Here is a 72,089-nt window from a genome sequence, read left to right as displayed (position 1 = left end):
TCCCCTCACAAAGCCATGACGACTATCCATCAGAAGACTGCGCTTCTCTAAATGCTCATAAATTCCGTCCAATATTTTGTCCACCACTGATGTAAAACTCACTGATCTATATTTTCCAGGATTCTCCCTATTACCTTTTATAATCAAGGTGATCACATTTGTCATTCTCCAATCCTTCTGCACCTTCCCCATAGCCAGGGTGGATGCATATCATTTCCAATACCCCTGCAATCTCTTCCCTTGTTTCCTGTAGTAACCTGGGGTATATCTCATCTGGACCGTGGAACTTATCAATTTTAATGTTTTGAAGAAAATGCATAGAAACATAGCCTACACTGCCATTCAATATGATCATGGCTGATCAGTACCTGGTTCCTGTCTTCTCCCCATACCCCTTGATCCCCTTAGCCACAAGGGCCAAATCTAACCTACTCTTAAATATTGACATATTGCCTCAACTACTTCCTGTGGCAAAGAATTCCACAGATCCATCACCATCTGAGAGAAGAAATTTTTCCTCATCTCAGTCCTAAAAAACTTCCCCCTTATCCTTAAACTGTGACCCCTGGTTCTGTTTTTTTTCCAGCATTGGAAACAACCTACCTGCGTCTAGTCTGTCTAAACCCTTAAGAATTTTATGTTTCTATAAGATCCCCCCTCAATCTTCTAAATTCCAGAGAATACAAGCCTAGTCTATCTACCTTTGTTCCATCCCTGGTATCAGTCTAGTGAATCTTCTCTGCAGCCCCTCCATGGCGAGGATGTCCTTCCTCAGATAAGGAGATCAAAACTGCACTCAGTACTCCAGATGTGGTCTCACCAAAACCCTGTACAGCTGTACTCAAATCCTCTTGCTATGAATGCCAACATAGCATTCCCCTTCCTCACCACCTGCACGCCCACTTTCAATGACTGATGCACAGCAACACCCAAGTCCCTCTGCATCTCCCGTTTTCCTAAACAGGTGCCATTTAGATAATAGTCCTCTTTCCTGTTCTTACTTCCAAAGTGGATAACCTCACATTTATCCACATTATCTGTCACATCTTGGCCCACTCGCCTAACTTGTCCAAATCACTCTGCACCCTCCTAGCATCCTCAACACAGCCAACTCCGCTACCCAATTTCGTGTCGTTGCAATATTTTCTCTTTCTTAACCTTAACTTGGTCCAGCACATACACTTGTTCTGTTCTGAGATCACATTGACCAAGGTTCTTTTCTCTGGTGAACTCTCCAGCAAAGTATTCATTTCAGACCTTCCCTATGTCCAGGCACATTTTGTGTCCTTTATACTTAAGCAACCCTACCTTCCACTCTCGTTATCCTTCTGTTCTTCATGTGTGCATAGAACACCTTGGAATTTTTCTAATTCCTACTTGCCAAGATCTTCTCATGTCCCCTTCTAGCTCTTCTCGATCATTTCTTCAGATACCATATAATTTTCATGAGCCCTTCTTGTTTCTTGCTTCCAAAATCTAATGTATGTTTCTTTCTTCCTCTTAACCAGCTGACTCACCTGTTTTGTCAACCATGGTTCCCTTTCCTACCATCTTTTCCCTGTCTCAGTGGGACAAATGTATCCAGAACCACACAGATGTGGTCCCCTAAACATGCTCCACATTACATTTGTGCTCCCCCACCACTGGAACATCTCTTATAATCATAGAACATTACAGCACTGAAACAGACCCCTTCAGCCCTTCTAGTCTGTGCTGAACTATTTCTTTGCCTGTTTCACTGACTTGCACCAAATCCATAGCCCTCCATTCCTCTCCCATCAATGTACCTGTCCAAATTATTTTAAATGTTAATATTGAGCCCGCATTCACCAGTTCAGCTGGCAGTTTGTTCCACACCCCCACCACTCTCTGTGTGAAGAAGTTCCCCCTCATGTTCCCCCTAAACTTTTCCCTTTTCACCCTTAACCCATGTCCTCTGGTTTGCATCTCTTCAACCCGCAGTAGAAAAAGTCTATCTACATTTACTCTGTCTATCCTCCTCATAACTTTAAATGCCTCTATCAAATCTCCCCACATTCTTCTATTCTCCAAGGAATAAAGTCCTAACCTGTTTAACCTTTCCCTGTATCTCATTTCTCTAAGTTCGGGCAACATCCTAGTCTCAATCCTTCTCCAGTCTTTCAATCTCATTGTTATCTTTCCTGTAGTTAGGTGACCAAAACTCTACACAATACTCCAAATTTGGCCTCACCAATGTCTTATACAACTTCACCATAACATCCCAGCTCCTATTCTCAATACTTTATGAAGGCCAAGATGCCAAAAGCTCTCTTTTCATCCCTATCCACCTGTGATGCCACTTTCAGGGAATTATGTATTTGTATTCCCAGATCCCACTGTTCTACTGCACTCCTCAGTGCCCTACCATCAACCATGCATGTCCTTTCTTGGTTTGTCCTTCCAAAATGTAACACCTACACTTGTCTGCATTAAATTCCATCTACCATTTTTCAGCCCATTTTTCCAGATCCCTCTGCAAGGTTTGAAAACCTTCTTCGCCGTCTACAACACATCCAATCTTTGTGTTCCCGATTTACTCTCCCTAGTTCCTGCCTCATGCTATTGTAATTAGCTCTTTCTCATTTTGTTTGCTTTTATCCTTGTCCATAGCTATGCTAACGGTCAGGGAATTGTGGTCACTTTCATTGAAATGCTCCCTCACCGAGAGGTCTGTCAGCTGACCCAGTACTAGATCCAGTATGACCTCTCCTCTCTTCGGCTGGTCCACATACTATCTGTGTAATTCTTTATTTATCGCACTATGAACCATATCAACCAATATATTTACAGATGTATCTCTTTAAATATTCACAGTGACATTTTCTCTTTTTTTTCCCCCATCCCTCCCTTCCCACCCCCCTCCATAAACAGTAGATATTGGACATATAAAATACAATAAAACAATATCTTTATACAAAAGGAATTCAAACAAAAACGACGTATCATCTACTTATTCACATTAAATCTGATCGTGTTTATCTTCTTATCATTTTAGGTGGTGGTGGTCCTTGGCTTGCTCTTTCTGTTATGTTCCATATATGGTTCCCAGGTTTTTTCAAACATTATAACTTCGTCTTTTAAATTATATGTGATTTTTTTTCCAATGGGATACATTTAAACTTGGTTATATATTCCATTAATGTTTATAGTCATATGGTCCAACGTAGCCATCTTATATCTTTATTTTCACTTTTCCGCCTCTTCACCACCTCCATCCCATTTTTTTCCATTACTGTTTTTTTAAGTTTTCCTTTTTAATCTCAATATATGACAATGCATTTAAGACATGAAATACCCCAACAATCCCCACAAGCAATAACCCTTTAACCCCAAATGAACCTCCCCTCCTTGGATTTCCTCCTGTCCCTTGACAGCAACCACAACTCCCCTTTCCATTCGGTTTGCAAACTTACTCGCAAGCGTCAACCGATTTCGTAGTGACCCTTATTCTCCCACCCCAAGCCCCCCCAGAGAACACTTTTTTCCTATACTTATAACAAATCTCTCTCATTTTTTCCCTTCTTCCCTTTCTCTTATCCATCTTTAAATATACATTATCTTTACTTTATATTTTTACATATTTTTGTATATTTTCTTGCTGGTCTTCCTTCTTGTCACTCCTCCTCCTCCTCCTCTCTTCTCCTGTCCTGCAAATCTTCAGCAAATTCTTGGGCTTTCTTTGGGTCCGAGAACAGTCTATTCCGTTCCCCAGGAATGAATACTTTGAGTACTGCTGGATGTCTTAATATAAAGTTATAACCTTTCTTCCATAAGATTGTTTTCGCTGTGTTGAATTCCTTCCTCTTCTTTAAAAGTTCAAAGCTTATGTCCGTGTAAAAAAATATTTTTTGTCCCTTATATTCCCTTATTGTCTTCTCTAACTTTCTTTCTTGCCTGCTCCAGTATGTTTTCTCTTGTCGTATATCTTAGAAATTTTACCAATATGGATCTCGGCTTTTGATGTGGTGGCGGTTTCGGTACTAGCGGTCTATGCGCCCTTTCGATTTCTATTTCTTCATGTGAATCCGTCATTCCCAGCATCTTCAGGATCCATTCTTTTATAAATTCCTTCATATCTGACCCTTCTTTGCCTTCTTTCAGGCCAACTATTTTTATGTTGTTTCGCCTACTGTAGTTTTCCAATACGTCAATTTTTTGTGACAATAAATCTTGTGTCTCATTAATTTTTTTTCGCTCTCTTCCAAACTTCCCTCTTAAATCATTTATCTCCATTTCTACAGCAGCTTCTCATTCTTCCACATTTTCTACTTTTTTTCCTATTTCAGTCATGACCAACTTCTGTCTTCAGCTCTTTTCATTTTTCTTTTGATTGAACTAAATTCTAATGATAACCATTCTTTTAATGACCTAATTTGTTCTTCGAAAAAGGCTTTATCTAAACTTTTTCCTTCTATTTTACCTTCTTTCCTTTGCAATTCTTGGTCTTCTTCCTCCTCTTCTTCTGTGTCTGTATCTATGTCTGTGTCATCTTCTTCTCTTATCTGTATCTTTGTATCTTCATCCTTCTCTGATGAGCTGCTTCTGTATCCCTGCTGGGCCTCCTGCTGCAGGTTAACCCGTTGTTGGGCCTCCCGCTGCAGGTCGACCCATTGTTGGGCCTCCCGCTGCAGGTCAACCCATTACTGGGCCTCCCGCTGCAGGTCGACCCACTGCTGGATCTCCTGCCACAGGTTGTCCCCGTCGGTCGCGTCATTGCCACTCACCCTCTTCCAGCCTTTCATTCTCTTTCTCACCACTCTTCTTTTCTTTTCTTGTTTACTTCCCCCAGCCAAATGTCCTGATCCTGGGCGTTTCTCAGCTGGCCGCTCCGCAGCTGGCCGCTCCTCAGCTGAGACCCCTCCCGTCAGCTTTAACCTTTTCTTTTACTTGCGTACTATGCATGCGCAACTCTTCATGGATGTGCAGTTGCGCACCTCTTCTTGGCTCTGAGAGCCATTTTTGGAGTCCGCCGGTTGGGTGGACACTGCTCCTCTGGGGACTCACCAACACTGGAGATCGGCCGCTCCTTTCCACGGTAGCTCTCTGCTCTGATGTGCAGGTAAGGCCTTCTTCTTCTCCAATGATTTTCCTTCTTCCCTTTTCTCTGTTATTCTTACTTTTTCTCTTTTGGGTGCCATCTTCTGTCTCTTCTCTGTAACTTTATCTTTCTCTTCCTGTATTTTATGTTTATTGAGCTCTGCTTTTTCCACACATTTTTTTTCTTTTCTCTCTGGAGAGGGCTGTTTCCACCTGACCAGCCACTACTCCATCACGTGACTCCCTCTTGGTCCACATACTATCTCAGGAATCCTTCTTGGACACAAATTTTTCCCCATCTATCCCTCATGTAGTCAGAAGGTGCTAGTCAATAGTTGGGAAATTGAAGTCTCCCATAACAACAATCCTGTTATTTTTGCACCTTTCCAAATTCTGCTTGTTTATCTGCTCCTCAGTGTTTGGAGGGCTATTGGGGGGCCAATAATTTACTCCCAATACAGTGATCACTCCCTTCATATTTCTGGAATGGGGCAATCAGAACTGCACACAAAGACATGTGAGGTTGGTAGGTTCATTGGTCACATCGGTATGGTTGAGCAGCATGGGCTCATGGACTCGAAGACCCTGTTTCTGTGATGTATCTCTAAATTAAATAAAATGCTTTCAAGTAAATTTTTCAAAATATTTCACTTCATATTCATCAGATTAAACTCCATCTGCCATTTCTCCACCCAGCTCTGTATCCTGCCTATATCCTGTTGTAACCTACGATAACCTTCTATACCAGGGGTCCCCAAACATTTTAGATCACTGACCCCCTTCATGGAATACTTGATCCCTCATTGACCCCTCGGCATGGAATCTTGGCACTGGACAGGGGGACACTACCAAAGTTTAACTGATACATCCCCACCCCGGCATTTATCGATCCCTTGGATAGTCCCATCGACCCCACTTTGGAAACCCATGTTCTACACTACCCACAACACCTCCAATCTTTGAATCATCTGTTAACTTACTGACACTTCCCTTGTCTTTTTCATCCAGGTCATTTATAAAAATCACAAAGAGCAGGTGTCCCAGAACAGATCCCTGCAGAACTCCACTGGTCACTGACCTCCAGGCAGAATACATTCCCTTTGCTACCACCCTCTGTTTTCTACAGGCAAGCCAATTCTGTATCTACACAGCCAAGGTTCCATGGATCCCATACCTCATGACTTTCTGAAAGTGTCTACCCTGAGGGACCTTGTTAAATGCCTTACTAAAATCTATATACACCACATCTCAAGTTTTAAATCATCTGACTGCATAATGCAACCCCATGAAACAGCGTTCTCCAGACCTCAGTGCAAATCATGGACATAAAACCAGACATGACACACATACAGACAACAATACATATGCAGGACAAGTATTTCATCTATACTAAACAAATAAATAAATAGTTTCGTAAATATGAGAGTCTTAGATGGCTAGTGTGAGCAGTTCCTTTGCTCGTTCAGCATTCTCATTACCCATGGAAAGAAGCTCTTCCTCAACCTGGTGGTGCTGGCTCTGATACTCCTGTATCTCTTTCCTAACGGGAGCAGCTGAAAGTAGCTGTGTGCAGGGTGAAAGGGTCCTCAATGATTTTGTGGGCCCTCTTCAGACAACAATCTTGGTAGATCATATTGATGAGGAGGGGAGGGAGATCCAGTGATCCTCTCTGCTGCCCTTATGGTCTTGTGGATTGACTTCTGATCCATTTTTCTGCAGCCACCGTACCAGACATTGATGCAGTGGCCAGGACACTCTCGATAGACGTAATGGTGGCTGGTAGCCTTGCCTGCTTCACTCTTCTCAGGAAGTCAGATTTATTGTTAAGAGTACATACATAACATCACATACAACTCTAAGATTCTTTTTTCTGCAGGTGAGGCAGAATTATCTCTTATTGGTAGTGCAAAAAAACTGTACAGAGGGTAGACATATAAATAAAGAACTGTAAACAGATAATGAATGCAAACAATCTGATTGCAATACAGAAATAATTAAAAAAAAATCAATAAAGTGCACGTAAGAGTCTTTAAATGAGTCCCTGATTGAATTTGTCATTGAGAAGTCTGATGGTTGTTGGGTGGGAGGGGGGTTGCAGCTGAACCTGGTGGCATGAGTCTTGCAGTACCTATAGCTCTTTCCTGATGGCAGAATCAAGAACAGAGCATGTGCTGGGTGGTGTGGATCCTTTTTTTTTTTTTTTTTTTAAATTTTTTAAATTTTTTATTTTTCACACCATAAATCACAATAGCCATGATATACACTTTTTCTTTTCCACACATTTACAGTGACTTTTTCTCCCTCCCCCCTCCCTCCTCCCAAGCCACCCCCCCATCCCCCCCCCTCTCATCCATTTTAGTTATACAATCTAGGTTGCATTAATTCAGTTAGACAATGTTGTCATTCAACAAAAATACACCAGAAATTCTACTGAGTCCATTCTTTTCTTTTCTTCTCCTTCCATCAACTTAGGTAATGTTTGTTCCCGGTAGGTTTTCGCTATTGTATTTAATGTAAGGCTCCCATACTTGTTCGAATATTTCAATATTATTTCTTAAACTATATGTTATTTTTTCTAATGGAATACATTTATTCATTTCTATATACCATTGTTGTATTTTCAAATTATCTTCCAATTTCCAGGTTGAGGTGGTGTGGATCCTTGATGTCTGCTGCCGCTCTCTGATGTAGATGTTCTTGATAGTGAGGAGGGTTTTGCTTGTGATATCCTGGCTTGTGTCCACTACCTTTTGGAAGGCTTTATGCTCAGGGATATTGGTGTCCCCATACCAGACTGTGATGTAGCAATATGCCAATGTTTCTGATGTCATACCAAACCTCAGCAACCTCCTGAGGAAGTCAAGGTGCTGACGTGCTTTCTTTATGGTGCCTTGAGTATGTAGGGTCCAGGAAAGATCTTCTGAGATAGTAACTCCCAAGAACCTCTCCACCTTTGATCCCCCAATAATCACTGGATTCTGTACCTCTGGTTTTCCCTTCCTGAAGTCAACAATCAGCTCCTGAGTTTTGGTGCAGATGCTGTTGCACCTTCCTGACAAGTGAGGAGATGATGAGTGTCCATGATTGGTCACTGGTTAAATGAACTCCAAGGATATATATTTTTATATTGGAAAATTTTTCTCTGTATATTTATGGAAAAAAAATCATTAAAAAAAGTGAATTTGGGGCTCTCCACTCTCTACTACAGAGTTGTTGATGTGTAGTGGAGGGTGGTCATTTCTAGTCCTCCTGAAGTCCACGATCATCTCCTTTGTTTTGTCTATGTTGAGACTCAGGTTGCTACTTTTGCACCATTAGGTTTTTCCACCTCTTCTCTGTAGTGTGACTTGTTGTTGCTGATGAGGCCGACTGTCGAGTCATGTGAAAACTTGTTTCTGTTGGAGCTGGATCTGATGATGCAATTGTGGGTCAGTAGTGTGAACTGGAGAGGCTGAGCACACAGCCCTGAAGAGCGCCACTGCTCAGTGTGACGGTGCTCGATGTTCTGCAACCAACTTTTGGTCTTTCCGTTGGTAAGTCCAGGATCCAATTATCAGAAGGGGTGTTGAGTCCCAGCGAGGATAACTTCTCCATCAGCTTCTGGGGAAGGATCATATTAAATACTTAGATGAAGTCAATGCATAGCAGCCTGACATACAATATGAGGTATCATTCTCCAGTTGAGCCAAGGTAGAGTGAAGCGGTGAGGCTATAGCATTGTATGTGGAACAGTTTCTTCTGTAGCCAAATTGAAATAGGTCCAGCATCTCCATCACCAGACGCTTGAAGCATTTCATAATAATGGAGATCAGTGCCACAGGACGTTAGTCATTGAGGCCTGTTACTGTCACCCTCTTAGGTACTGGGATGATAGTGGCTGCCTTGAACCTTGCATTAACAATGGACTGCAGCAGTGAGGTGTTGAAGATGTCCATGAAGACTTCTGTCAATTGGTCAGCACAGTCATTCAGTACCTGATCACACATATTGTCTGGTCCCACCACCTTGTGTGGATTCACCTTGGATAGAGTTCTCTTCATCTCGACTATGCAGGGGGCCTGTTCATCAGGGGGACACGGAGCTTTCTTTGTCATCCTGTTCTTCTCATCAACCCACACATAGAAGGTGATCAGTCTGTCTGGAAGGGAGGCGTAATTGTCCTTAATTTATAAGTTGTCCTTAACTCTAACGTTTGACTTTCAACAATTTTCTTTGTCCCCTCTAAAAAGCTCAATTTGGCTTGAGGCAAATCGCTGACTCTCCCTGAGAAAACTATGCTTCTCTAAATGCTCGTAAATCCTGTCCATAAGAATCTTTTTGAATATTTTCTCCACTGTTGACATGACTCATTGCTCCATAATCGCTGCTTTCCTGGTTCTGACTTCCACCCACACTGACTCAGTAAACACTCCCTCCACAGTGTCCACCCTTTTTGCAGCTGTGATACTATCCCTAATCAGCAATGCTACTGACCCCCCCCCCCCCCACCCTTAAAGCATCTAAACACCAGAACTTGCATCATCTAATCCTGTCCATATGTCAGCCAAGTCTCTGTAATGGCCACATCATAATTCCACATAATGACTCATGCTGCAAGTTCATTACCCTTATTCTTTATACTTCTTGCGTTGAAACACACATATTTCAACCCATCCAATTTACTGCATTTATGTTCCATCTACTGCCGGTTCCTCAGTCTCACTACATAGAGCATCTACTATTTCACCAACTGCTCTATCATCTGACCAAATACTCTGGTTCCCATCCCCTCACCTAGCTAGTTTAAAACCTCCCCAACAGCTCTGTCAAACCTACCCGCAAGAATATTAGTCCCTCTCCAGTTCAGGTGCAGCCTCGCCTTTTTGTACAAGTCATACCTTCTCCAGAGGAGATCCTAATGATCCACAAATCTGAACCCCTGGCCCCTGCACCAACTCTTTAGCCTCACATTCACCAACTTCCTACTCCTGCCCTCACTAGCACGTGGCACAGACAGCAATCCACAGATCCTGTTTTTCGGCTTCCTTCCAAATATTCATCCTTCAAGATCTCGTCATTGCCTCTTAATGTTACAACACTCTTCCATAGATTCCCAATCACTATTGCTCTCTTTTCTGAGCCACAGAGCCAGACTCTGCTGTAGCTTTTCCCTGGTAGGTCATTTCCCCCCATCAGTAGTCAAAATTATGTACTTGTCATTGAGGAAAACAGCCACAGGGGTACCCTGTGTGACTAACATCAACTGTAAGAGACAGTGTGCAAGTTAAACACTAGATTTAATAGACTAATATATACAGCTAGGTCTTGCCTCTGTGCAAGCCTAGGTCAGAATGGAGCCTAGCTCCAATTGGTTTTATATACAAGGTCATCAGGTGGTGGACCCTGATAGCATATGGCCACACCCTGCACTTCCTGCCTGTTCCTTTACCCTGTCCTGAGTCACCTGGCTACCTACCTCCCAATAACTTTTGTCTGTTACTCTATCTGCCTCCCAAATTATCCAGAATTCATCCAGCTCCAGTTCACTGACCTGATCTGAGCAGAGCTGCAGATGGGTGCACTACTCACCCATCATCAGGGACACTTGTGCTGATCCAGATTTCCTGCATCCTGCAAGAGGGGCATATTACTGCCCTGTCTGCCAGTCTAGACAATACGAAAATGCCTTATCTGAATCCTATGATTTCCAACACTTCCCCTATGGTGTGTTCCACACTCTCTGTGAAAACATCAACAAATATGTAATACTGAGACTTTACAAGGTGTGGCATAAGCCAGATTTGGAGCATTGTGTGATCTCTGGGTCCCATACCTACAGAAGAATGTGCTGTTGTTGGAGAGGGTCCAGAGGAAATTTATAAGTATTATCCCAGGGATGAGAGGGTTAATGTACAAAAGGAGGGATGTCATGTTGTAGCTCTCCAAGCTTGACTTAACAAGACATTGCAAGCCACGAATCCAGTGCTGGAAGTGCAAGCATGAACAGATGGTACCCACTGGCAGGTGTTGATCTGTTGGTAATGACAGCTGGAATTCTGCTCACCAGCAAAAATGTGATTGTGCTAGAGTGTAGAGGAGACTCACCAGGATGCTGCCTGGAACAGAATATTTTAGTACCGGGGAGAATTTGGACAGGCTGTGACTGTCTTCCCTGGAGCAATAGAGGGGTGAGTAGATAAGAGGTCTATAAAATTATAGGGGGTGTAGATAGGTAAGTCGCCTGCTTATGAGAGATGGGGTGGTAATAAATGAGAGGAAGTCTCAGCTCTCCCCAGACTAGTGTAGCTCTGACAAGTAACACAGAAATACTGGAACTCAGCCGCTCTTGCAGTGTCCAAAAGAGGTAAAGATATATTACTGATATTTCGGGCCTGATCCCTTCTTCAAGGGTACAAGCAAAAAACAGAAAGGCACCTGAATAAAGACTGAAGAATGGGAGGTGGAGGAGTTCAGCCCAACAGTGTTAATTGGATAAGGGGAAAGATGAGAATTGATTGATTTTGGCTCTGTGAAAGGAGACAGTGGGAACAGAGAGAACTGGGGGAAAGGCAATAGGAGGAAGGGGGGAGGGTTTGACAGAAACAGAGAAGTCGATGCTAATGCCATCTGGTTGGTGAGTACCCAGATGGAAGACAAGGTGTTTTTCCTCCCATTTGCAGGTGGTCTCAGTCTGGCAGTGCATGAGACCTTAGACAGACATGTCAGCAAGGGAATGGGATGGGGAATTGAAATGGGTAGCCACTGGAAGATTCATGCAAACAGAGCCAAGGGGCTGAACAAAGCAATTTCCCCGTCTGCACCCAGGCTCTCTGATGTAGAGACCACCATAATGAGAGCACCGAATACAGTAGATAATCCCTACAGATTCACAAGTGAAGTATTGCTCAACTTTGAATAATTATTTGGGGCCCTGGAAAGGAGGTGTGGGCACAATTGGAGCATCTCCTGTGGTCACCGGGATAGCTGTCAAGAGGACGATTGGTGGGGAGGGATGAGTGGACAAGGGAGTCACAGAGGAAGCAATCCCTGTGGAAGATGGAGAGGGGAATATGCATCTGGTGGTAGGTAGCAGAAATGGTGGAGGACTAGTGGTGTATATGAGGACTGCAGAGCCAGCACCTCGCTCATCACTGGTTTCTCAGGACAATTAGGGGTAGGCCTGTGAGAGACAATAACCAGACCAGTTGAATCAATTTTCAAAACTTTATTGCATCGTAAGCTGGAGTCAGTTTGTTGTCTTCCAGGAGCAACCCACGGACATGTGAAAATGGGACAGGGCGAGGTTTGTGCAGGTTGAGACCACTCTAGTCTTCCTGGATGTTGGGCTCTGTCACATCCCAGGCCACGTACTGATAGAGACATTCACTGCAGACTTTCCCATCACTCGTGTCTGTCTCCTTTCCTTCTTCCAGTCAAGGTCGAGAAATTTTGGCATGTTCAGCGATATTCCAACACCATGTTCCATGGGTTCTGCAGAGGGACCACTGATGGGGCGTACTCTGTGACTAATGGCAGCAGGACACGTCCAGGGAAGATAAGAATAGATGGACACCTGCCAGGACACTAGTTTAAGGAGCTGGGTGAGGGGTGCAAGCCCACCCAAATACCTGTCATGATCTCTGATATGTACAAGAGCCTGTGGCAGTGACCATCTCCATCGTCTGGTCAACACTTACTGATCTCAAACCTTCTCTGCATTTCCCAGCTCCCATTCTCTGAGCATCTACTCTTGTTGACCAGATGTCCTTGCTTACAGCTTGTTCTCATGGTACCCTGGTTTACCCACCCCCCAGCAGCTTAAGGCCAGTTCTAATGCAGGGGTTTAGAAGAGCTGATCTCACTAAGAGGGCCTCTGACCTAATAACTGCCTCCAGCACTGTCTCCTTTCCTCACTTTACACCAGCGTTTGCATTTCAACCTATGTGCTTTGGGAAGTTCCAAGGTTTTAAATTTAACTTTTAAAATTTAGACATACACCACAGTAAGAGGTCCTTTTGGCCCATGAGCCCCTGCTGCCCAATGGCACCAAATTGACTTACAATCCCGGTACATTTTGAACGATGGGAGGAAACCGGAGCACTGGAAGAAACCCACGCAGACACAGGGAACACATACAAACTCCTGACAGATAGGGCAGGATTTGAACCCCAGTGTTGTTGCTGCAACAGTGTTGCACCAACCTCGACAATAAAACATGCCACCTTTTTTCAAAAGAACAAATTGAATATAAAACCTCAACCAATAGTGATTGGAGTCACAGATTCAAGCCCAGGCTCAGACTCGGACCTCAGGGATAAGCAGCTACTGAGGGAAGGCAGTGGACATCTTTGAAACAGGCTGCTGTGGTGTCATAATTCCAAATATTGTATGCAAATACTGGCAAGCTATCGAGTTAAAGGCCATCTGTCAACACCCACCAGGCCATCTCCAATTTATCCCGTCCTTGGGAAGTGAAGTCAGTGTTTCCTGAACCTGCCAACCACTTCTAGGTGGAACCTGCCCTGTCTAACTAAACTTCCAACTGGCCTGGAGCCTAGCCCCAATCCCCACTACATGCCATTGAGCTAGACCCCTCCGGAGTGGCTCAGGTCAATGTTGGCACCTTGCTGCTGATTGGATTGCTGTGCCTGACCTCAGCCAAATGAGAAGGGAAGTTTCATTGGACAGCACCTCTTTCTCTGGAGCAGGAAGCAAGGCATGTTCAATATCTGGAGGTTGTTCCAGGTCACAGGCATGATTCCATGTTCACAGATGAAAGAATGCAATCAAAGAAAATCAAACCATCATGAAAGCCAAGATTGACATTCTGTACAATAAACTGCAGAAGTAGAGTGTGAGCAGGCGGTGGAGTCATGGGGAAGGTTCTCAGGCTGAACTCTCTGCTAGATGGCTGTCTCTTTCTCCTTGTGGCTCTGGGGCATGCCCTGAGATGACTGGTACTTCAACGATGTCTCCATGTTCATGTACTGTAGGTGGTGCGAGCCCCACACCGGGGTGGTGAGAAGCTTCCAGCGCTGTGAACATACAGGCACTCTGTGATCATCCGTGCCCAACACATGCCCTACACAGTACTCAGGGTCCAACCCGTGTCTAATACATAATTCTGTGTCCAACACAGCTCTCTGTGACAACCCGTGTCCAATAGAGTATTCTGTGACCACATTGTGTTCAATCCATTCAACACAGCACTTCATGTCCACGTGGACACTTTCCCCCGTTACCCACTCTCCCCACGGACACTCTCCATATGGACACTTGCACCCATCACCCACTCTCCCCATTACTTACTCTCCCCCGACAACCACTCTCCCCTTTATCCCACCTCCTCTCCCCATGGACAGTTTCTCCCATCTCCCCATGGACACTCTCCCCCGTCACCTACTCTCCCCACGGACACCTTCCCCTATCACCCATTCTACCCACATACACTCTCCCTTGTTACCTACTCTCCCCGCGGACACTCTTCCTGTTACCCACTCTTCCCATGGACACTTTCCTCCATCACCCACTCTCCCACCCCATGGGCGCTCTCCCATCACCCAGTTTCCCCACGAATACTGTCCCCGTCACAGTCTCCCCACCGACACGCTCCCCCATCACCCACTCTCCCCATGGACACATTCCCCGCGGACATTCTCCCGGTGCCTACTGTCCCTGTGAACACTCTCCCCCACCACCCATCCTCCCGTGGACACTCTCCTATCACCCCTTCTCCCCACAGACACTCTCCTCCATCACCCTCCCTCCCCACAGACACTTTCCCATCACCCAGTCTCCCCACGGATACTGTACCGTCACCCACTCTTCCCACAGACACTTTCTCCTCTCCCCATGGATACTCTTCCCACAGGTACTCTTCACTGTCACCCTCTCCCCATGGGTACTCTCCTCCATCATCCACTCTCTCCATGGACTCTTTCCCTGACATGCAGTCTCCCCACAGACACTCTCCCCTATAACCCACTCTCCCTTGTCACGCCACACTCCCCACAGACATTTTCACCTGTCACCCACTCTCCCCATGGATAAAGTCCTCACGGACACTCTCCCCTCCCCCTTCACCCACTTTCTCCGGTCACCCACGTTCACTCTCCCGTCACCCACTCTCCCCACGTTCACTCTCCCGTCACCAACTCTCCCCTCTGACACTCTCCCTCTGCGGAGACTCTCCCCATCATCCATCTACCTTAAGCACTGATGCACCTGTACAGTGGACATTACCCACCCCCTCTCCAGCCTGTGTGGACAGGGCACTCCTGTTCCCATTGCAGGCCAGAAGCAGCAGGATATTTTCACATCCTGCTTGGGCGAAGCTCAGTGTTCAACGGATGCCAGGCCCTGACTCCAAGACGCAGAACACAGATCCTCTCTTAGCTGCGGAGCTGACTGACCTCTCGCAGGGAGCCTTGGCTGCAGAGCAGTTTGATGATCACAGTGGCAGGGATGCAGAGCATGGAGGCCAGGGCCAAGATCCAGCCCATCATTTCTCCCCACCACGGGTACACGTAGGTCTTGTTGTAGGTCAGAGGTTTGTAGTTCACAATGTGAAACAGGAAAATACCCTGTGGGGAGAGACACAGCATTGGCATGTCAACTGAGCCTGTCAGCAGAGATATCCTTCTTCACTACTGGCTACACCACTACTCTCAGTGTCACCTGTACGATCCCTAATCATGGTTTCTACGGTCCAGTCGGATATTACTGTAGCTGGATATCCACTGTAGCTGGATATCTCCCTGGAGTATTTGATGGGAATGTGAGGGAGAATAGATCAGAGAGAAGTTATGGAGAAATGGTCCAATTGGATTGTCCTGAGGGATAGCATAGACTGGACAGGTGACAGGAGTCTGACTGCTATGGACTGTCAGTGTCTGCTGCACTAATCCAGGAGCAGGGGCCGAGATGTCTATGTTCATATAACGGCCTTTCAAACCTCCCCATTCTGGACTTCAGCTTCCTTCTCCCCCACACCAGACCACGCCCATCCTGTTCCCTCCCCACACCCTCATTACCTATGCCACACTCACCCTGTCCCAGCCCACCCACTCCACCACACACACCCATTTCCCTCCTCCACCCTTCCTTCTCCCGCGATGTCCTGATCTCCCTCCTAATCAGTGGCTGTCACCCGAGGCCTGTGGTCAGTTCCCTACCCTCTGAGTGACGAGGTCACTCAAATCTGAGATGATGCCCTGTGATCCCAACCTCCCCAGCTGGGGAAAACCCCCCACACATCAGCTCATTATCTCTGCAACCCTGTAGTGCTGATCCTCAGTTGCTGACAAGCCTGCAGTGTCGTTGTCCTACATCTGGCAGATCCCCTGTCACCCAGCACTCCCTGAGGCCTACTGTCACCGCTATGTTTCTAAAGTGATGGTACTAGAAGGGCAGTCACTCACCACGCAGACACAGGGAGTGATGAACAACCAGCACCACTTTATCCATGGCAGGGGCCGATATCCAATCATCCAGGCAATGTCGCTGGTGAATCGGTCTGCACCTGATGTACATACAAAGGACTATCAGCTGCTTTTCCCCATGCTCACAATCCTCTCAATCTGCAGTGACTTAATAGAGGTCTACAAGATTACGATGGGCACAGAGTGGACAGACAGCTAGGGTAGGTTCTGCACTGCAATACCATGCTGAGCCACAGGAGGTGGGTGAAATATACAAGTGCTTCTCGTCTGTATTCACTATGAGGAAGGTGATAGAAGGCGGGCAATTCAGGGAGTAGAACAATGTCATGACATATCGTTGGTACACAGGAGGTTCTTGATGTGCAAAGGTGATGAACCCCACAGCCTGATCATTGGGAATAACAGCTCAGCACAAGACAGGGAGGAGCCGTTGGTCTGACTCTCCCATGCTCTATTCCAGTCCATGCTTTGCAGTTCATAGTTGAACCCCATGGGCAGAGGCCTGGAGCCTTCCATTCACTGGGGAGTTATCTGAACATCTTCATCAGCTGAACTCTAGTTAGATCACACTTGAGTACTGTGTTCAGTTCTGGTCGTCTCATTAAAGGAAGGATCTGTCAGCGTTGGAGAAGGTGCAGAGGAGATTTACCAGGATGCTGTCTGGATTGGAGAATGTATCATATGAGGCAAGGTTAAAAGAGCTGGGACTTTTCTCTTTGGAGCGAAGAAGGATAAGAGGTGACTTAATAGAGGTCAACAAGATCATGAGAGGCATGGAAAGGGTGGCCAGCTAGTGCCTTTTTCCTCAGGGCAATAGCAAACATTAGAGGACATCTGTACAACCAGAGGGGAGGAATGTCTCCGTCGGGAGTAAGACATTTTTTTTTACAGAGTAGCAGAAAGTCGAAGTAGAAAATACATAAATATATGAACAGTACATATGTACTACACTTGTCTATGTGTTGTAAGGTCTGAATGTATGTTTGCACTGGAAGCCAAAGAATGTTGTTTTATGGGGCTGCACTGGTACAATCAGATGACAAATAAACTTGAAAGTATTGTGTTCAGTTTTGATCGGCTCATTACAGGAAGGATGTAGAAGCCATGGAGAGGTTGCAGAGGAGATTTACGAGGATGTAGCCTGGATTGGAGAACAAGGTTTATAGAGAAGAGAAAGATGACTTAATAGAGGTCTACAAGATTGTGAGAGGAACAGATAGGACAAACAGCCAGCATCCTTTTACTGGGACAAGAGTTGCAAACACCAGAGGACATCTGTATAAGGTGAAGGTTTGGGGGGAGATGTCAGGGGTAAGGTGTTTTTTTAATATACAGAGAGAAGTGAATGCCTGGAATGCATTGCCAGGGGTGGTCGTGGAGGCTAGTACAATAGGAACATTCAAGTCTCTTAGACAGGCACATGGATGCAAGAAAAAAGAGGGCTATGGGTATGAGGTAAGGAAGGGTTAGATTGTTGAGGTTTATATACAGTGCCCTCCATAATGTTTGGGACCAAAACATTTTTTTATTTGTCTCTGTGCTGCAGTTTTAAACTTGTAACAAAACAATTCACATGTGATTTAAGTGCAGCTTCCAGATTTTATTAAAGGGTATTTGTGATATTTTGGTTTGACCACACAGAAGTTTCAGATATTTGGGACATAACAATGGTATGTATATTATACTTGTCATGTTTAGTACAGTACACTTTGATTATCCAAAATTGGACTCTCCAAAATCCTTTTATTTCAAAATTTAAAAACATTTTGGATAAATTAAGGTATCAGAAATTCTCATTTATCCAAATTTTTTTGGAGCCGAACTGACTGGAGGATATCGGGCTGCCGGTGGCAATGGGGGACCTCAGGCTGCCGGCAGAAGCAGGGTCTTGGTGGGGACATGTCGGAGATCGGCAGCAGCCAGCATTATTTTGGTGAGAATTAAACATTATTTTAATACTTTTAATGCTTGCAATGACTGCTTGAAGTCTGTGATTTGTAGACATCACCAGGTGCAGAGTATCTTTTTGGTGATGCTCTGCCAGGCCTCTACTGCAGCCATCTTCAGCTCCTGCTTGTTTTGGGATTACGTCCTCTTATGGAAAGCATGCTCAATTGGATTAGATTGAGTGACTGACTTGGCCATTCAAGAAGCAACTCCTTTGTTGATTTAGCAGTCTGTTTGGGGTCATTGTCTTGCTGTAGGATAAAGTGTTATCCAATGAGTTCGGAGGCATTTGCTTGAACTTGAGCAGATGAGATGTTTCTACAGACCTCAGAATTCATTTTGCTACTACCATCAGCAGTTACCATCAATGAAAATAAGTGTGTCAGTATCTGTAGCAGCCAGGCATGCCCAGGCCTTAACACCCCTGCCACCATGTTTCACAGACGAGGTGGTATACTTTGGATCTTGGGCAGTTCCTTTTGGTTCCACACTTTGCTCTTGCCATCAGTCTGATAGTTAATCATGTACACAAGACCCTTTTCCAGAATTGTGCAGGTTCTTTTAAATACTTCTTGGCAAACTGTAATCTGGCCATCCTGTTTCTGTGGCTAACTGATGGTTTGCATCTTGCAATGTAGCCTCTGTATTTCTGCTCATGATGACTTCTGCAGAAATAATTATTGACAGATTTACATCTGCCTCATGAAGAGTGTTTCTGATCTGTCGACAAATGTTTGGGGATTTTTCTTAATTAAAATGAGTATTCTTCTGTCATCAGCAGTGGAGTCTTCCTTCGCCTACCAGTCCCTTGGCAATTACTGAGCTCACCTGTACCCCCTTTCTTATTAATGATGTTCCAAACAATTGATTTTGGTAATCTTAAGATTTGGGTGATGTCTCTTACTGTCTTCTTATTTTTCAGCCTCATACTAGTTTCTTTGACTTTCATTGGCACAGCTCTGGTCCTTGTTGAAAAATGATGAGTACAGATTCCAAAGGTGATCAAAAGCTTAGAAGGAAACCTAGCTCTCTTATATCTGCACCAATGAAATAATTAAACATACCTGAGTACTCACAGATACCTGTGAAGCCAAATATCCCAAACATTATGGTGACCTGCAATGGGAAAACTACGTATAAAAATTGCTGTAATTTCTACATGGTCAAAACCAAAATGTATGCAAATAACCTTTAATATAATATGGAATGTGTATTTCAATAACGTGAACTGTTTGATTACAAATTTAAAACTGTAGAGCACAGGGACAAATAAAGGCAAAAATAATGTGTCTTTGTCCCAAATATAGCCTGAATACGCCTGGGTTGTCTAACCTCGGAAGCTAAGCAGGCACAGGACTGGTCAGTACTTGGAAGGGAAACCGCTTAGGAACACCAGGTGCTGTAGTTTTCTGTGAGGGCCGCTGGACAAAGTGGCGAAAGTGTCTGCAAAGTTAAAGAATTTCACCTATGTTACATTATAAATGTAGTATAACGTGGCAATAATGGAACCTTTTCCTTTAATTAGGACACTGTAGGTCAGCACAACATCATGGGTTGAAGGACCTGTACTGGAACATATGATAATCAATATGATGGCAGGCTGGGAACCAGAAGATCGCCTCAGAGAATCTCTCTGCCATTGGTGAGCAGACATGTCATTTGTTGCCACACACCATCACCCCAGCCAATGAAAAAGGGAAGAGACTTCTGCCCACCCACTCATAATTACTTGGGGGTGGGGCAATTTCTGGGGCAGGGGCTCAGTGAGCAGAGAGATTCTCTGAGGCGATATGGTGGCTCTGGGATTATCCACCACAAGTGCCAGTGGGCTGGATTTAACAAATATTTTCCATGGGGGATTCTGACTGAAACCAGTGGAAAATATTAGTCTGATCAGAGAGCTGGGACTGCGTGATAGGCTAAACAGCATTGTCCGCTGAGAATATGTTCACTTTTGGAATAAGGTTTCCAGGGGAATGTAGTGACAATGTAGGGTGAAGTGCGGACCAGGAGAATGGGCAGGATGTTCATTCACAACAAATCAGTACTGCAATGCAATGATCCCAAAGGAATCAGTGCTGGGAACTCTGGTGTTTGTAACCAGTATCCCACAAAGATCAATGCTGGAACTGATGTCTGTGTATAGTGGTGTCCCACAGGTATTGGTGCTGGGATTGTGACTGTGACCCAGTAGTGTTCCTCATGGATCAGCTCTGGGGTTGGTGTCTGTGACCAGTGGTGTCCCACAGGGATCAGTGCTGAGATTGGTGTCTATGACCAGTTTCCCACAGGGATCAGTGCTGAGATTAGTGTCTGTGACCAGTGGTGTTTTACAGAAATTAGCGCTGAGACTGGTGTCAGTGACCAGTAGTGTCCCACAGGGATCACTGCTGGGACTGGTGTGCGTGACCAGTGGTGTCCCACAGTGATCAGTGCTGAGATTGGTGTCAGTGACCAGTGGTGTCCCACAGGTATTGGTGCTTGGACTGGTTACTGTGACCAGTAGTGTCCCTCAGGGATTGGTACTGGGACTGGTGTCTAACACCAGTGGTGTACCACACAGATTGGTGCTGGGAATGGTGTGTCTGTGATCAGTGTGCCACAGGATCTGTGCTGGGATATCTGTCCCCTGTTCTAGTCCTTCACTTTGTGTCTCCGGTTCCAGTTATGCATCCTCTGTCCTGTTTCAATTCTCCATCTCCTGTCCCCATTCCAGTTCTCCATTCTGACCTCCGTTCCAGTTCTACTTTCTCTGTTCCCATTCTACGTTCTCTGTCCCTTTCTAATTCCACGTTCTCTGTCCCCCCATTCGAGTTCTACATTCCGTGACCCCGTTCCAGTTCTATGTTCTCTGTCCCCATTTTGCTGAATGTTCTCTGACCCCTGTTCCAGCTCTATCTTCTCTGTCCCCTGTTCTAGCTCTATGTTCTCTGTCCCTGTCTAGCTCTATGTTCTCTGTCCCTGTCTAGCTCTATGTTCTCTGTCTCCTGTTCTAGCTGTATGTTCTTAGTCCCCTGTTCTAGCTCTAGGTTCTTAGTCCCCTGTTCAAGCTCTATGTTCTCTGACCCCTGTTCTAGCTCTCTGTCCCCTCTTCTAGCTCTATGTTCTCTGTCCTCATTTTGCTCAATGTTCTCTGACCCCTGTTCCAGCTCTATGTTTTCAGTCCCCTGTTCCAGCTCTATGCTCTCTGTTCCAGCTCTATGCTCTCTGTCCCCTGTTCCAGCTCTATGTTCCTTGTCCCCTTCTCATTCTATGTTCTATATCCTGCTTGAGCTCTACGTTCCATCTTGTTCAAGCTCTACGTCCCCTACCCCATTCTAGTTCTACATTCACTGTGCTCCATTCCAGTTCTACACTCTCTGCTTCCTCTACCATTTCTGTTTTCTGTCTTGTTTCATTTCTACGTTCTCTGTCCTGTTCCAGTTCTATATTTTCTGTCCTGTTACATTTCTACATTTTCTGTCCTGTTCCAGTTCTACATTTTCTGTCCTGTTCCAGTTCTACATTTTCTGTCCTGTTCCAGTTCTACATTTTCTGTCCTGTTCCAGTTCTACATTTTCTGTCCTGTTCCAGTTCTACATTTTCTGTCCTGTTCCAGTTCTACATTTTCTGTCCTGTTCCAGTTCTACATTTTCTGTCCTGTTCCAGTTCTACATTTTCTGTCCTGTTCCAGTTCTACATTCTCTGTTCTGTTCCAGTTCTACATTGGCTGTCCCCTGTTGCAGTTCTACATTGCCTGTCCACTGATCCAGTTTTACATTCCCCATCCCCCGTTCTCATTCTATGTTCCCTGTCCCGATCTCATTCTACGTTCTCTATGCCATTTGAGTTCTAGGTTGCCTATCTCCTTCTCGAGCTCTACATCCCCTACCTTATTCTAGTTTTACATTCACTGTCCTCCATTCCAGTTCTATGCTCTCTGCTCCCTCTACCATTTCTGGTTTCTGTCCTATTTCATTTCTAAGTTCTCTGTCCTGTTCCAGTTCTACATTGCCTGTCCCCTGTTCTGTTTCCTGTCCTGTTCCAGTTCTACGTTCCCGTTCAAGATTCCCTGTCCCCCAATTCCCATTCTACGTTCCATCCCCCAGTTCCCGTTCTACGTTCCGTCCTCTGTTCTACGTTCCCTGTACCCCAATTCCTGTTCTATGTTCTCTGTCCTGTTCCAGTTCTATGCTCCCTATCCATCATTCTAGTTCTATGCTCCCTGTCCCCCCGTTCCAGTTCTACATTCCCTGTCTCTGTTCTAGTTCTATGTTCCCTGATCCCGTTCCAGTTCTACGCTCCCTGTCCCCATTCTAGTTCTACGTTCCCTGTCGCCCTGTTCCAGTTCTATGTTCCCTGTAGCCCTTTTCCAGTTCTACGTTCCCTGTCGCCCTGTTCCAGTTTTACGTTCCCTGTCCTCTGTTCTAGCTCTATGTTCTGTCCCTTGTTCTCATTCTGTTCCCTGTCCTGTTCTCATTCGATGTTCTCTATCCCGTTTGAGCTCTTCGTTCCCACTCTTTTTCGAGTTCTATGTTCCCTGCCCTATTCAAGTTGTACCTTCACTATCATCCGTTCCAGTTCTATGTTCTCTGTCCCATTCCATTTCTGTTTCCTGTCCTCTGTTCGTTCTATATTTTCTCTCCCCCTTCCAGTTCTATCTTCCCTGCCCCCTGTTCTAGTTCTACCTTCTCTGCCCCCGTTCCAGTTCTACCTTCCCTGCCCCCTCTTCCAGTCCTACCTTCCCTGTACCTTCTTCCAGTCCTACCTTCCCTGTACCTTCTTCCAGTCCTACCTTCCCTGTCCCCTCTTCTAGTTCTACCTTCCCTGTCCCAGTTCTACCTTCCCTGTCCCAGTTTTACCTTCCCTGTCCCAGTTTTACCTTCCCTGTCCCAGTTTTACCTTCCCTGTCCCAGTTTTACCTTCCCTGTCCCAGTTTTACCTTCCCTGTCCCAGTTCTACCTTCCCTGTCCCAGTTCTACCTTCCCTGTCCCAGTTCTACCTTCCCTGTCCCAGTTCTACCTTCCCTGTCCCCTGTTCTAGTTCTACCTTCCTTGTCCCCTGTTGCAGTTCTATGTTCTCTGTCACCTGTCCTAGCTCTATGCATTCTCGGGTCCTGCTATTTTCAATGTCCTGATGACTTACCATAAAACCAGGCAACAACCACACACTCCCAGAAGGCCTGCCAGAGGAGTGTGATGCCACTGGCTGAGTAGTAATCGAATAGCTGGAAGATGTACATGCCCCCCTGTCACAGAGAAAGGTACAGGTCAGTACAAAAGGCCTTTCAGCCCCTCCAGCTTATTCTGCCATGTAGTGCTATGCTTTGACGTTACTCTGTTCTGACGCCTCCTGCCAGCTCTGCTCATGTTGCAGATGTTGTTAGGGAGCAGATGGTACATCTTCCCCTGGCTGCAGTTGGGTTCTCCAACTGCAGCCCATCAGAACATTCACCGAGGAGCAGACAGGAGTTAGAGAGTTCTGAGACATGACCATTAGGGAGGTGATCACACAAGGGGTTCAGCAGAAAAAAAGGGACCACTGGTGGGTAGGAGTGTCAGGGTTCTGTGTCTTCCCCCTCTCCACACCAGAATGGAAACTATCAGGGGGGGTGGGGTGGAATATAGCTCTCTGGTCAAGATGTCAGCTGCAGCCAGATCAATGGCTCCATGGTAAAGCTCTGGAATAGTGCCAGGAACAAAGATATCTCAGAGCGGACACAGTGCATTATGAAAGGGGTAGGGAAGAGGGTTTGCAGCCAAAGGAGGAGCCTACATCCACATTGGAACCTACCACATAGGCAGGAAAGAGATGAGATCCTGCAGAGAGAATCTTGGGAGTTAGGTCGAAAGTTTTAAAAAAAACAGAACCTCAAGGTTGTAATCTTAGGACATTAAGTTGGCAAAGTACAATAAAGATTCCCCAGCATATTCCTAGGAATGGAAGGTTTGAGTTATAATGAGAGGCTGGACATGTTAGAATGTTTTTTCTTGAAGTGTAGGAGGTTAAGGGGGTAGAAGAGTCCAGGTGAGGGTGGGGGAGATTTAAAAGGAGCAACTTCTTCACATAGAGGTGGTGGGTGTGTGGAAAGAGCTATAGAGGATCTGATGCTTGGACCTCTTTAAGGCAATGTAGGTGGAAACTTCACGCAGATCTCTTTGAGGCTGAATCTGTTGGGATTGGTAAAAGCAGATCAATTAATAGACTTTCCAACAGGTTCCCAAAGTCCAAATGTACATACTCAAGGTAATATCCTGTTGCACATAGAACATTGGTCAGAGGACAAACAAGAGAAAGGAATGAGGTGGAATTTCCAAGTTGGGACCCTGTGGCCAGTCACAGGGATTGGCGCCGAGACCTTCTGAAGGTCCAAATACACCTCATCAACTGGTTTACCCTCATCTATTCTCCAAGTTACATCTTTGAAAATATTTCCACAAGAATAGCCTCAAAATTCCAACCATTCACAACCTAAGGCAATGATTTTAATAAGAAGATCAGGAGATGTACTGAATATATCCAAGCTTGCTGGTTTGTCAGGTGCAAGTCAACAAGCTGTAAGCAAGGCAAGTATAGGTTTCTTTTACTACAAAAGAACTGAGGTGAGAAATCACAGCCTGTTGACTGTGTGGAGCTTCGGCAGGACAATGAGGAAATATATCTACATTTACAACAGGATCAAGATCAGTTGGGAAGGTGGGAAAAGTAGTGGCACATGGAATTTACCTCCTGCAAGTGGGAGGTTTGCACTTTGGAAAGTCAAACTAGGGCAGGTTATACATGGTGAATGGGAGGACCCTGTACAGAGATATAGAACAGAGACCTTGGAGTACAGGTGCAGTTCCGTGAAAATGGTGACTCAGGTTGACTGGGTGGGTGAAGAAGGCATTTGGCACGCTGGCTTTCATTGGGCAGGGGTACAGAGTACAAAAGTTGAGACGCTTTGATTCAGCTGTACAAGGCTTTGATGAGACCACACTGGGAAGACTGTGTAGTTCCCAGCTGTAGGAAGGACATCAATAAGTTGGAAGAGACACAGAGGAGCAGATTGTTGCCGGGAGTGGAGGAGCTGAGTTCAGCTGAGACTTTAGTCCCTGGAGCGAAAGCTGATCTGATAGAGGTTTATAAAATCATGAGTGGCATAAAGTGAAAAAGTGAATACCCACACTTTACTTCCTAGGGTAATTATTCCAGAACGAGAAGGCATAGGTTTAAGGTGAGAGGTTTAAGAGGGACCTGAGGGATAACTTTTTCCACTCAGAGAGTGGTCTGTATGTGGAACAATCTACCAGAGGAAGCTGTAGAAGTGGGTATGATTATAATGATCAAAGGCATTTGAACAGATCTATGGACAGGAAGGTTCAGAAGCTTATGAACCAAATTTCAGCTTGGTTGACATGAACAGCTTGGATTGTGCAGGATGACTTGTGATACAGCTTGAGGGACTTTCAGAAATCAAGTGAAGCAGAGAATAGGGCCCTTCAGCCCACCAACTACCATCCACACTCATGAATTTCCCAGCTCCACAACGGTTTAGTGCAGCTGTACACCATTTGCCAAGCCACCTTCCTGAGGTGGTTATCTTGAATTGTTCCGTCCCTGTCCATTTCCACAGCCCACAATAATTATCCCTTCAATGCTGGGCACCCCCAGTCGCTGCTCACACTTACGTCGGTCACCATGGACAGGTCGATAATGAAGCAGACCAAACAGGAGACGGCGACCACCACCTCTCGACGCACGTTGCCAACCATCGAGGCAGGGAACAGGTCCATGATGCCAGTGATGAAACCCTCCACGCCCACGAACTGCAGAGTGGACACATCAACCAGTGTGGGAATGGGACAGAGTCATTCTGTAGGGCAGCTTGCAAACATGCTGGCCCGATGACCCACTAACACACTGACAACTCCCTGCACAAAACACAGCCCTCCTCAGTGTGACCCTCCCTCAGTTTTCTTTTTGCGTTTTTAGCAGTAAATCAATGCCACCCCTTAATTATTCAAGTCACAAGTACTACATTAGTTTATAAATCAGACTACTCACACAAAATTTAAGTTACAAATTGAAACATAATTATCTTCGTTGATACCGTCAAATTCTTTGGGGAGTCAACTGTTCCACGAGACCCTCCAAACTGCCCGTGAGCACTGAGTACTCCTTTTCCAGGGATACACAGGTACACAGATGTCCTCAGAAGAGGGGCAGGTAGTCACCCCAAGCTGAACCCTCGAATGTCTACTACCTGCACCCCTGGACGGCCCTCTATTCAGGCCCAATACCAGGCTGACGAGGACAACTCTAGACCAACCCTCCCTCCTCTGTACCCGTTGCCCAAAGATCAGGAGTGTGAGGCCAAAGTGTAGCCAGAACTTGAGGAGCAACCTCTTCAAGCACATGAACAGAGGCAGCACCCTTGCACACTCCATATCTCTGTGAAACATAGTCTCAACCAAGCCACTGAAGTGACAGATGGCTAGTGAATCCATGAATTGACTCAACTCATGACAAGGTCCACTGCCTTCGCATTTCGTTGGGAAATCACGGATTTCCCCTCCATTTTCACGTGTACTTTCATGTCCAGGTAGCCATTGCTCCCAATCACTGCCTTTGTGGATTTTCCAACCTTGATGGTCGGGGACAAGAATCATGACTGCAATCTTCCAGTGATGCAAAAGAATTCCTGGCCCAGCGCAACTCCTGTAGGGCCAAGGTCTTTTGCAAGACAGGTCTGGCATATTTATGAATAACAAACAAACTAGACCATAGTATAAAGCAGTGGTTCCCATCCTTTTACTTTCCACTCACATACCACTTTAAGTATTCCCTATGCCATAAGTGTTCTGTGATTAATAAGGGATTGCTTAAGGTGGTATATGGGTAGAAAGAAAAAGTTTGAAAACCACTCTTTTAATCATTCCAAATTGATTTGTTATGTGCACAGTTTCATGGCTTGGCTTCGTGAACGAAGATTTATGGAGGGGTAAATGTCCACGTCAGCTGCAGGCTCGTTTGTGGCTGACAAGTCCGATGCGGGACAGGCAGACACGGTTGCAGCGGTTACAGGGGAAAATTGGTTGGTTGGGGTTGGGTGTTGGGTTTTTCCTCCTTTGTCTTTTGTCAGTGAGGTGGGCTCTGTGGTCTTCTTCAAAGGAGGTTGCTGCCCGCCGAACTGTGAGGTGCCAAGATGCACGGTTTGAGGCGATATCAGCCCACTGGCGGTGGTCAATGTGGCAGGCACCAAGAGATTTCTTTAGGCAGTCCTTGTACCTCTTCTTTGGTGCACCTCTGACACGATGACCAATGGAGAGCTTGCCATATAATACGATCTTGGGAAGGCGATGGTCCTCCATTCTGGAGACATGATCTACCAAGTGCAGTTGGATCTTCAACAGCATGGATTCGATGCTGTTGGCCTCTGCCATCTCGAGTACTTCGATGTTAGGGATGAAGTCGCTCCAATGAATGTTGAGGATGGAGCGGAGACAACGCTGGTAGAAGAGTTCTAGGAGCCGTAGGTGATGCCGGTAGAGGACCCATGATTCGGAGCCGAACAGGAGTGTGGGTATGAAAACGGCTCTGCATACGCTTATCTTTGAGGTTTTTCAGTTGGTTGTTTTTCCAGACTCTTTTGTGTAGTCTTCCAAAGGCGCTATTTGCCTTGGCGAGTCTGTTGTTGTCTATCTCGGTGTCGATCCTTGCATCTGATGAAATGGTGCAGCCGAGATAGGTAAACTGGTTGACCGTTTTGAGTTTTGTGTGCCCGATGGAGATGTGGGGGGGCTGGTAGTCATGGTGGGGAGCTGGCTGATAGAGGACCTCAGTTTTCTTCAGGCTGACTTCCAGGCCAAACATTTTGGCAGTTTCCGCAAAACAGGACGTCAAGCGCTGAAGAGCTGGCTCTGAATGGGCAACTAAAGCGGCATTGTCTGCAAAGAGTAGTTCATGGACAAGTTGCTCTTGTGTCTTGGTGTGAGCTTGCAGGCGTCTCAGATTGAAGAGACTGACATCTGTGCAGTACCGGATGTAAACAGCGTCTTCATTGTTGAGGTCTTTCATGGCTTGGTTCAGCTTGGTGCGAGAACGCAGCCTTGCTTCACGCCATTGTTAATGGAGAAGGGTTCAGAGAGCTCATTGCTGTATCTGACCCGACCTTGTTGGTTTTCGTGCAGTTGGATAACCATGTTGAGGAACTTTGGGGGGCATCCAAGGCGCTCTAGTATTTGCCAAACCCCTTTCCTGCTCACGGTGTCGAAGGCTTTGGTGAGGTCAACAAAGGTGATGTAGAGTCCTTTGTTTTGTTCTCTGCACTTTTCTTGGAGCTGTCTGAGGGCAAAGACCATGTCAGTAGTTTCATAACTCCAAAGGAAATGGGCCAATGACAATTTTTCTCAAGCAAAATATTTCAGTAATAATTGGGTCTAGAGCAGAGATTCTCAACCTTCCCTTCCTACTCACATACCACCTTAAGCAATCCCTTACTAATCACAGAACACTTATGGCATAGGGAATACTTAAAGTGGTGTGTGAGTGGAAAGTAAAAGGTTGGGAACCACTGGAATAAAGCAGTAGTCCACAAGAGGGCAGGTCTCACGTTGACTAATGTTATGCTAACTCAGTCCTCCTCAAACACATCATCCCATATTCCCCATTTCGAAACGAGAGGCCGAGATGTGAGTCCTTTATCTGGATGATGAGATAGCAGAGCAATGAACAGAACTACCTGAATGTTTCGTAAAATGCTTTCTGGCAATCTGCCAAAGTCCTCAAAGGTAAGGCCGAGACTTCCAGGCCTTCAAGATGTTGCCGAAAAGTCATCAACAGCCAATTGCCGAGCTAATCAGTGACAAACCGGCGGTGGAGTCACTGATGGTAAACTTAGATGAAAAATGGTAGTTCTGCAATGGAGTAAATGTACTCTGGCAAACTGTCAGTTAATTGCTCAAACTGTGTAGTTGGAGATAACAGAGCTTTACTCACAAGTAGCAGACTTCTTCTGAACAAGAAGTTTGTCCTAGTACTCCCACACCACACACAAAACCCCCTTTCGATTCAGATCTCATTTCAGCCATTTAAATAATTTATCCGTCTTCCCACCGATGCAGACCGACTTCTGCACTGTCACTGCCACAGTGTGGCCCATTTTTAGTACTGCCCTTAACATACAAACTTTATTTAAGACTACAACTTTACAAGACACAAAACACACAGAGTTACAACTAAAAAAAAAACCACCGTTAATATATGCCAGAAGAAAACACAAGAAGCAGTAATCACTATTGCCTCTCTATTACAGTATTTCACATTAAATTAAAACATGATTTGATCCTCAACCACCATTCCCAGAACTCAGCCACCGTCCCCTTAGAAACCGCATACTCCTGCTCCAACACTTCACGGGCCTTGACATAACCATCAAAGAGGGGCGAGGTGACTCGCCCCACACCTTCCTGCCTCTCGACCCATAAATAACCAGTTTCATCAGCCCAACAACAATGCCACAAACACCCAACCCCCTCCTCCCCACCGAAGAGGGAGCCAGAATTTGAGGACCAGCCTCTACGGGGTACGTGAAGAGGGGCTGCAACACCAGATACTCCACAAAGAAGTGATACACTCTCTCCGCCCTGTGCAGTAGTGACAGGCAACCGGGGTGTTGGTGAACCGACTCAAGAAGCAGTTACATGGCATTGCTTGGTGCAACATTCTCCATCCCAGGTCCTCTAATGTAAAGGGGAAAAACTACTGTATACAGAGAACAACACTGGGGATCCCCTAGCCACCGGATTGTAAAATGGACTGCCATAGCACATCTGGATGGCTGACGAGGGCGAGGAAGTGAGCAGCCTGAATAGGAACAGCTTCAGTGCATCCCGAAATGGCACAAAATGGATCATCGCCTGGTGGCTCACATTGTGCTGGACTGGCTCCTGAAAAACACGTTGAGCTTTGAGTCTGATAAGCACCCCCAGCTAATTAGGGCTCAGCAAGGTCAGGACTGCTCCAACCCCGAGTTGCCCAACACCTATCACTGTGCGACGGGGACCACCCTCTCCAGCAGAGACCACGACCCAGACCCACATAGCTCCCGGTAAAACGCAGGCAGCTCCATGACTGATTTTTGCCACTGGGAATTGCGTGCCTTCCAGTAGGCAGATTCCCTGGTGAAGGAAGTAGATGGCCAGCACATGCCACTACGGAGGGTGCTCGGTGAACATGTATCTCTACAGGGCCCTCAGGCAGAGTGTCGACTGGTGGATCTAGTCACACACCAGTGACACACCCTCTGCGATCAACAGACACAGGACCACAGCAGAGACCCAGTGCCTCCTGTTTCCCCAGAAGAAGTCCAACTTCTTCTGGATCTTGGCAACAAAAACTGTGGGTGGGACCAAGGTGAGAGCTGGTACCACAGCATCAAGGCCCCCAGCTGGTTGATGACCAGCTCCCTACCCTGGTATGAGATTGCATAGAGACCTGACCAGCGCCCCAACCGCTCAGAGACCTTTCCCTCCAGTTCCCACCAGTTGGCCAGCCAGGAATCTCCAGTGGCACTCAGGAAGATCCCTAGGTAAAGACGATCCATAGCAAATGACTCAAAGGGACACATCTCCTCAGACAGGGAATCCATCTGGTACTGTCCCACCAGAAGGCCGGAGCACTTTGCCCAGTTGATCCTGGCAGAGGATGTGCCTGAGAAAACCTGGCATTCATGCATCCTCTGCAGGTTATTGGGGTCAGTGACCATGAGGAGGATGTCATCGGTGTAAGCCGACAGTATGATCTCCATCACTGGCTCGTGCAACACCAGACTCATCAGGCTCTTCTGGAGAAATCAACACCCAGGATGTCCCAGAAGGCGCTGAGGGATTTCACTGTCAGCCTGTCTAGTCCTGGAGACTTGGTGCTCCACTGCTGGTGAAGGGCTCCGGTCCACTCTTCCAGCAACAGGAGAGATTCTAGTCACTCGATAGCTTCAGGGCTGACCTGCAGCTCCTTCTCACAAAGGATTTGATGCACATCATCACTGGATGGATCCGGCAAGAAGAGTCACGTAAAATGAATGGACTTCTCAGGCTATTCTCACTGGATCTGTGATGGAGGAACCATCTTCCACCAACAGCTCTACTAGCTGTCTGAAGACTATTCTCGATTTCTCCAGCATAAAGAAGGGTGAGGCAAGGTCTGTATCCCTTAGCATCTGAACCCCATGACCTCACACTGTCACCTCAGGATCTCTCAAACTGCAGGTCCCTCAGTGCCTCCTCCTTCTCCCGGTAGCTCTGCTAAAGGAATGAGTCTTCAGCAGTCGGCCACAGCTGAGATTTGAAGTCAAGCAGCTCAATCTCGGACACATGATCCTTGGTCGATCTTTGCACATACTTCTCATGTACTTCTTACATGAGCCTTGCTCACATCCCTCCAGAGCCTGAGAGAAGTGAACCTCCCCTGTCCTCCCCATCAAGACACCCAAAAACGACAGAATGAATCTTAGAGTTGGTGCTCGTCCAGCAGCTGGATGTTAAGTGCCAGTACTTTAAATGAGCACTGCCCCCTGAGCACTGCCCCCTCCAGGCAGTAGTCTGAGCACACCACTGGCCACATGGAAGACCCGACATCCAGGATATGTGCACTCTGGAGATGTAGTCAGTCGATTCGAGAGCCTTCCCTCCTTGAGTAAGCACAAGAGTTGGATGAAGGTTCTGCCAAACATTGACCAGATCAAAGGAACTCACCAGTTCTCTCAGCAGCCTCACTAAGGCCTGGCAAGACTGAGGGCTGAAACTATTCCCATCCTTGAGGGTGCAGTTAAAATCATCTCCAAGGATGACACACTCCCCTGGCTAATGGAAGCCAGTAGGGCAGACACATCCTGGAGCAGGTGCATCTGCATTGGGCCAGGTTCAGGGGTGTAAACGTTGACAAGATGCAATGGCATGCCATCCTGGCACATGCCCAGATGAAGCAGATGACCTGGCACCAGCTCCTGATCCATCAGGATCTTGGATCGGAAGGTCAGGGCCAACAAGATAATGACCCCGCTTGAAGTGGAGCGGAGGTAACTCAGGGAGATCCCCCCACCCATTCGTTTCCTGGAGCAGTGGAGGTTTCCCATCCCTAAGAAACGAGAGATGGTGAAACCCTGTGGAGAGACCCTCTATCATTAATGACATTCAGACTGACAATGATAATCTTCATGACAAGTCACTGGAGATCCCGTTGCTAGAGGCCTGGCTAAAAAGAGTAGAGCTCCTTGCTGACCTCCCTCCACTATAACTACTGGCAGCAAGGCCTGCAGGAGCAATTTTAATTTGCACTGCTCATTTTTGGTCAATTCCGACTCCTTCCCCAACTTTTTGAGGATGTTATGGAGGGACTGAGCAATTTCAGGGAGATCTGACCAGTGGGTGGCAGCCAACTGGTCTTTACTCTATTAACCCCGGGTGTCCTCCATGAACTCCCTAACCTCCCCCACAATGATGGTTATGGAGCCAGAATTGGGGACAATGAAATCTGCCAGTTCTGCGTCAAAGGAGTCCTCCTCTCTGTATCCCAAATCCTAGTCCTCTTCCAGCCAGGCTCCCCCACTGGCTGGTGTGCCCATCCCACTCTGCGTGGCAATGACTCAGGGAGACCCTGACGCCCCTTGGTCCAGGTCCCAAGGCGCGGCAGGGCTTATGCTCACTACACCACCACTTCCCAGGATGGGAAGAGTCTGAATGAAGGACACACATTCTCTGAATTGTGCTTGCCTCCTCACCCTGGTCACCTACCCTGGAAGTGGCACTGGAAGGTTCCCGGCTTTCGCCAGCCATCGGAGCACCAATGCACTTCCTCACAGAATAGACTGGTGATCCATGAACTGAGCAGACTGGTGATCCAGGGCCAGATGTTCCTTAACAAGACCCTTTGCCTTGGGTAACTCTTCTCCAGATGACCACTGGTTTCTGGGGGCCATCTACCTTACCAGGAGACGCAGAATCTGGGTGCATAGCTACACTGGAGTGTAGGACACCCCCCATTCAGCGGAATCGCCCACTGACTTGGGAGATGTTTGCTCAGGGAAGGCAGCCCTGTTGGAGGGCAGATCACACCCTCATGGCCCTAACAGGGCCATCCTCCAGCTCCAAGAAGGCACAGTCCGCACATGCAGCCTTTACTGGGGGTAAATCCCCTTCCATGGACATGCATCTCCAGCGATTTGTTCCACTTGGTGGCTGAAGCATAGAGATTTCCATCTCCAAGGAATCCTCGGTCTCTGGCACCCAATCACTCTCAACTCCCTCAGGCCCCCATTGACCCCCAAAATCCTCTGGGTTGGGTCTGGAGGAAGCTTCCGGCTCTTGCTCCTCCAGTGGAGAGGTCTAGAGGTGTTTTGTCTTCCTCTGTGCCGCCTTCTCTTTTATAGCTGGAATCCACCTTTCCTTACCCCCGCCCACCAAAGGAGGGTCATCTACCTCAGGTGGAGGAACAGCTAAAGGAAAGGCAGCAGCTCGCTGGTTAGGGGAATCCCTCCGAATGTGCCCATACCCCTTACAGTCCCGACACCTCAGATGCCCTGTGGCCCAGTAAACATGGTAATTATTCTCCTCAAAGTCCACCTGGAACTGCCCTTCAGCATCCACACCCCATGCTAAACACATAAAGGCAAACTTTTTAAAACCATACAGTGACTTAAAGCCAGGTACGGTAGGCTGAAGCAGTACTTGGGTGATATCCGATTTCATTCCCCCAGAGGTCACAAGTGAGGGAGAATGCTGCATCAGGTATATGGGGATACACACCAGACAGGGCCACTTTCTGCACTGAAACCATCACTGGCTCCACTGATATGAAGAAACCCCTCCCCAACCGTCGATCCTTTACCCAAGACCAGGAACACCTCTTTAGTGGACCGCAAGATAAACGATGTCTCCCCATGGAGCTTATCAACCACGACAATACCCTCCTTCCCATCCAGACTCGGAGACAGAGCTTTCAAACCACTTTCCAGAACAATGGACAGAGACATATTACATTGTACAGTATTGACCAAAGTCATTAATCTGAAGGGCGAATCCTTTGCAGGTTCCCCGCCTCCATGAGCTGTGACTGCTGCATAGGTCCAAGGGGCTGTCATCTTAGAGATTCAGCTCACCATTATGAAATTCTATGCAGTCAGCAATTATCGCACCTTCTGATATGAAACACTGTCCTTCTACCAGCAGAGCAAAAAGGCAGTGCAGGGAAGGGAGGATGGTGAATTTCCACAGGAAAATCTGTGCAATGAGAACTTCAATATTATTCTTCTCGAGCACAGGGAAAAATGTCTGCCTCCAGGTCAGTCCATACTCCTCCAGCCTCACAAGTCCCAGGAGTCTTCGATAATCTTTGTCCCTCAGTTGTCTCAAGCGAAAGATCTCAGTTTGGAGTGAGATTTCCAATGGTAATGGGCCAGCTTCAACTGAAGTCCAGAAACAGCCTTGGCAATCTGCCAGGCATTACTACTCCCACAGCACTCAGGCACTGTCAAAGACCTTGCAAAGAAAAATCTTCCTTCTTCCTCCAAAAAAGATCACCGCTGAGATGAGAATGCACTCCCATATTTTTCACCGACCTCTTCACATTCAATAATCAATTTTTAAAACCATACTTGGATGACGATAGAGGTCACGCAATACCCACCCCCCCCCCCCACCCCAGTATTAATCCCCACAAAATACCACACTGGGTCAGCGTTCCCCCGGTAATGGACAGGTTTCAAGATGAACCCACCTGACTGTCCAGCCCGAGAACCAGCAACATGAAGAAGAAGAGGGCTGCCCAGAGTGGTGCGATAGGCATCAGGGTCACTGCCTTGGGGTAGGCAATGAAGGCCAAACCAGGTCCTGGATCAGCATGCAAGAGATGGTATCAGTCAGGTGTCTGTCCCATCCCCTCCCAACCTGCCCCATTCCCTTGCATCCCTCCAAACCCGTCCCATCCGCTCCCAACCCGCCCCATCCTCTCCCAAACTGTCTTGACCCCTCACATTCCCTCCCAACCTGTCCCATCCCATTCCAACCTGTCTCATCTCCTCCTAATCTGTTCAGTCCTGTTTCAACCTGTCCTTCCCATCCAAACCCATCCCATCCCGTATCACCCTGTCCCAAACCATCCTAACCCATCACAACTGATTGCCAACACCCATTTATCCCAACTCTGCCTTCCATTGGTTAACTTGTGTTCATGCAGATACATTACCCAACTCCATGCATCCTTATCTTATGATTGTTCTTTATCTGGCACCTTAGCAAAGACCTTCTGGAAATCCACGTTCACTAAATCCATCTATTCCCCTCTATCAACTGTGCCTGTTTTATCCATAGAACCATTAAGAAAGCCGATGGTATGCTAGACTTCATTAATTTGGGGGAATTGAGTTCAGGAGTCGTGAGGTGATGTTGCAGCTTTTTAAATCTCTGGTGAGACGACACCAAAAATTATGTTCGGTTCTGGTCATCTCATAGGAAGGATGTGGATGCTATGGAGAGGGTGCATAGGAGATTTACCACGGTGTGGCCTGGATTGGAGAAAGTGTCTCTAGGCAAAGTTAGCAGAGCTAGGGCTTTTTTCTTTAGATTGAAGAAGGTTGAGGTGACTTAATAGAGGTCTACAAGACTATGAGTGGCAGATAAAGTAGACAGCCAGCACCTTTTCCCCAGGGTGGAGCACATCTGTACAAAATGAAGGTGTTGAAAGTTTAGGGGAGATATCAGGACTGTTTTTTTTTAAACATTCACAGAGAGTTGTGGGTGCCTGGAATACATTGCCTGGGGTGGTGGTGGAGGCTAGAACAATAGACTCTTAGACAGGCACATGGATGAAAGGAAACTAGGTTATGAGGTAGGGAGGGTTTAGTTTTTTGGGTAGAGAGAGAGAGAGAGAGAGAGAGAGAGAGAGAGAGAAATGGGTTGGCACAACACTGTGAGCCGAAGGGTCTGCACTGTGCTGAAATGTTCTATGTTTTATCCTCAAAGAACTCCAGTTAATTTTTCAAACAGGAGCAGCCCTACCTCATTCCCTGATGGAGCAATTTCTATTTCTTCCTTCATGACAGCTTCAAGCATTTTCCCAACTATAGGTGTTAAGCTAATTGGCTGATAGTTACTTGCCTTTTGTTTCCATCCTTTTTTGCTGAAGTCCACAAAATCACACTGACTATTCTGAATCAGTGCCTGCCTTTCCATAAGACATTGGAGCAGAAATAGGCTATTCAGTCCAGTGAGTCTGCCCTGCCATTTAATCATGACCTGATTTATTTTCTCACTCAACCCCACTGCTCAGCTTTCTCCCCATAATCTTTTTGATGTCCTGACTGAACAAGAACCTATCGATCTCTCTCTTAAATCAACCCAATGACCTGGCCTCCACAACTGCCTGCAGGAACAAATTCCACAGATTTACTACCATCTGGTTAAAGAATTTCCTCCCAATCTCTGTTCTAAGCCAATGGCTTTCAATCCTGAAGTTCTGCCCTCTTGTCCTAGATTCTTCCTACCATGCGAAACAACCTTTTTATATCTACTCTGTCCACGCCTTTTAACATTCAATATGTTTCAATGAGATTCCCCCCCCCCATTCATCTAAATTCCAACGAATACAGCCCAAAAGCAGTCAAATACTTCTTGTATAACCGTTAAATTCAATCCCTCTAGCAATGAAGGCCAACATTCCATTTGCCACCTGCTGCCCCTGCAAACCAACCTTTTGTGATTCATGCACAAGCACTCCCAAGTCCTTCTGCACGACAGCATGCTGCAATCGCTTGGCATTTAAATTATATTCTAATCTTCCATTCTTCCTTCCAAAGATGATAACCTCACATTTCCCCACATTGTACTCCATCTGCCATACTCTTGCCCACTCACTTAACCCAACTATATCTCCTTGCAGACTCTCTGTATACTCTGCAAAATTTGCTTTTCCTCTCAATTTAGTGGCATCAGCAAACTTAATACATTACTCTCAATCTCCTCTTCCATATTGTTTATGTAGGAGAGGGGAGAATGCAATGGGTATAATGGGCAGAGGTAGAGCGGAATGTGTAACAGAAAGGAGTCTAAGACATTTTGATCCCGGACATTTGGTGCCCACAATTTGGCTCCAAATATTTTGGCAGCCAGTTTGATGCTGGACATTTTGGCCTGCCCACTACACTCACCATCTGCTGGCCTACTCCATCCCCATCCCACTGCTCTGCCTGAACCCCCAGTGTTGCAGCAATACCTGAACCTCTGGCATGGCAGAAACTCCCTCCCCCCAGGAAACCACTCCTCCAGCAAACAAGGGCTTTTCGTAGCTTATAGCAATATATTTAAATTATTAAAAACAGACGGGAAACAAGCAAAATCAAAGGCTTTTGGTAAAATATATTTATTAAAAATTTAATTACATATAATTAAATATATGATTATATTGAATTATTATTTATATTTTATGATTATTTGTATAATAGGTGATTATTTGGATAACAATAAATCCCAAAATATTATTTTACTCTCTCCACAGATGCAGACTGACCAAAGACCCTTGTTTTTGATTGTTCCCGGACTGTTTTTTAATAATTAAAATATATCGCTATAAGCTAAGAAAAGCCTTTGTTTACCGGAGGTTTCTGCAACGCCAGGCAGTGCCACGGGACCTTGGCCAGCAGACAGTGAGTGGAGTGAGGAGTTGGGCCAAAATGACTAGTGCCAAACTGTGGGTGCCAAAATGTCCGAAGGGCTACAACCGTTATTTTTTTTCTAGCCAAAACATCTGTCGCCAAAATGTGAGGGCCAAAATATCCAATTCCAAACGAGCAAAGGCAGAGGGGAGTGTGCAGCAGGTGAGTACTGGGATCTTCTGTGTTTGTTATGTGGACAACGACTTTGAGTAGCCAGCTTGCAGGCTACATATACATTGGTGGAGTTGTAGAGAATGAAAAAGGCTATTCAAGTATATAGCGCAACCTAGATCAGCTGAAAAGTGGGAGGAGTGATGGCAGATGGAATTTAATCCAGACAAGAGGTCACGTTTTGCTGGGGCATTTAGCAGGGACTTCAGGAGTCCAGGGTGTGAGGGTCTTTGTCCCATGACAGGGGGTCCATGGAATGGGGGTCTTTGTCCCAATGATAGGGGGGTCCAGGTTGTAGGGATCTTTGTTCCATGACGGGGTCACAAGTTCACAAGATATAGGAGCAGAGGTAGGCCCATTGAGTCTGCTCCACCATTCTAATCATGAACTGATCCATCCACCCACTCAGCCCCACTCCTCAGCCTTTTCCCCGTATTCCTTGATGCCCTGACTAATCAAATACCTGTCAATCTCTGCCTTAAAAACACCCAACAACCTCACTTCCAGCCGGCTGTGGCAACAAATTCCACAGACTCAAGACCCCTTGACTAAAGACATTTTTAGATTTAAATTTTTAAAAATATTTAATATAGTTTTAAATTCTGTTTTACATTGATACCCTTTTATCCTTAAGTTATGCCCTCTTGTCCTAGACTCCCCAACGATGGGAAACATCCTTGTCACATCTACTCTGCCCAGGCCTTTCAGCATTTGAAATGTCTCCATGAGGTACCCCTCATCCTCTGTACTCCAACAAGTACCGACTAAGAGCCAACAATCAATCGTTCTTCATATGTTAACCCTTTTATTCCTGGTATCATTCAAGTAAATCTTCTCTGAATCCTCTCCCAATACCTTAGATACAGCACCCAAAATTGTACAGTTTTCCAAATGAGGTCTCACCAGTGCTTTATAGAGTCTCAACATTACATCCCTGGTCTTGTATGCCTTCTCTCTAGAAATGAACGTCAACAATGCATTTGCCTTCTTCACCACCGACTCAGGACAACCTTTAGGGGATCCAAGGTGCGAGGATAGAAATTTAAAGGAGATCTGGTGGTGAGTTTTTCACTCAGAGGTTGGTAATATTTTGAATGGAGCAGCCAGAGGACGTAGCAGATGTGGATCTAATTCCAGCATTTGGACAGGAAAGTGGATAAATAAAAAAGCAGAGAGGGATCTGGGTAATGCTACAGTCAACATAGGCAAGGTAGGCCAAAGGGCCTCTGTGCTATTCAGTCCTACGATTAACTAATTCTCACCTGATTCAGCCACCTTTGAGATGTCTACTCCCTGTTCAGATGCCATGAAGCCCAGCACGGAGAAGACGACAAACCCCGAGAAGAAGCTGGTGGTGCTGTTTATCAGCGCCAAGAGGTAGGCATCTCTGTGAAGGAAGCACGCAGACAGAAGTCCAGTTATCATAGGTCCTCGATAGCTCAGCACACTACAGATCGAATCAAACTCAATACTTAGCCCAGAGTAGCACAGGAGCTTCTCTTCTGTTAACAACCTCCTTAAAGAGAACATCCGCTCTTCCAGTGGCCACAAGTCAACAATCAGAGGTGTAGAGATTACAGGTGCTGGGAGAGTCTCAGGAGACATCGGAAATACAAAGACACTCAGCAGTCAAGGTAACAGGCAGGATGGACACACACAAGAGCAAGTTATTAGCAGACAGATGTAGATCCATTGAGACCTGTCAGGCAGTGAGAATAGACAGCAATGGTGCCAATTGCCACAGTAGGAGACGAGGGAGCGCGCTGAGCCGGCAGTGACCAAACCTTGGCTGGTCTAATCACACAGCTCATAGTATGAGGAGAGGCTGCCTGTGAAGGATCGTACTGGGCACATGTCCAGGGTCATTCAGATGATGCCACTCCCCACAGCACATCCGGTGGCATATAACACCCACTGAGACCAGTCTATCTGCAGGTCCACATCACACCTAAATTCTGGTTTTGGAACTCACTTCATTCTAGGCTCTGATTGGACCCCAGGTCCAGTAGAAGCAGAGAGGGAGAGGGAAGAAGAAAGTTTACATTAGAAACAACAGCATCCCAATTTGATGCTCCATTCTCTTTTAAGAACTAGTTATATACAAATGTTCCCAGCAAACATCCTGTGCCTCAGACCTCAAATTGTCAGCAGTTGATGGAAAAAAAAACAACTGAACTACATTGTCAGTTGGATCACATTGTCTGTGGGCCTAACCCTGCACAGTGAAAGGATCATCGACCTAATCACAGAATGAGGACAACACTTTTACACACAAACCCGATGACCCAGGGCACACTCTGCTTTGAAATACAAATCATCTCCAGAGGAAATCTGGTGACACCAAATGATCACGTTGTTCTATGTCCCAGTGGCAGGTAGCATCCCTCCAATAGTGAAGTGGTTAAATGGCGGGGAGGCATGACAGGCAGGCTTTGGGGTGAGGTGCAGCACAGCAGCTGGTGTGAGTAGGAGGGAGCACTAACACCCAAGCTCTGGCTCCAGCCATCAAATCAGATCAAGGAGCTGCAAATCCCAAAGCAGGTGTCCAATGACAGTCCACAGTTAGCTCAGGATCTGATTGGATAGTGGGTTGAGGATCTGATCAGACTCCTCACTTGTGATTGGACAGACAGCTGGCTCAATATTGAATTGGACAGTTATCTCAGCATCTGATTCAGCTTTACAGTACCAGTGATCAAGACTGGACCAGGGTTCGTATCCTGCACTGTCTATAAGGAGTTTGTACGTTCTCCCCATCTTGGATTGGGTTTTTCTGAGGACTCCGGTTTTCTCTCACCTTTCGAAACTTACGAGGTGTGTAGGTTAATGGGGTAGGTATAGACTCCTGGGCCGAAAAGGCCTGTTAACATGCTGTATGCCTAAATTTTAAATTTAAAAAATTTGAATGTACAGTCATCTCAGCATCAAATTGGATTCTTAGCTCAGTATCTGATTGGACAGTTACCTTAGTATCCAATTGAACAGTTATCTCAATTTCGATTGGATAGTTATCTTAATATCTGATTGGACACTTCGCTGTGTCTGATTGCACAGTTTGCTCAGTTCCCGATTCGACACTTAGCTCTGTGTCTGATCAGGAGCCACAGACTCTGTAGAGCCAGCTGCGCAGTGTTATCAGAGGTGTGAAGCTGGCCAAGGACCTTTATCATCTCCACCTGGTGAAAACAGCAGTCAACATGCACATTGTCACCACAGCTAAAGCTCACAGAGCCCAGCTCTGTCATCGGGCCATATGAGGCTCAGAAGCTCCCAGCCTTGGCTGCACTGCTAGATTGAGGGTGGACAGCATGGTACTGTCTGCTGGCTCCCCGCATCACACCTTGTGGAGCCCTTGAACCATCCCAGCTATCCAGTCGACCAGCTCCACTGGCAACACATTCTCAGTTCCTGCCCTGAGGGAACCGTTCCTTTCCTGGAGCCCGTTGGTGCGCCTGCAGATTTGCAGTCCTACAGGCTCAAGTTCCAGTGCAGAGTTCTGGAAAGCTGACCTGACATCAGGCACAGCTGGCAGTTGTTGAGCAGAGGGCTCTGTCCTTCTGAGCTCCTCCTGATTAGTCAGCCCACTTCCAGTTTTGGGGATGTCAAACAGTGGTAGAATTGGACCCGGCTCCAACCATCTCCCCCGTCCTGTTTCATCCATCTGACGTCTGCCCAGAGACCCACACTTAGTGGTGAAGGTGGAGCAGGAGCTGAGTTTGGGGACCCCAGTACAGAGGGCATGGCGTCTCCTCATTTTTCAATCAACAGTTGGCTGATAGGATGAGCTGTCTTTGTACTTGTTGAGCAATGGAGGTGGAGAGACATCGGGAGAGAAGATCGGTTTCACTGAGTCTTGGTGACGTGGAGAAGACTCTGAGCAACCAGAGCACATTGCCTACCAATCACAGATCAACAAAGATTCACCACTTCCAAGCATTGTCCAATCATGCTTCATGGCTGGCTCTAGTAGAGGGCTTCTTGGTGAAGGAGAATGGCCCAGGAGTCTGTGTTTCATCATTGTGATAAAGAGAACTCCCAGGAAACACCTTGGTGAATCAATCCTCTTCCATCATCAGGGAAACAGCTCCCAGAGTGTGCCTGAGAAGGTCATAGGAGTTGGCCATCAGGTGTGGAAGGGCATGGTCTGTAGAGAGAGAGGCTGGGAAACTAGGGACAGTGGTCAAGGACCCTGGAATGTGACGGAGTGGCAGAGAGAGGGAGTGACTGGGAAGGTAAACAAGGGGATTGGAATGAGAGGGGAGGAGTGGGAGCATGAGGAGAATGGGTGAGGAGGCAGAGAGCTGTTTGGAGGGTGAGAATGATAGCAAAGTGGAAGAGAGGGTGGGCCTGGGGTGGAGGGTCTAAGGATGGGAGTGATTGGGTTGGGGCTGAGGGTCTGGATATGGAGAGGATGGGTGTGTCTGGGGTTGCGGTAGGGGGTGAAGGAATGGAATTGGGGGTGAGATAGGGGGTTAGGATCTGGAGTTGGGAATGATATACTGTAGTGGGAGAGAGTCTGAAGTTGAGGTGAGATAAGGTTGGGAATGGATGGGGGTAGGAGGGCTTGAAGTTATGGGGTTGATGATAAAGGTGTAGGACTGTGAGTGCATGAGGGTGGGACTGTGAGTGCATGAGGGTGGGACTGTGAGTGCATGAGGGTGGGACTGTGAGTGCATGAGGGTGGGACTGTGAGTGCATGAGGGTGGGACTGTGAGTGCATGAGGGTGGGACTGTGAGTGCATGAGGGTGGGACTGTGAGTGCATGAGGGTGGGACTGTGAGTGCATGAGGGTGGGACTGTGAGTGCATGAGGGTGGGACTGTGAGTGCATGAGGGTGGGACTGTGAGTGCATGAGGGTGGGACTGTGAGTGCATGAGGGTGGGACTGTGAGTGCATGAGGGTGGGACTGTGAGTGCATGAGGGTGGGACTGTGAGTGCATGAGGGTGGGACTGTGAGTGCATGAGGGTGGGACTGTGAGTGCATGAGGGTGGGACTGTGAGTGCATGAGGGTGGGACTGTGAGTGCATGAGGGTGGGACTGTGAGTGCATGAGGGTGGGACTGTGAGTGCATTAGGATGGGGGTGTGATGGACTGAGGTGGGAATAGCAGTGCAATGGGCCCTGAGAGAGACTGTGAGAAAGATTATTTTGAGGTGGGATTCTGGGTGTGGAGTGTGGCAGGTTAATGGTGGGGGTGGGACACTGGGTGGGGAATGTGGAAGATTAATGGAGGGAGTGGGATTCTGGATCAGGTGAGGAACTGGGTGGGCTGTGGGAGGTTAGGTGGGGGTGGGGTTTTAACGTGTTGGGTATGATTTGGATGGGGTGGGGTTTGGGGGAATTGTGGGGACGTGGGTAGGGGTTGGGTTCAGGGTTTAGAGGGGCGGTGTGGGGTTCCAGCAGTGTGTAGGTGGAAGGTTTAGAGTGGGTAGAGATGTGGGTGTGGAGAGTTTACCATCCAATATCTGACCCATTCAGTGGTACAGACTTGCCGACACCAGCCATGGGGCAGGCCCAGTATGGGAAGACCAATACGATGCAGAGGTCACCTGTAGGTGCTTTGCGGGGGTATGAGGAGTGGGTGGGGGTGAGGAATGGTGGGGGAGGGCGAGAAGTGAGTGGAGGAGGGCAAGGGAAGGTGGGGATGTTGTGGAGTAGTTGGGATTGAAAATGGGATCGGGACCAGGGCAGGGGGGTGGGGTGGGTGTGAGGACAGGCAAAGACATGCACTGCATCAGTGAGTGTGCTGGGCGCCCTTTACCCTCTGATCCAGAGGTCAATCTGTAGAGAACCCCACTCAGAACCCTGCTCAAAGCACAGTGGTAACGTTTCACAGGCACTTCCAGAAAGAATTGGGAGGGAGGGTGAGAGGGGAATGAGATGTGTTGGGTTGTAGGGAGGGGAAGGGGTGGGAACCAGCACAGTTATGATGGACCGAATGGACTGGAAGACCAGGGTCTTTCTGCTGTCAGTTGCCTGTGTCTGTCCGTACGGGTTTGGGGATGAACAGGAGCAGAGGGAAACCCAGGACTCTCAGCTGGATCTACAAACCACTGGCACAGAATGATCCCAATGATCCGACGAACCCAAGGAACTTAAGCCGCTGACCAGGTGTCTAGGACTGGGGTCTCTGATACCCTGGGCATCCATGCTGAGGGCAAGCGTGGCACCCATTGCAGTAGATGACCCACATTCAGCCAGTGCTTGATCCAGGTGTGACCCACCCTATGCCAGTAGTTTGCAGAATCAGCTGTGACCCACCCTGTGCCAATAGTTTGTAGATCCAACTGTGATCCACCCTGTGCCAGTAGTTTGTAGATCCAGCTGTGATCTACCCTGTGCCAGTGGTTTGTAGATCCAGTTGTGACCCACCCTGTGCCAATAGTTGGCAGCTCCAGCTGCAACCCACTGTGCCAGTAGTTGGCAGCTCCAGCTGTGACCCACCCTGTGCCAGTAGTTGGCAGCTCCAGCTGTGTCTTGGGTTGTATCCCAGTCCCCACAGCTCCAGGGGAGCCCCTGGCCAGATGTGCATCTGGTCCCTGCTCCAAGTGAGGGGAGGAGTGGATAACCCAATGGATGGGCAAGGATAAGGTTGCGACACCAGGGGAGAACTACTGTCCTCCAACACATTCCCTTCCTCCACAAAACAACCAGATTGGTGGGCTGGAGAAAAATATAAGGCAACGGATATGAACAAAGTGTCGCTCCTGCGTTGCTAGGTTACCTGTAGCAGTTGTTGTGAAAACGATTGTAGCTGCCTAGTGCTGTAAGTGCTCCTAATCCAATCGCATATGAGAAAAAGATCTGGGTTCCTGCATCAATCCACACCTTCAAGAGAAATCAAGTAAAATAAAACATTCTATAAAGGCGGCAGAAGAATGGTCAGATGAAGAGTGGGCTCCTAGCCTTTGGTATGAAGGGTGACAGAACGTCAAATCCAACAGCTACAACAAAACAGTGCTCCCCCAGGCCATGGGTTACATTAGGACATGGAGATCTAGCTCACAGTGACTCCCTTGAGAGCGTGGGAGACCCCTGTGGCTTCTTCAGCAGTACTGGATAGCAGTTTCACGAGACAATGCTTTCCAGGACTTCCCCAAGGTCAGCAGAGAGGGAGAGAGAACAACGGAAGGCAGTAAAAGGGCAGGGACACGGCGCTCTGCAGCTTACCTGAGCTTCAGCCAGCTTGGACCAGTCCGGTTTCAGGTAGTAAATGATGCCGTCCAATGCTCCTGGCAGCGATACCCCATGGGCCAGGAGGATGATCAGAACAAGGTAGGGAAACAAGGCAGTGAAATAGACAACCTGGAGGGAGAAAGAAAAAGAGAGGAAAGAAAAGAGAAAGTGCGTGATTAGTGCCCAGTGAGGGATGGCTTCAGGTTCAGAAGCAACAACATCTCCAACCTACCCCATCCCACCCTGAAATATTCATGGAGGCTGTATTTAATCCCTACCCCTAACAATGGGATAAACATTACATGTCCTTTTTAAACTCATTAACCGCATTCCATGTGGTGAAGGTGTTTGTTACACTTGCCAAGACATTGAGTACAGTACCTGGCATGTCATGTTCCACCTGCACAAGAGACCATTGAGACTGTTCTTGGAGTATTGTGCACAGTTTTGGTCTCCGGGTCAATAGGCAGGGTTTATATTGTGTGCCCAGCAAATGAAGGGCATAATTAAGCAGAAAATGGTGCAGAAAAGATTTACAGGGATGTTACTGGGACTGGACAATTTGAGTTATGGGGGGGTGGGGGGGAGTGTAGAGTGCTGAAGGGTGACCTTGATCATGAGAGTCATGGATAAATTTGGAGGGGAGAGTAGGAGGAGGAGAAAGGAGAGAAACAGAGAAGAGGGTGAGGGGGAGGAGAATGAGAAAAAGGGTAGGAGAGGGGAGGGGGTGGTCATGGCAATGCCAAAGACATTCCAGAAGGCAATGTGATAGTAACTCCTGGACAACCACAGTTAACACATTAACAACCATGCTTAAAAGCCACAGGTAGAGCAAGGAATGAGGTCATGCACAATGAGTGCAAGTAGTTTGGCTGGAGGTTGAGAAGCAGGTCCTCAAGGGCAGTGATCTCTGGATTACTCCCAGTGAGTTCAGAAATAGGCCAGGTGAAATCATGGTTGAGGAACTGGTGCAAGGGGCAGTTCAAGTTTTTGGATCATTGGGATCTCATCCGGGGGAGAGGTGATCTGTTCAAGAAGGATGGGTTGCACTTGAACCTGAGAGGGACCAACATCCTATCAAGCAGCTTTGCTATGTCTAAGTGGGTGGGTTTAAACTGGACTGGCAGGAAGATTGGATTCTATGCAGGACAGAGGCAGGTGAGAAGTTGTTGGAAAAAGTGCATCTGGCACACACAAACCCACAAAATGCATTTGTGCGGTACTAGGATGGGAGGGAGGACACAGTGTCAGTAAGATACCTGGCCCAGGCAGGGTACACCAACACTAATTAGGTGACCCCAGAAGAACCAGACAGTCAATCAATAAAGCGCCCATCCATGTCCCAGGGTTTTGACGTACTCTCGCCCCCACCCCCCCCCTCCCCAGATAACCATAGAACCTCCCCTGCCAGCACCAGTCATCAGTTAAGCTCCTGCGGTCAATGTCAGAGATCTCACCAGCAAGGAGCCCGCCCCAACAGGCAGCGAAGAGATCTAATCAAAATTCCACCCACATAGGTACACAGTCCTGCGAGCTCAACGCAGGAATAACAGGACATTTTGCCCATCACCTCAGAAGTCACAGAGGATCACGAGACCACAGAGCAGGCTGAACCTGTGAAGGACACTATGAACGATGTATATATGTAATAAAGTACAGTATGTGCTCCATGTCACCACATCACCCTGCCTGGTTTTATCTCAGAGGTGAATGTGGTGAATGGCATTTGTATATATGTATGGACTGGCCAGTATGAACCTTCCTGACCTTCCCTAATCCCTCCCTTGGCTCCTCCCCGGATTTCCCAATAAAGGCTGGCATGCCTGGACTTGCCCTCTCTTGCTCCTGTACCTGGAACCTGGCCAAGTAGTGTATCAGAAATGCTCAGGTTTTTGGTAATTAAAGCCATTTAATTACTCCATCATGTCGATGTGATTATTGTTTACACCATAGTAACATCTATCAAAAGCAAAGGGTCCCAAGATTTCGGACCTGGGTCCATTGTCTGATTAAAAAGGTGGGGGGAGGAGAGGAGGACCACCCAGTGGGCAACCATTTTAATTCCACACACCATTCCCACACCAACGAGTCTATTCATTTACTGCTATCCACAAATTGGAGGAACACCCTTTATTCCACCTGGGCACTCTCCAACTAGACAGCATTAACATCAACTTCTCCAGTTTCTGTTAAACCTCTTCCCCAAGTGTCGCTCTCTCCCTATCCCTCTGTCTCCTTTGCTCCAGTTCCCACCCTTCCTCTACATTCAGAGCTACCCTCTCCCTCTATCACCTCAGCTTTTTACTCTTCTACCCTCTCATCCATATCCAACAATAGCATCTTATCTGTTAGCTTGTGCTCCTCCTCCTTCCCTCCCCCCCACCCACTGTTTTATTCAATTGTACCCTTGGGATAATCAAGCAGAGACAGTGCAAAATCCATTCCAGGATCAGTTGAGACAGAAAGGATTCCCAGGAGAAAGAGGCGCAGGTGCAGACTTCCTTATCTTAAGGGAGAACGGAAGTGACAGAGGTTTAGATCAGATACACAATCCCATCCCAAGGGGAGATAATATAAGCAATGGTTTAATAATCAGGGAGGGAATTCAGGAGAAACCAGAATGCTACAATGTGGAAGGAGGCCATTGGGCACAAATAGAAATAGAAAGCCATTCAGCTCATCAAGACTGCACCACCTTTCAATTCGATCTGCAGCTATCAAGAATTTCATTCACTGTACACTCCCATATTTCCAAAAACAACCTAACACGACTTTCAGAACAAAAGAGACTGAAGATGTCGGAATCTCAAAGTTACATCAACCATCCCTTTTCCCTCCACAGATGCTGACTGACCTGCTGAGTTTCTCCACTAATTTCTTTTCACTAATACTGCTGCTTTTCATTACTCCCCTGAGACTACACCATTTAGTTTCTTACCTTCAATCTTCACATGTACACAGACCCTCACTGGGTGACGGGTCCCACACACTGACCCTCATGGTGGGGGGGGGGGGGGGTTGGGTCCCACACACATTGATCCTTACTGGGGGATGGATCCCATACTGACCCTCAGTGTGAGATGGGCCCTACACTGGGTGACAGGACCCTGCACTTTCCCGCCGTGCTGGTTAGAATTGGGGAAGGGAGGGTCCTGAACGTGAAGGGTGTGATACCTTCCCCGTTGATTTCACTCCTTTCCAGATGCAGAAGTAGACGATGATCCAGGTAGTGATCACACACAGCAGCATCTGCCAGTTGATGGCTCCAAGCTGGTCGATTCCACCTGTGATCCGCAACACTCTCCTCCTGTAGAGGGAAGATCCATGTTAAACACCTCCCCCCCCCCCACTGACGGGGAGCTGGGTGGGAGGGGGCTGAGATTCATAAGAGGACTAATGGGATTGGGGAGGGGGTGAGGTGTTAGACTTGAGGTATTACAGGAGGAGTGGGGAAGGGATAATTGGATGTAGTGTACTACCGGGACTGAGGGATAGGGGATTAGACATGGGGTACTGCAGGGTGGGCTTTTGTCAGAGGAGACACACCTAGCACTGATCTGAAACCCATACCCAGTCACTGGTTATCAGCAGCTGTCATGGTGATCAGTACCTTAGTTCAAAGTTCTGTCCCTTCCTCAGGGAATAATGGAAGGAATTGTCAGCTCCTTGCCTGGGATCTGAGATCATTCCAATAACTGGGATTTCAGACAGGCTTTGCCTTTGTAATGCTGAGTTGAGGAGGAGGTGCCATACTTTACTACAAATGTGTCCCCCCAGCATTTGATGTGGAGTCACACTGTCAGAGAGTTGAACAGCGAGTTCTTTGCCCAACTGATCCCTGCTGACCAAGGGGTGCCCACCTGAGTGGGCACTCTTTTTGACTACATTTGGCCCACTCCCCTCTCAACCTTTCTCTTGCAGGTACCTGCCCAAAATACATCCACTTCCCCGACAACTTTGAGTGTCAACCGGCCCCTTAAAATGATCCCCTCTCCTTAAACCAAGGCCCTGACCCATGAAGGCAAACACCAAACGGCTGTTGCCTCACCTTGTGCCACCACATTCAGGAAATTGCATATCTCGGACCCCACGTCTCTCTGCCCTACAACACTTTGTTCATACCCTGCCCTGGGACCACTGCCCAAATGTAGCACTTCACATTTGTCCAAACAGCAGCTGTTTAAATAAAGTTTCAATAAAGTTGCGTTTGAATAAAATTACGGCACCCAGGTTGAAGAGCTGTCTGGTTCTGCTCGCTGCTGGGGCGACTCTCTCAAAGTGTCTCCCTATCCCTGCCTTGTAAGAGTCCTCATCTTTATTAGTATATCATTAACTATCTTAGTAAGACTTTATCTGTAAACTTTGGAGTGGGGGGGGGGATTAATTATGATGGCGATAGGGTCAGTGTAGCAGTTACAGTGCCAGAGACCGGGATTAGAATTTAAATTTTGTAAGTTATGGGAATAGCTTGATTAAAGTGAATTTACATAATTAAAGACTACAATACTGAATTTTTCCCCCCAAGTTACAGTGCAACTCCGATTACCTGAAATCAGATTCTCCAAAATACTCATTTATCCAAATTTTAAAAATAATTTCAGATAAATAAGGATATTGGAAACAAATCAGAAATCCTCATTTATCCAAAATTTTTTTGGAACTGATTTCACAGGTTGGAAAAAAAAATTCACTCAACATGAATTAAACATTAATGTTTAAAAAGCCTTCCCTTGTTATATATTGATGTTTAAACATTGATACTTGATTTGCTGTTGCTACTGGTCTGTTTTTTTAAAAATGGCCAGTTCTCCAAAATAAATAGTTTATCTGACATAAGCTCGGCTCCGACCATTTCGGATAATCAGAGTTGTACCATACTTTACATTTTGCACAGTCTTAAATTATGTATTCTTAATGCAGGTGTATTAGTTAGGCATTGGAAGAGTCTCAGTTAATTCACATTTCCGGCATCCGTGATTCCCGCAAGTGCCAGATAATAGGGATTTTCCAGTATACTGCAGTTGCCCACGCACCAGCCAACAAAATGGCTGACAATCTCTGCAACTGTGTGGGCTTGGGGATAACCTCCGCACGGTGGGAAAAAGGGGAACTCTGGTGGGAAAGTTGGCCAATTCCAGACCGGCATTCCAATAACATGGGGCACTGACATCAGCGCCTGGGGCCCATGTAAATGCAACGACCAGAACAATAAACCAGTCTCATTTTCCAAGGCATTGTTGGTGTGCGTGTTGTTCTTCTCTACGCTTGTATAGAGTGAATGCTACAATATATGGATTGGGTGGATAGCCAACACTTTTTCCCCTGGGGCAACAACAGCAAATATTAGTTTATGGTGAATGGAGGAAAGTTTAGGGGAGACATCAGAGGTGATAGGGACATTCAAAAGAATCTTAGACAGGCACATGCATGTGTGACTTAGGGAAGAATTAGGTTGATGTGGAGTAGGTTTACATAGGTCAGCACAACATTGTATGCTGAAGGGCCTGCACAGTAAAGTTTTTTCTAAGATTGAACCTAACACTGAACCATGTGCAAAAGGAACTTCATTGTGTGTGTGACGGGATGGTGTGGAGAGAACTTCACTGTGTCTGACTGCAGGAGTGTGTGATGGGACAATGTGGAGTGAGCTTTACTGTGTGTCTGACACTGGGAGTGTGTGATAGGATGGTGTAGAGTAAGGGTGGCCAACCTTTTCATTTAGACATGGTAACAGGCCATTTCAACCAACGAGTACGTACCGGGAGTGCAGGTTAAATGGATGGCATGGACTTGTGGGCTAAAATGGCCTGTTACTGTGCTATATGTCTATATTAAAAATTAAAATGTTGGCCACTCAAGAGGGACTTTCACTCTGTGTCTGACCCTGGGAGGGAGTGTGTGATGGAATGGTGTAGAGGGGGCTTCACTCTGTATCTAACCCTGGGAGTGTGTGATGAAACAGTGTGGAGAGAGCTTCACTCTGTGTCTGACCCTAGATGTGTGTGATGGGATAGTGTAGGCAGCTTCCCCCTATGTCTGACCTCGGGAGTGTGTGATGGGACGAGCTTCACGTTGTGTTTGACCCTGGGAGTGTATGATGGGATGGGGAGGAAGGAGCTTCATTCTGTGTCTGACCCCCAGAAGTGCGTGATGGGGTGGTGTATAGGGAGTTTCAATTTGACCTGTGCTATCCTGGGCCATTTGATCACAAAGAATCTCGGTTCGAGTCTGCTGGGAGGTGTCTGAGCTGCTGGAGTGGGTGACTCAGTCGAGGTGTGGAGATGCTGGACTTACTCCCAGAACTCGATGATGGGTGATCTTTTGTCTGCCAGCTCCTCACAGCTGATGGTGAAGGCAGTAGAGTTGATGATAGTCTTGTTATGGCACAGGCTGAGCTGGAAGTCCTCAGTGCATTCCGGGGTGTTCCAAATGTTGCCACAAGTAGCCCAGGGCAGCTTGTTGGTAAAGGAATGGATGAGATAGTAAAGACCCCAGGCCAGTACCATAATGTAATAGGTGTTGCAGAAGAAGACAATCACCATGGAGGCAAAGCCCAGTCCTGGAAGGAGAGGACACGACGGTGAGACCTCAAGGCCGACCACCACACGCGTCACACACTGCCCACCGAGAGCTGCACCACTGGTCTACCTCAGCTCTCCCTCACACATGACAGCAAAGTCCAAACCCCAGTCGCGCCCTCCCACAGGGGCCGAGTCACTGCCGCGCCCTCCCACGGGGGTGGAGTCACTGCCGCACCCTTCCATAGGCTTCCTTATGTTAGGCCACAATTCAGTTGAGGCCAAGGACAGACACGTCCATGTCAGAGCTGCATACAATCTGCTGGAGGAACTCAGCAGGTCAAGCAGCATCAGTGGCATCACTGATACCTGTTGACACACTGCTAACCATGGATGCCAACTAGTGAAATATCCATTTACCCCACTCTCTGCCTTCTGTTGTTTATCAATCCCCTGCCCGTGCTCATACATTATCTCCAACTCCATGGATCCTTATCTTTGGGATAAATCTCTTACGTAGCACCTTATCAAATGCCTTCTGGAAATCCAAGTGCACAACATCCACCTGATACCCTCTATCCACTACACTCGTTATATCCCCAAAGAACTCCAGTGTCTTTGTCAAATGGAACTTGCCCTTCCTGAATCCCTGTTGCGTTAACTTAGTGAAACCATTTATATCTTTGACTGTTTTCCCACGTACAAGAATTACACACACTGCTGTCCACCTTGCCACAGGACAGTCACACGATACTCACACACTCAGACCCACCTTTGAAGAGAGGTACAATGTTCCAAGCACCAATGCCACCTTGCTTCATGAACTGTCCCAGTGCAATCTCCAGGAAAAAGACAGGAATTCCTCCCACTAAAACAACCAGCAGGTACGGAATGAGGAAAACTCCTGGCAGGGACAGAAGGGAAACAGAATGGTGTAAGCAGAGGATCTGACCTCACCCAGGACTTAGCGTTATTTTTAGCCTGACATCACCTTGGGTCTGACATCACCCTGAAGAAACTAATGTTCTGGTGGGTGGTGAAGAAATGTGTACTATTGCAGTTTCTCCAGCATTGTGTCTTTACTTTTGCAGTTGATACAACTGATGTACACGTGTAGCTGCAGTAAAAATGTTGAAGATGTACATTGAACTCATGTACATGACAATAATCTGTCAGCGAGTCTCACCCCTTGCCTGGGATTTCCTACACTAGTAGCTACTGTCAGGTGGGTGGGTTGAGAGGGAAGGCTCTTGATTGAGTTCTCCACCATCACCCACGGAACACAGAAATCTGTTGCGGATGGCAGCTGCTGTGGTTGGGGTGGGTGGGGGGAGGAGGGAGCAGCTGAGGCACCAGACAAAAGATGGCTCAGCTTTCTCAACTTGGCCTCTCCACCCCAAACTCCCATTCCTGGACCTGCCAAAAAGGTCACACACACGCAGACATTCATTCAGGGCTGGGAGCAACGTGTTGTAAGGCATGAAAGGCTTCCTGTCATGGGAATGCTGGCTGCCTCTGTCTTTCATTCACATGCAAAATAAATCCAGAGAAAGCCATGAAAAGCAGATGTCTGCCTGAAGGAGGAGGAGTGGGGGGAGAGAGAGAGAGAGAGAGAGAGAGAGAGAGAGAGAGAGAGAGAGAGAGAGAGATCTGAAAGAGAGAGAGGGAGAAGGGAGAGAGAGAGGGTGAGGAGCACTGTTTGTAAGGAGTCTGTACTTTCTTCCTATGTCTGCAGGGTTTCCTCGGGGTGCTCTGTATCCTCCTATGTTTAAAATGTATTGGGGTTGCAAGGTCAATTGGGTGTAACTAGGTGTTATGGGCTTGACAGCTGAAAGGGTCTGTTACCATACTAAATTTTTAAAAATCTAAGGATGGAAGGAGAAAGGAGAAAAATGAGAGCAAGGAGAGAGAGGAAGTTCAGTGAAATTAAGAGAAAAAAGTAAAGTGCAAGTTCATGAGAGGAAGTGGGGGGAGGAGAGAAGTGGGGGGGGGAGAGAAGTGGGGGGGGGAGAGAAGTGGGGGGGGGAGAGAAGTGGGGGGGGGAGAGAAGTGGGGGGGGGGGGACACAGAAGTTGGGGGTAGAAGTGGGAGAGAGAAGGCTAGTGAAAGTGAAGGATTATGAGGTCAGAGTGCGAAATCACCAAAACCAGTCCACCAAATATCCAGGCAATGGTACTCAACAGAAAACATTTGTTCTGCACTGCCAACAAAGTGGAAATCTGCACATCAAGAGAATATTTCTGCTCATTGTATTAATTTAAAACTGATCACATTGCCCATCTCTCTTCCCACAGCTCTGTATCAGCCCCAAAGCAATCCCACTGCCCCAGTCTCTCCTGCACCTACTTCAGACATGGATTTCTCTGGTGTTCTGCCACTGGAAGACAAGACATTGTCTCTCCCACTCTGTGGGAAACACCAGTCTGCAGTCTAATCTCTCTGCATGGAGAATTTCCCCTCTACAATTTGCCATGGAATGGCTGACAGCACAGAATGTGGACGCCGTGAGGCCAGACAGTGCTCCAGCCATGGCACTGGAAAATTACAAAGCAAGCCGCTTGTCTGGCCTTGCAGTGCCGGTCCAGTGCTGTCCATGACACTGACAGCGTGGAAAGTTGCCTGGAGCTGCTGTGGTCACAGTCAACAGGACAATGGGTGTTCGTCATCCAGTCAGTGTATCGAAAGAAGCCAGTCACTCACACAGCAAGAATATGCCAGTGCACAGGGTGGTTCACCACGACTGCTCTACTGTTCCGGTGAACTGGGTGGTTCATCACAACCACTCTATACTGCTGGTGCTCAGACAGCATCCAGAGGCTACAGGACATAGGTCAGTGTTTAGAGACACTGCCACATAGGTTCAGTGCCTGGCCCTGTATCACCAAGGAGCCATGATAAACATAGTTTATAGGCATCAAAGGGAAATATAACAGGGGAGGGGGTCTGGACACTGTCAGAATGACTCACCACCAACACAATGTAAAGGCAGGTATGTCATGGAATACATGACAGGCCCTTCGGCCAATCCTCTTCATGATGACCCCATTCCCTTCAACACTCATTCCATGACTTTGGAGAAGGTTCAAAGGAGGTTAACATAGACAAATCCAGAAATTAAAGGGTTATATGAGGAGTGTTTTACAGTTTTTGGCTTGTACTCTTTAGATGAATGCGGGGGGGGGGGGTGGGGGGCTGGAATCTCATTGAAACATATTGAATGTTGAAAGGCCTGGGCAGAGTAGATGGAGAAAGTTTGTTTCCCATTGTAGGAGAGTCTAGGACAAGAGGGGACAACTTCAGGATTGAAGGGTGTCTACTTAAAACAGAGATGCAAGGGAATTTCTTTAGCCAGAGGGAGGTAAATCTGTGGAATTTGTTGCCACAGGCAGTTGTGAAGACCAAATCATTGGGTGTATTTAAGGCAGAGATTGATAGGTTCTTGATTAGCCAGGGCATAAAAGGTTATAGGGAGAAGGCTGGTCAGTGGAGCTGAGTGGGGAAAATGGATCAGCTCATGATTAAATGGCAGGCAGACTCAATTGCACTGAATAGCCTATTTCTGCTTCTATATCTTATGGTCTTATGAGCCCAGGCATGGCCCATGTTCACTGCCTTGCCCACTGAGAGGTCTAACTGATTCCACCACCTCCTCTGCAGCAGTCCCAGATTTCACCCTTTCTCTGCGGGAAAACACCCCCGTCAGATCCTCTCTCTCACCTTCAGTATTTGCCCTCTGGTTTTTAACATCCACCCCGTGAATGATTCGCATAATTCTATAAACATCTCCATACATCCATCTCCTCATTATGATTCCTTCTCTAGGGTGATAGAATCCTCTCCACTGACTGAGGGCAGTGCCACAATGAGACGTTACACAGACAGGAAAGATCAGAGCAACTTGGGGACTAGGGGCTATTTGGGTGTCCAACGAGGGAAGGAAGGCAAGGGCGAATACTCTTCATCAGTATGTGGGGGGAGGGGGGGGGAGGGGGAGAGAGAAGAGGATAATGGAGAGAGAGAAGAGAAAGTGGGCTGCATATCGTGTGTGCCAGAGAAATTAATCAGACGCTGGTGGAGCTGCCATTCTCCATTAGCAGCTGTTGTTGAGAGGAGGAGGTACTGGATTGGGGCAATGTGAAGATGTTCTGCGGAAGCAGGGAGATCAGTTGATGAGGGAAGGCACTGAGTGTCGGTCTTTCATCTACAATCCTCATTTAAGTTTGCACCACACAATCTCCTCTTCACCGTGCCCAGCCTTTCTGGGTGCACTGACCTTCACTGCGGATGTGGATGGGGGTGGTGCTCGCTGTGGGAGATGGAGGATGGTCCATGATATCTCCTGGCCCAAAGCCAGGGAGAGGTGAGGCAGAAAACTAGTCAGGATTTCTGATCACGTCTCACTGCAGGCAGGCTGCTGAGATGCACCAATGCACAGTGTGTTTCTACACAAAAGCTGCGTCTGCGAGCAGCTGCGAGAGAGGATGCATGAGCGTATGGCATTAATGCCCATGCTACTGGTAGGGGGTGGGGTAGGGGGAGAGTGAGAGAGAGAGAGAGAGAGAGAGAGAGAGAGAGAGAGAGAGAGAGAGAGAGAGAGAGAGAGAGAGAGAGAGAGGAGAGCGCGCGAGCAAGCACAAGAGCAAGAGCACACACATGCGTGTCTTGGGGCGCATACACCTTGGTGTGTGCATGTAACTTGGTTTGAAACTGCGAGTTGGCGCACGTATCTCTGTGTTGGCTGGCTTGGGGCGCATGTGCCTTGGTGTGTGTGTGTGTGTGTGTGTGTGTGTGTGTGTGTGTGTGTGTGTGTGTGTGTGTGTGTGTGTGTGTGTGTGTGTGTGTGTGTGTGTGTGTGTGTGTGTGTGTGTGTGTGGCGCGCATGTTGGCGTGTATCTGTGTGAGCATTGATGTGTGCGTCTTGGGGTGTGACTTGGTTTGTAACTGTGCGTATGCCAGTGTATCGGTGTTGTATTTGTGTGTCTTGATGTGTATATCTATGCTTGAATTTGTCTGTATCTGTATCTGTTAGTGTATGTATCTGTATATCTGCCTTGGGGGGGGGGGGGTGTGTGTATGTGTGTTGGTGTATATTGTGGGTGTATGTGTTGGTGTGTGTGTCTTGTGTGTATTTGCATGTGCGTGTGTCTTTGTGTGTACATGCGCGTCTTGGTGTATCTGTCTGTGCGTGCGCAACACGCACGTGCACGGGAGCAAGAGACAGTTAATGACTGAGCCGAGTATGAAAATGTGTGTGGTGATGTGTGAGTGTGAAGGGAAGGTGTGTTTCACTCATCTGAGATCCCTGAGCTGAGAGTCAGAGAGGGGACTGGGCCAGTGCAGGGGTATTGGACCCTCTTGCCCAATTCCCCAGATGCCATAAGAGCTGAGTGCTGAGCCCACCACCCTGGTCTGAAGACACCATTTTGGTATGAACCCTGGCATCTAGCAGCAACTTGGGGGTGGGGCAGATCATTCAATGATGAAACTCCACAAATTGCTGGATCCTGGGCTGTGGCCAAGGTTCAGGAGGACTGTGATGACCTTTGACCATCCCTGAGCAGGGATGTCATCCATTTTACAGCGCATGATTTGGAGCTGTGATTGCCCCCGACTCTAGGAGCAAGGGATGGGAGAACAAACATGGCAGGGATTCAACACATCCCACTGCCATTGGTTGGATAATTCCACAATGACCAATCACCAGTGTTCCCCAACGTTCCCCATTCTCCTTACATTCCCCTTTTCCCCTCCCCAACATTCCACAACTCAATGATCCCCAGTTCCACACGTTCCCCAATGCTCTCATCACAGCTTTCATTTATGCACCACCTTTCATAATAGCAGGATATCTCAAAGGTGCTCAAGGTTGAAATGCCACTGCTGAAATACAGCAAGATCCTGCAATGGAGAACCAATTAGGAGATAAAATGTCTGCTGTGTGGTGGGAACCAGGCTATTTCTCCTTCTCTATCCTATGCCATCAGCAACAACTCAAATTATTGATATTATGGCAGTTTGTGCAAGTTTTCTGTGCATCTTATTCTGCTCACTGCAACATGTACCCTATCAGGAGGTGCATGGCATTGGGAAGGGGGTTCCCCAGTCAGGGAACTAAGGCATGCACATCTCCCACACACCCTCAGATCCTGAGAACCATAGAAGGTGACGGCTTTTGTTGAGAAAAGGACAAATCGGAAGCTATTTAATCCAGCTCTTCTGAAACAATTAATCTGAATCTAAAGAAACTCTGCAGTCTGCAGTGGAACAGCCAATGGAAGGGGTGGGGGGGGAGCTCTCAGTAAGGGTGAGGGCTGCATTGACATCCATGTTAAGCCAGAAAAAGTGGGTGGTAATCCACCTCAGCTCACTCCCGAGATCTCCCTCCCCAATCACAGGAGCTGGATTCCAGTTAATCTGATTCACTCAGCTTCATGTCGGCCTCTGAATCCAGGGGCTGTGAGAGCTGTAGTGGTGAAGATCTGCCTCAAACCAAGCAACTCTATGGTAGAGACAACATGTGCTTGTTAATTCACTTATCCGAAGGATTGATAGTGGTCCTGATCACCGAGAACCGGATAACCCAACTGGCCACAAGGTGAAGGAAAGGCCACTGACCCTTCACCACAATAATGCTGTCCCCAGGCCTAGTTCCATGGCTTCAGACCTCATCAGAGAGCCGGTCTAGAGATGAGTGGGAGTGACTGCCCTTAGCAGCACACCAGCTTTTGGCCTAGTGTGGCATCAAGGAGCCCTAATAAATCTGAAGAGCAGACATTGGAAACAGACCCACACATTGAAAGGTTGAGAACATCCTGGGCCAGGACATCCAGCAGGAGTTCCCCAGGGCAGGGTCCTGGGCCTAAACCTCAGCAGGTCAGGGGTGGGGACATCCACCAAGGATGCTCCTCAGTCAGGACCTGTCTGTGCCTGTGTGAAGCAAGTCCTGGGCCACACTCCCATGGTCTTCAGGAGGACCAGAACGACCACCCTCCACTACATATTAAAAGCTCAGTAGTAGAGAGAGTAGAGGTCACAAAGTTCCTTGGATTCCACAAGTGACCTATCCTGGACACACCATCTCATCACTTCTCAGGAAAGTACACTTCCTGAGAAGAATAAAGGGGCACGGCAACTGGCCACCATCCTGACAACTTTGTACTCAAGCTCTATTGAAAGCACCCTGTCCAGCTGCATCACTGTGTAGTATAGTTGGTGTGGAGAAGTGGATCGGAGACCAATCCACAGGATCATAAAAGTGGCAGAGAGGATCACTGGGGTCTCCTCACTCCCATCGACGTGATCTACTGGGATTGTTGTCTGGAAGAGGGCGTGCAAAGTCATTGAGGACCCCTTCCACTCTGCACACAGCATCTTTCAGCTACTCCCATTGGGAAGGAGATACAGGAGTATCAGAACCAGCACCACCAGGGTGAGAAATTTATTTATTTTTTATATTTGTACATTTGTCCAGAGTGTGTATTACTTGCCTGTATTTATGCTATGTCTGGCTGTGCATTTGCATGTTTTGCACTGAACACAGGAGAATGCTGTTATGTCAGGTTGTAATTGTACAATGGAATGATAAACTTGAACATGAAGGCAATGATGTGATATCAAGACTGTGGCAGTTCCCAGACAACATGGACAGTCCAGTGTCAGATGATGACCAGTTCATGAAGAGACTGGAGCCACCAATGACACCATCCATCAACCCCCTGAGGAGTCTCCAATGACCAGAAACTGAACCAGAGCAGCAAATCAAGAACAGACCAGAGGTCAGAGACTCACTCCTGATCCCACCTGCAGAGCAAGAGTTAGGAATGTGATGGGATACTCCCCACTTGACTGGGTGAGAGCAGTCCCAAAACAGAACAGACAGGACAAAATGAGACAGGATGGGATAGAATGGCAGTGTGGCTCAGCAGAGGATGCAGAGGCTTTGCAGGTTTGTAGAAGAGTGGTAGTCGTCTGGTGACTCAGCACGACACCAGGGCAAGACATACCCAGTCATCTCAAGAGAACTTTCAGTGGCTGAGATTGAGCGGGAGAGTGTGGAGGGGTTGGTATGAACGTTGTGTTTGTTGCCCATTAATGTTTGCGGAACGGACTGCGGCAGGGACATACACTAAAGTCTGGAAAGATTAAATTCCCTAGAAGCTTATTGAGGTCAGTGCGTCACAACTGACAAATGTCACGAGGCATGCCTGATGGGGATTACACGAAGCAGGCTGCTGTGTGCAGAATTAATGTATAACTGAACAGTGACCGTTCCCTATACAACAGCTCATGCCAACACCTGGACTTCAATGACCTTAACCTCTTACAGTGACCCATACCTCACTTTGTGATCCTAAACTCAAGCCCTCTCAGTACCCTGACCTTACTCAGTAGCGCAGACCTCAAACCTCAGGAACCTGACCTCAGTGACCTTAACCTCACTCAGTAACCCAGACCTCTCACAATGACCCTGACCTCAGAACCTCTACACACAGTGACCCTGACATCACCCCGCAGCCTGCTAACTCCTTTCAAATGGGGATCAGCTTGCCCCCCGGACCAGGGCCTCACGCCCCCTATCACAGTGCAGGAACGGGCACCGGCCCCGGTCAGAGTTCAAATCCACACCTTATTCCCACACCAATATATCTGTCCATGGCCTCATGCACTACCAAACCGAGATGACCTGCAAATTGGAGGAACAACACCTAATTTTCCATCCAGGCACCCTCCAACAAGAGGCATTAACATTGAGTTCTCCAGTTTCTATTAAACCCTCCAAATCTCTCTCTTTCCCTCTTCCCTTGTCACCTTTCCTCAAGTTCTCCACCCCTTCCTTCGATCAGAGAGCTACCTTTACAGCCCTCTCTCCAATTACTTTTCAGTTCTGAAAGTTTGCGTGAAGGGTCACTGTGAGAGGTCAGAGTACTTGGGGGGGGGGGGGGGGTGGTGGTTTTGAGTCCAGGGTTGCTGTGAGAGGTCAGGGTACAGAGAGTGGTTTGAGTTTAGGGTCGCTGTGAGAGGTCAAGGTACTGAGAGGGGTTTGAGTTCAGGGTCATTGTGAGAGGTCAGGACAGGGAGGGGCCATGGGTCAGACTTTCCCAGGCTCTGTTCCAGTTCACTCTTTATGGTTCACAGTTGAATCCTATGGGCAGAGGCCTGGAGCCTTCCATTCACCAGGAATTATCTGAACATCTCCATCAGCTGAAATCTGGTTAGACCACAGTTGGGAGTATTGTGTTCAGTTCTGATCATCTCATTACAGGAAGGATGTGGAAGCAATGGAGATGGTGCAGAGGAAATTTATCAGGATGTTGCCTGGATTAGAGAACGTGTCTAATGAGCCAAATTATTAGAGCCAGGACTTTTTTCCCATAAAGTGACGAAGGATGAGAGGTGATTTAATAGATCTCTACAAGAATGTGAGAGGCAGCATCTTTTTCCTAGGGCGTGAGTAGTAAACACCAGAGGACATCTGTACAAGGTGAGAGAAGGCAAGCTTATGGGGATATCTCAGGGTGTGTTTTTTTTAAATATTTATTTACACAGAGAGTTATGGGTGCTTGAAATGAATTGCCAGGGGTAGTGGTAGAGGCTGGTTCAATAGGGAAATATAAAGATTCTTAGATAGGCACATAGATGCAAAGAAAATAGAGGGTGATAGTTGAGATGGAGGGAAGATTTAGATTGTTGAGTAGGTTTATATAGGGAACATTATGGGCCGAAGGGGTTGTACTGTGCTGGGATGTTCTATGTACTAACTCCCACACCTTGCATTCCTGTCATTGCATTGCAAACCCCGGACAGTGCCTTGGATCATGTTCTCAACTTCCCACCCATGGAATGGATTGCTGAGAATGTGACCTCCCTGCAGAAGCAGGGTGGCACATGGACAACCGCTGGTCCCTGTGCCCCAGCCCTTGATGCTCCTTGTCCAGTCTCTTCTGCCCGTCACCAGGTGCGAAAAGGCCAGAGTCAAATGATGAGCCCCCAGGCTCCTGGTCAGGCTCTAGAGCTGGGGGCAGAGTCCAGTGATGGCAGTTATGGAAGGATGGCACATCTCCAACCCTGAATGAGATCTGCGAACCCACTGGATTTTACAGCAACTTTTATTGAAAACTTTTAATTTCCAACTGAAAAATAAAAGTTAAAAAAAATTCAGCTACTGAAAGCCTGAAATAAAAAGTGCTTGAAATACTCGGTAGGTTATGCAGCAGCTCTGAAGAGAGACTGTTTTGAGTTGAAACCCCTTTGTGAGTTGCTTGTAAGGGATGCGAGTCATCTCCTTGTTCTCTCCCCAATAGCTGCTGCCACACACGTTGAGAGTCTGAGTACTTTGCTGGTTTGGAGATCAAATCTCACTAGTTTATGGTGACAGGCTAATCCACTTCTGACTGGGCGAGAGTGGGCTTGGGTTCCCTGTACCTCAGGCAGAGAGGGTGTGGACCCGGAGTTCCAGTAGTGGAGGAAGTGCCTCCTGCTGACCATCGTAGTGTGGGGGTTGACTGTGCAGTGAGGGAGAGGAACCAGGGTTCCCATGTGCCTGGTGCAGAGGTCAGACTGTCAGCGGTGCATAGATTGGCAGTTGAGAAAGCTTCCCTGAGGCACAGCTATCTAGATAATGGGTTTAAGGTGAAGGGTAGGCGGACTTGAGAGGGCTTTCCTCCAGAGGGAGAGTGGAATCTGGGACAAAAATTCCCATAATTATGGAGGTAGTGCGGTAGATGTGGTGCATATAGATTTTAGTAAGTCATTTCACTAGATTCCCCATGGGACACTTGTTCAGAGTCATGAGGCATGGGATCCAAAAAAACCTTGACTGTGTGGATACAGAATTGGCTTGCTTGTAGAAAGCAGGGCAGTACTGAAAGTATTCTGCCTGGAGGTCATTGACTAGTGGAGTTCTGCAGGGATCTGTTCTGGGACCCCTGCTCTTTGTGATTTTTATAAATGACCTGGATGAAGAAGTAGAGGGATTGGTCACTAAGTTTGCAGACAATAGAGGTTGGAGGTGTGGATCATGTTTATTACAACAGGATAGAGACAGGATGCAGAGTTGGGCAGAAAAGTGGTAGATGGAATTCAATCCAGGTAAGTGGGAGGTGATGTATTTTGGCAGGTCAAACATGAAGGCAGAGCACATGGTTAATGGTAGGATACTTAACAGTATGGAAGAACAGAGGGACCTTGGGTTCCAAATCCACAGACCTTTCAAGATTGCCGTGGAATTTGATAGGATAGTTATGAAAGCCTATGGTCATGCTCAGTTCATTAAATGGGGACTTGAGTTCAGAAGTGTGAAGTAATGTTGCAGCTCCATAAACCTCTGGTGAGACTACTTTGAATATTGTAAAAACATAATGCTGGAGAAACTCAGCAGATCAAAGTGTCCTTTATATGGTTAAAGGTAAAAATACATAACCATCATTTCGGGCTTGAGCCTTTCATCAAAGTATCTTCTGACAAATCAGTTGTCTGCAGATTCTCACGTTTCACTTACAATATTGTGTTCAGTTCTTATCAACTAATTACAGGAAGGATGCTTAAACTTTGGAGAGGGTGAGTGGAGATTTACTAGGATATTGCCTGGATTGGAAAGTATGTCTTACAAGGCAAAGTTAACAGAGCTGGGACTTTTATCTTTGGAGCAAAGGATGAGGGGTGATTAATTGAGGTCCACAAGATTGAGAGGTATAGGTAAGGTAGAAAGCTGGCACCTTTTTCCCAGGGTGGGAGTAACAAACACCAAAGGACATCTGTACAAAGTGAAGGGAGGAAAGCCCTGATAACTATCAGGGGTTTTTTTCAAAAAAACCCCAGAGTAATGGGTGCCTAGAATGCATTTTTCAGAGGTGGTGGTGGAGGCTGGAACATGAGGGACATTTGAGAGACTCTTAGCACATGGATGAAAGAAAAATAGAGAATTATGAGGTAGGGAGGGTTTAGATTTTCTTTGTAGGTACATATGAGCTGGCACAACATCGTGGACTGAAGGGCCATAATGGTCTAATGTTTACAAAGCATTTGAATCAGTACTTGGATGAGCAGTGCAGAGGAGGACACACAGCCAGTAAATGGGGCTAGTATGGATGGTCAGCATGGTCATGGTCTGCTGAAGGCCTGTGTCTGTGCTGTGCCTTTGGAACCCTGTCCAATTGGTCTTGTGCATTGGAATGACATTGTTGAGAGCACAACCTCATCTGCCATCACACACAGACCTGTCAGGTGACTTAAACACAATCAGAGCTCAGCAAAAGGACAAAGGAATCTTGCAATGTTCCACACCTCACTCACTCCCACCTCAGCCAGACCCAGTTCTCTGCTCTCTCAGCACAGTCACAATACAGGGCAGTATATTCCTCAGCATCTCTATTCTAAGTAGGTGCCCTTCAATCCTGAAGTTGTGCCTCTTGTCCTAGACTCTCCCACCATGGGAAATAATCTTTCCACATCTATCCATGTCCATGTCTTTTAACATGTGAAATGTTTTAATGAAATTCCCCCTCATTTCAACGAGTACACGCTAAGATCTGTCAAATGCTCCTCGTATGATAATCCCTTCATTCCCAGAATTATCCTTGTGAACCTCCTCAAAACCCTTAACGTCAGCCCATCCTTTTTTAAATGAGGAGCCCAAAACTGCTCACAATACTTCAAGTGAGGACTCACCAATGCTTGTAAAGCCTCAACTCACTATCAGAGATGGGGATGATGGAGTCAGATACAGAACTAGTGCTGGCAAATGAGAATAGTGTAGCTGAAGTTTATTTGCCACTTTGTACATGATGCAGTGAGAATGGTTCTTCTGCAAGCAGCTCAGCTGGTCAATGCTAACATATTGTCATTATAAAGTAGAAGGGCAAGAGCACAATTACAGAGTATAGAGTTACAAAGAAAAAGAAATCAATTACAGGTTAATTCCTGACGGCTGCGGGGAAGAAACTGTCTTTAAGCCCATGGGTGTGTGCTTTCACACTGTTAAACCTTCTCCCCCATGGGAGAAGAGAGTGAGTCTGGAGTGTAATGTGTCCTTCAGGGGAGATGTAGATGGAATCTATGGAAGGGAGGGAGGTTTGTGATGTTCTGAGCTGCAATCACCACCTTCTGCAGCTTCTCCCGACCTGGAGCAGAGCAGCTCCTGTCCCATGCTGCGATGGACCTGGCAAGTCTGCTCTCAATTGTAGAAGCTGTTGGGTCTTTATTGGGGGTGGGTGGAGAACATGACAAATTTCCTAAGTCTTCTGAGAAGTTGAGGTATTGATGATTTCTTAATCATTACATCAGTGTATTGTCTCTGGTCAGGTCAGTGGGGATGTTTATTCCTGAGAACTTGATGCTGTCCACTCTCTCCATTTCAGTACCAGGAGCATGGACTCTGCCCCCTCCTCTATGATTAACTCCTTCATTTTATTGACCCTGAGAGAGAGATTTGGATTCTTGGCATGAGGCCAATGGGCTTTCAAATCTAGGAAAAGTTTGGGCATGGATGAGGTGCCAAATATCTTGTTCTTGTGCTGTCCCATTCTTTGAATGACCACAAACCATTTTACAACCAATGAAGTAGCTACTGGAAGCATCAGAGGCTGAGGGGAGACTGGATAGAGGTTGAGAAAGTTAAAGGCATCATTAGGGTCAAAATGCCACACCTTGGATTCAGCGTGAAGTGGGACAAAATTTTGTTTGATACAGAGTGGTGGATACCAGAGCCCTAGTATGGAAGGGGAAGATTTCCCTCACTGCCGGCCATTAGATTGGACCACCACAACATGTCCAAGCAGTGTACAAGGTCAAGGAAATGGGAAGTGTGCAGGAACTGCTTGTTCTGGGACCTTCTCCACACTGCATGGATTGGGGAGAGGGCATTCTGAAACGTCTCTTGTGGGGGTCCAAGGTAAATCTGGCTTAGGGTCTCAGCCTGATTGGTATCACTCCACACCCACGAACCCCTTGACTCCCACCTTGAGGGGACCACTGCCTGCATTGTCCCCTCCCCCCTGCCCTCAGTCCAGTCTTTCAGACAATGTATTTTTCCCCAACCCCCTCCCCCTGCTGTCTGACCCCTCTGCCCAATGTCCCTCCCTCCTCTGCCCCACCCATGCATGACAGGAGGTGTCCCTGCTGGGTCTGAAACAGAGGGGCAGCCACCTGGGATCAGATGAGGTCAGCATTTGCAGTAGAAGTTCAGAAATGTGAATGCCAGAAATTCGGACTACCTGAGAATTCAGACTTTTTGTAAACTCTCAAACTTTTAAAATTTGGCAGGCTTTTGCGTGCGTGCGTGCATGCATGCATAAGCCCACCGATGCACAGGGTTCAAGACATCAAGCTTGCACACATGGTGCAGAATAACCTTATCACAAATAAATTACAAAATCATAAACTAGGTAATATACAAAAGTATTTAAAGAAGTCAAAAGTGTCAAGCAGAGCAGCAGATACAGTAGAAGCTGCAAGTGCTCCCTTCATAAGCAGTGTAGCAGGCACAACAGAAGTCACAGAAATGAACAAATAATTATTTGGTTTTTTTTGCACAGGGTACTTTGTATTTTATACAAAAAAGTTTCATCAATAAATTAAAAAATAAATAATTAGTCTGTATGAAATAACTTCTGCTCTCATTTGTATATTGTATTTTTCTTTTACAATGTTCATTTTTAAACGTTATGTTTTTTGTAGTGAAAATTTTTTTAATGTTTACATTTTTGTCATGTTAACTTTATTTCTTTTTAAAACCCTCTTGCTAATGAATAAGCCATTAAAACTTAAATTTTAATTTTAAAAGTTTATTGCTCAAGAATCCAGAAAATCCAAATTGACCTAATCCCCAAGCAGTCGGACCTCTACTGTATTGCCCCTGAGGTACAGCCCCCTCCTTGTCCCATTGCAGCCCTGAAGGCGCTCCTCTCCCCAGTGCAATGGAGAGGGAGTTTCAGGGTTTCGATCTGGTGAAAGTGAAGGACCGGTGATAGACTTCCACATCAATATATGGTACTGTGGGTGGTGATGCTCCCCTACAGCCAGTGCCATGGTCCTCATGAACCATAGCAGGCCAGTAGAACAGGGCTGTCCGACACAATAGACCATGGGCTGAGTGGTGGTCAGAGTCTGCCCTTGGTCTGAGCAGCTCGAGGCAGCTCATGGGGCCAGCAGCTGGCTCTTTGTTACTCACCCCCTCCATTCTTGTAGCACAGGTAGGGAAATCTCCAGATGTTGCCCAATCCAACCGCAAAGCCCACACACGACATGATGAAATCCATCTGGCGGGTCCAGGTCTCCCGTTCCACTGCTGGGTCCTTCACACAACCGTTGGTGACAACGAGGGGAGTCAGAACAGACTTGTCCTCGTGCCCCGACCCTGGGTCGACCACCAGATCAGCTTCACCATCCGGGGCATTGGTGCAACTGTACCCACCTGCAAAACACAGCTGGTTAGCTCAGACACAGTTCCTGTGCCTGGCCAAAGCCTCCCACTTTAGGTAGGGTGCACAGTGAGACAATACGCCACACACCCACCCACAAATTGGACCTCCCACAGAGTCGACAGCACTCAGGGAACACCCATTGCAACACCTGATAGAGCCACTCCCCAGTGGATTAGCATGAACAGGCCATTCAGCCCACATCCATTTGTGACCAGTGAAGGGTGGAGGCATGAGGGAACAGGCGGGGGGTGCAAGGGAACCAGCTTGGGGGGGGGGGGGCAAAAAGACAGTGACCTTATCTTTGCCTCTCATGATTTTAAGCCCCTCGACCACCCGCATTCCAAGGAAAACCAGGCCCAGCCTCTCCTTGTAACTAATGCCACATCCCTCATTTCTGTCCCCAGAACTCCAGTTTGCTTCTTGGAGATTGCCTGAACTTGTTCCTGCATCTAAGCCCTTACATCACAAGGAGGAAGTGAAGTAGTTTACAGGGATCTGTGGGGAGGCGGGTCAGATTTCAAATGACATTACATTTTCAAATGACTTTCAGCAAATACCTTTGAGTCCTAACAGTGGAGGAGCAATGAATGTTGCAGAATGTAACTGCTGTGTATGTAGAATTAACAGTGGGGGGGTCTTTGAAGAAGCAAAAGTCAGAATAAATTAAGATTGGAAGCAGATACAAGAGTAGTGTTTAAGCGATCTGGCCATCATGTTCAGTAGAGACACACAAGGGACTGTCACTGAGCTGAACTGTTCTGTGTTTCCCCTCAGCCTCTGATGCTCCGAGAAAACAACCCCAATTTGTCTGACCTCTCTCCATAACTGTTCCCCCTCTAAGATGAAGCTTTAGGGCAGGGAGGATGAGAGACAATGTGAAGTATACTGTTCTCATCAGGTGCACGAGCACAAGGATCAGACTGTGAATGGTCAATCTCGAAAAGCAGGTTGAGGTAGCAGTGAAAGGAGAACACAATGCAGGGCTTCATTAATGGAGGCAGGGAGTGTAAAGCAGGACTGTTATAAAACACTGATCCAACCTCACCTTGAGGATTGCCCTTAATTCATAGCATCACCTTACAGGTATGAGTGTGTAAGGCCATAGAATTGGTTCTAGTGACTTAGTCTAGTAGAGAGAGAGCACAATGATAATGGATTGAGTGACCTGCTTCAATGCAACAAGACCAAAATACAGGAGTAGAAATAGGCTATTGAGCCCTTCAAGTCTGCCCCACCATTCAACCATGAGCTGATCCATTTTCCCAAAGCCTCACTGCCCAGCCTTCTCCCCATGACCTTTGAAGCCCAAGCTAATCAAAAACATAAATTTCTTGTTTTAAATACACCTAATGACCTGGCCTCCACAACCACCTCAGGCAACAAATTCCACATATTTACCATCCACGGCTGAAATTCCTCCACATCTCTTTTCTAAGTGGGTGCCTTTCAATCCTGAAATGGTGTCCTCTTGTTCAAGACTTTCCAACCACGGGAAACAACCTTTCTACATCTATTCTGCCCATGCCTGTCAACATTTGTAATCATGATATGAATCTCTCAGGTGAAGAGGCAGGGTGTGAACCATCAACATATTCTCCCAGGCCAACCTCATCTACAGCAAGGCTCTATTTCCTGTCACTCAAGCCCATTGGGCTTGATTTAACAGAAGTCTAGTCAAATGGGGCACTAATCCCAGTCTGTTCTCTATTGCTGGAATGGTGCAAAAAGTGTGAATGGAGAGAGACTGTTCCCCATTGCTGCTGTGGGAGGAACAGAGCCCCCCTTCGAAGAACTTAAACATAGTCCCCAACACTTGAGCTTCTCAGAAAATGGAGAGAACATTCAGGATAGTTGTGAGCAGCCAGTCCACACCAGAATCACAGGGAAACTGTGAAAATGGCAGAATGAACAGGCTCCCAAATAAGCCACCCACCCCATTGAGTATCTCCCACCCCACCTGTGGTACAGGCCATGGGTCGCGTGTCAACCTCAGAAACAAACAGGACTGGGCTGGAAGCAAGTCAACCTTGATCCCGAGTGACTGTCTGAGAAAGAAGAGGGAGATACAGAATGGTGAAATGGTCAATAGGTGAACAACTGACAATTCCTTACTTGGAGTGTGAACTGGAGTCAAGGCATGACGAATCTGGGGAACGTAGCAGGACTGGCAGAAAAAGAAGACCCATCACCTACATAAAACAAGGGAGACCTCTGCAAATGCTGGTAGAGACACAATGGGAAAATGTGTTCAATTCTGGGACCCAGCATTCAGGAGTAGAAAGCCACGGAGAGATCCATGGGACAATGAGATCTAGGATTGAGGCTCCAGTTGTGTGGAGAAGCTGGGTTTATTCTCCTTAATGTAGAGTAGAACATTACAACACAGTATAAGCCCTTCAGCCTTTGATATTGTGCAGATTCATATTCCTGAAAATATACTCAACCCTCCCTAACCCATAACCCTTTATTTTTTATTATGACAAATTTCTATCATCTGGGAATAGTGCAAAGAGTGTGGATGGAGAGACCATTCACCATTGCTGGAAAGACTGAGAACGAGGGTGTAGAGACAGTCAGATACATCTAGTGGTGGGGTGGGGAAATCTTTGACCACTGCAATCAGGAAGGAGGTACAGAATCATCCAAATCAGGACTGCTAGCAGGAAAACAGCTTCTTCATTTAGGCTGTGAGATTGATGAACAGAATCACGCACTATAACCAAGTAAATTATTCCTAAATATATATTTTATGCTTGAAAGAGGGTGGGGAGCAGTTAACAAGGAGCTGGCTCCATCAAAAGGACAGAATTTGGTTGTGGGAGTGGGTCAAACTGGTGGACTCTTCCTACAGTGTCCCCACTGTGCAGACTGAAATTCCACCATGTGTGAGCACCATTTATGCAGGCGTGACACAGTGATTGTGCCAGAGTGCACATGTTCTATTCAGGATTCTCATGCATCGTGAACTTCCATTATCTGTTTCTGTGCTTATATGCTCATGTATTGAGGTAATGTGTGCAACAATATAACATGAGAGTGTGCCACTATGAATGTGTTATTGTCAAAGTGAGAGCATGTGCCAGTGCACCTCAGAGTGGATACTGCCCCAAAAGTGTGGGGCCACCTTTCCTCCTGAATTGAAGACTTCACCTTTATCATGTCCTTGATGTCTTCAGGGTCAGGAGGGTTTCACAGATCCTTTCAACCACTTCTAGATCACTCCAAACCCCCCCACTCCCCCAGACCAGGATGCCTTCCATCCCAGAGCTTCCACGAGTCAAAGAACTGTCCAGTCCTCTCCTAACCTGGTTTAAATCTTCCTGAGTAACACCAGGAAATCTGTCCCCATCCAGTTCAAATGCAACCCTTCCCTCTTGATTGAAGAGCCTACCCCAGCTCCTGTTCCATTACTCACAGAATGTGGCTCCGGGAGTAATCAAGTGACTGCTATCCTCCAGGTCTGCATTTTCAATCTCCTTAAATCCTCTTTTCAGAATCTTATCCCTCTCCCGACCCACTATATCAATGCCACTGTGCACAAAGACCTCTCGCTGCTCCCCCTTGACAAGATTTTGCAACCATTCAGTCCTCCCAGGCATTGCACCCAGGAGACAACATCCCACCCTGGCGCCCCTTGCTGCCGCAGAACCTCCTATCTGTCTCCAAGACCGTCAAGAGAAGGGAGGGGAGGAGGGGGAATGAGCGGCAAGGGGAGTGGGGTGTGTGGAGGAGGGAGGGATTGGGCGCGAGGAGATGGGAAGGAGCGCGAAGAGGGAGAAGCGGGCGCCGAGGAGGAGACGGGAGCGGGCGCCGAGGAGGAGGGAGAAGCGGGCGCGAGGAGGGAGGGGGCGAGCGCGAGGAGGGAGTCAGAAACGGGCGCGAGGGGAAGGAGTCAGAGCGAGCCGCGTGGAGACGGGCCGGAACCGCCGCTCCGAGACGGGGTCGATCAGCTTGTCACGGTGCGGCTTCTTGCCCGAGGAGTCGGTCGCCCGTCGGAAGGTCAGGCTGAACACAAAGAATGGCGCAGCCACAGAGACCCTCGCTCAGCTGTCCCCATTCACCGGACTCCGCGCTGGGAGGGAGCCAGCTGCTCGTACCTGGCGGATGCTGCGGCGAGGCTGGACGCATGGTGTTAGAATGTGCAGGGATGGCTGAGACACGGAGAATGCGCTCGGGCTTCAAAAACAATCCACGAAACACTTGAAGGTGAGTCTGAAGAATCTCATGGACGCGAGTCCCGGGCGTGGGGCCGAGGAGCCGGAGTGAGCGGAGCCGCCGTACTGCTCAGATCTCTCGGCCAGATCCCCATCGGAACTCGCTCTCTCACTACGTGTCGCCCGGCTTTTCACCGCCGCCGGGCACGCCCACCCGCCGCTGATTGGTCCCGCCACCGACACTCCGCCCCCATTCCCAGCGCCCGTTCCGGCTACGCGGACCGCAGTGTGGCGACGTCTGCATGATGCGAGAAGGCCGGGGTACTGGGACACATCGGTGCAGAAGACGTCACTATAGGAGGACTCCGTCTGCCAGGGTAGGAGGACTCCGCGGGACTCTACCAGGGCTCTGCCAGCGCAAGAAGGCTCCGGAGGTCTCCGCCAGGGCAGGCGGTTGAAGAGCATCCATTGGGGGAAAGAGAACAGATGCTAGTCGGATGGAAAGCCTCACCCATTCTGGGGCTGTGGGCAGGAGGACTGGCCATAGGCAGAGAACTTAC

At 47.4% G+C, this 72,089-nt stretch overlaps 1 protein-coding gene across 8 annotated transcripts; it reads right to left on the bottom strand.

The window, feature by feature from the left end:
* Positions 1-12,247: 12,247 nt before the first annotated feature.
* LOC138764101 (sodium- and chloride-dependent creatine transporter 1-like) lies at positions 12,248-71,697 on the bottom strand. 8 transcript variants are annotated; one of them, XM_069939476.1, is made up of 14 exons: positions 71,473-71,695; positions 67,123-67,365; positions 52,729-52,860; positions 51,733-51,997; positions 48,613-48,745; positions 45,433-45,567; positions 44,987-45,090; positions 39,525-39,649; positions 35,160-35,272; positions 26,075-26,212; positions 23,550-23,652; positions 16,458-16,558; positions 15,450-15,620; positions 12,248-14,072 (listed from the first exon to the last, which is right to left on the bottom strand). In XM_069939476.1, the coding sequence occupies exons 1-14, from the start codon at positions 71,501-71,503 to the stop codon at positions 13,941-13,943; spliced, it is 1,926 nt and encodes a 641-aa protein (XP_069795577.1). In that variant the 5' UTR covers positions 71,504-71,695; the 3' UTR covers positions 12,248-13,940. The 8 variants fall into 8 exon arrangements, with proteins under 8 accessions (XP_069795577.1, XP_069795578.1, XP_069795580.1 ...); XM_069939477.1 differs by lacking the exon at positions 26,075-26,212; XM_069939479.1 differs by lacking the exon at positions 67,123-67,365.
* Between the last annotated feature and the right edge of the window lie 392 nt (positions 71,698-72,089).

The sequence above is a fragment of the Narcine bancroftii genome, chromosome 5 (genome assembly GCF_036971445.1).
Source record: "Narcine bancroftii isolate sNarBan1 chromosome 5, sNarBan1.hap1, whole genome shotgun sequence".
NCBI classification, from domain to species: Eukaryota; Metazoa; Chordata; class Chondrichthyes; order Torpediniformes; family Narcinidae; genus Narcine; species Narcine bancroftii.
Note: the sequence above shows the minus strand (reverse complement) of the source record. Positions and strands in the feature narration are given on the sequence as shown.

Coding starts and splice junctions, on each gene's coding strand:
- LOC138764101 (XM_069939476.1), bottom strand. CDS start 71,503: ATGCGTCCAGCCTCGCCGCAGCATCCGCCAG. Junction 52,861..67,122: donor GTGCTACAAGAATGGAGGGG/GTGAGTAACAAA, acceptor TGTCCCTGCCAG/GAGTTTTCCTCATTCCGTAC. Junction 39,650..44,986: donor TTTCACAACAACTGCTACAG/GTAACCTAGCAA, acceptor CTTCCTTCACAG/AGATGCCTACCTCTTGGCGC.